The following is a 72089-nucleotide window of genomic DNA, read 5'->3' on the forward strand; positions in this document are numbered from 1 at the left end:
TTTAAGAAGGTGGATGCTATATCACTTCGTGCATATATGTTTAATATTGATATTGCTTCATTTTATTTGGTACCTTTTAGCAAGATGTTGTTTCTTTCCTTATCTCCTTAAGTCTATTTTACTTCTTTGTCTGAGATCAGGATTCCTACCTCAGCCTTATTTTTTTTTTTTTTTACTTCAGCTGAAGCATAACAGATTCTGCTCTAGCCCAGTACCTTTACTTTGTGTGTCTCTGCTTCAAGAGTGTTTCTTGGAAGCAATATATTGTAGGATTCTGGTTTGTTTTATTTTGTTTTGTTTTTTTTTTGATCCACTCTGCTACTCACTTCTGTTTCATGGGAGAGTTCATTCCATTCACATTTTCACTTATGATTACTATGAATATCCTTCTATCCTATTTTTCTCCTGGTTCTCCTCTCTTTCCTTTTGCCCTTTCCATCATCACCTGTGTTTTGCTTCTGTCTCTCACCTCCCCTGATCTGGCCTCCTTTCTGTCATTCCTCTCCCCCCACATTACTCAACCTCCTTTCCTCCTACTTCCTTAACGGATAAGATAGATTTCTATATTCAAATGATCATGCATATCATTCCCTCTTTGAGGCAATACAGATGAAAGTAAAGGTCAAGAGATGCCCATCACCCAACCTCTCATATTCCCCTCCACTATAATAGGTCTTTTGTACCTCTTCATGTGAAATAACTTACCATATTCTACTTCTCTCTTCCTTGTGCACTCAGTGTACTCCTCTTTCATATCCCTTAATTACCTTTTATATCATTCCCTCAAATTAATTTTATACTTCTACCCTCTGTAGTTGTTCTATTAGTGATACAATTTTTAAGAATTAGAAGTATCATCCTCGCATATTATGATGTAAATAGCTTAACTCTTTTGAATACCTTCTGTTTTTTTCCTGCTTTTTACCTGTTTGTACTTCTCTTTGGTCTTCACATTGGAGATCAAATTTTTGGTTAATTTCTTCTGTTCTCCTTGTGAGAGACTGAAATCCTTTGATTTCTTTGAATAATCATTTCTTTCTCTTGAAGTACTATGCTTAATTTCACCAGGTGATTCTTGGTTATAATCTTAGTTCCTTTGTATTCTGGCATATCATGTTCCATGATCTTTGATCTGTAAATGTTGCAGCTGCTAAGTCCTGTGTAATCCTGATTGTGGCTCCTCAATATTTCAGTTGTTTTTTTCTGGTTTTTTTATACAGTATTCTTTCCTTGACCCAAGAGTTCTGAAATTTGACTATCATGTTTCTTGGAGTTTTTATTTTGAGTTCTCTTTCCTGATATGATCAGTGGATTCTTTCAATGGTAATTTTGTTCTCTGGTTATAGGATATCACAGAAGTTTTCCTTGAGGATTTCTTGAAAGATATACTCCAGGTCCTTCTTTTGATCATGAATTTCAGGTAATCCAATGATTCTAACATTGTCTTCCCTGTATCTAAAATTTGGTTGCCCAGAGAGCTTCATCACTATTGGACGTCAATTTCATAATGGCATGTTTGCCTGGGTTTTGGATAGCTGACAATGCTCTCGTGCCTTCCCAGTCAGCAATGGAGTGAAACAGGGCTATGTGCTTGCTTCCATGATTTTTAGCATGATGTTTTCAGCCATGTTGTCAAATGCTTTCAGTGAGGATGAACACAATATCAAGGTCAACTGCCATACTGATGGGAAGTCCTTCAACTTGAAAAGGCTATAAACCAACACCAAAGTGGAGGGAGTGTTGGTGCATGTTTTCTGTTTATAGATGACTCTTTACGCAATGCAGCCTTTGCAGCTGAGATGCAACAAAGTATGGATCAATTCTCTGCTGCCTGTATTAATTTTAGCCTAATAATTGACACCAAGAAAACAGTGGTTCTCCATCAACCATCATCATGCCATCCATATGTAGAACCATCAGTTACAACAAATGGAGAAGTTTTGAATGTTGTGGTTAAGTTCACTTAGCTTGGTTGTGTGCTTTCCAGGAATATACCCATTGACAGTCAGGTTGATGCATGCATTGTCAAAGCTAGCTCAATTTTTGGGAGGTTCTGAAGAAAAGTTTGGGAGAGAAGAGGTATTAGACTGACTATACTGAACTGAAGGTCTACAGATCTGTTGTGCTGACCTCATTGTTATATGCTGTGAAACATGGACAGTCTACCAATGCCATGCCAGGAAACTGAATTGCTTCCACTTGAACTGTTTTAGGAAGATTCTGAGGATCACCTGGAAGGATAAGGTACCAGACACTGAAGTCCTTGCTCAAGCTGAACTGCCAAGCATTCAAACTATGTTTCAGAGAGCACAACTCCAATGGGCTAGCCACGTTGTTCAAATGCCAAATGTATGCTTGCCAAAAAGATTTTATGGAGAACTCACATGAGGCAGGCAATCACATGGTGCTCAGAAGAAGTGATACAAGGACACTCTCAAGATCTCTCTCAAGAACTATGAATTTGACTGTGAGACATAGGAGACACTGACACAGGACTGCTCAGCATGGTGTGCCCACATCAGAAAGGGTGCTGTGCTGTATCAGCAAAGTAGAATTGAGATAGCACAAAGTAAATGTAGGATGTAAAAATTTGGAGTAACCACCCCCAATATTCACATGGACTATCTGTGCCTAACCTTTGGTAGAGCAATCCAAGCTCATATTGGTCTGATCAGCCAGTCAGACACACTGAAACTTCACTTTATCATGGTGATGTCATTTTGATCTTCTTCAGAAATGAAGGACTATAACCATAGTTTCCAGGTCAGTTGCTTTTCCCCATCAGGTATTTCACATTTTTTTTTTTCATTTTTCATTCTTTTGAATTTGATTTTTTCTCAGTGCCTCAGAGTCATTAGCTTCTGCTTGTCCATGTCTAAGTTTTAACAAATTGTTTTCCTCAATAAGCTTTTGTGCTTTCTTTTCTGTGTGGCCAATTTAATTTTCTAAGGAGTTGTTTTCTTCAGTGAATTTTTGTATTTCCTTTCCTGCTTGGCCAATTCTGCTTTTTAAGTAGTTGTTTTCTTTTTCTAAACTCTTGATTCTTTTTCATACTTCTCTTGCATCACTCTCATTTGTTTTCCCAATTTTTGTTCTATTTTATGTGATTATTTGGTATTCATTTACTCTTTTAATATGTAAAAACAATTTTAAACTTTTTTTCAAACTTTGAATTCTAAATTCTCTCCTTTCCTCTATTCCCATCCCATTTCATTGATAAGGAAAGCAATTTAATATAGACTATACATATGTAGTCATGTAAAACATTTCCATAGTAGTCATATTGTGAAAGAAAACATGGGCAAAAAAAAACCTCAAGAAAAATAAAGTTAAAAAAGTATGCTTCAATCATTATTCAGACGTTATACATTTTTTCTCTGGGTATGGATAGTATTTTCATTATCAGTCCTTCAGAGATGTCTTGGTCTTTGTATGGCTGAGAATATCTAAGTCATTCACAACTTCCAATATTACTCTTACTTTATACATAATACATTTCACTTTGCATCAGCCTATGTAAGTCTTTGCATGTATTTCTGAGATCATACTGCTGACAATTGATTATAGTACAATAGTATTTCATTATAATCATATACCACAACTTGTTCAACCATTCCCTAATTGATGGGCATCTCCTCAGTTTCTAATTTTTTACCTCCAGGAAAGAGATGCTATAAATATTTTTGTGCATATGGGCCTTTTACTTTTGTGTTTTTTCTCTCTTTTGGGATACCAAACTGGTAGTGGTATTCCTAGGTCAAAGGGTATGCATCGTTTTTTACCCCATTGGGCATAGTTCCTAATCACTTTATAGAATAGTTTAATAAATTCACAACTCTGCCAACAGAGCATCAATGTCTCATTTTTCCTATATCCCCTCTGACTTTTGTCATTTTCTTTTTCTGTTCTATTAGCTAATCTAATGGAGTGAGATACTACCTCATAATTGTTTAAATTTGTATTTCTCAAAACAATAGTGAATTAGAATATTTTTTCATATGGCTATAGATAACTTCGATCACATCATCTGAAAACTGAATCTATCTTTTGATCATTTTTTAATTGAAGAATGGCTCTTATTTTTTATAAATTTAACACAGTTCTCTATATGTTTGAGCCTTTATCAAAGACACTTGCTTCAATATTTTTTCATACTTTTGCTAACTCCATCCTATTCCTCTACCCCTGATTATTCTATTCTTTCTCTCCTTTCACCCTGTCCTTCCTCAAAAGTGTTTTGCTTCTGACTAACCCCTCCCTCAACCTGCTCTCCCTTCTGTCACCCCCTCCTTTATCTTATCCCTTTCACCTCCTACTTTCCTATATGGTAAGATGGATATCTACATCCAATTGCCTGTGTATATTATTCTCCTCTTTGAGCCAATTCTGATGATAACAAGGTTCACCTACTCCTCTTCACCTTCCCTCTCTTCTCCTCCACTGTAAAAGCCTTTCCATGCCTCTTTTATGTGAGATAATTTACTCCATTCTATCTCTTCCTTTCTCTTTCTCTCAGTATATTCCACTCTCACCCCTTAATTTTATTTTTTAGATTATCATTCTTTTACATTCAACTGAAACTTATGCCCTCTGTCTATATATAGTGCTTCTAACTACTCTAAAGATAAGAAAGGCCTTATGAGTTACAGTTATATACATAATCTTCCTGTGCAGGGATATAAACAGTTTAGAACTATTAAGTTCCTTGCGATTTCCCTTTCCTGTTTACTTTTTTAATGCTTCTCTTGATGCTTGCATATGAAAGTCAGATTTTCTATTCAGCTCTGTTTTCTTTTCCTCAAGAATGTTTGACATTCCTCTATTTCATTGAATATCCATTTTTTCCCCTGAAGGATTATACTCAGCTTGTTGAGTAGGTGATTCTTGGTTTTAATTCTGGCTCTTTTGCCCTCCAGAATATCATATTCCAAGTTTTGCAGTCCTTTAATATAAAACCTGCTATATCTTTTCTTATCCTCACTGTGGCTCCACAATACTTGAATTGTTTCTGGCTACTTTCAATATTTTCTCCATGACTTGGTAGCTGTGGAATTTGGCTATAATTCTACTGGGAGTTTTCATTTTGTGATCTCTTTTAGGAGGTGATCAGTGGTCATTCAACTTCTATTTTACTCTCTGGCTCTAGAATATTAGGGCAGTATTCCTTGATATTTTCTGGAAAGATGATGTCTCAGCTCCTTTTATTTGATCATGGCTTTCAGGAAGCCCAATAATTTTTAGATGATCTCTCGTGGATCCATTTCCCAGATCAGTTGTTTTTCCTGTGAAATATTTCACATTGTCTTCTATTTTTTTTCATTCATTTGGTTTTATTTTATTGCTTCTTGATTTCTCATAAAATCATTAACTTCCATTTGCTCCATTCCAATTTTTAAGGAATTGTTTTCTTCAGTGACCTTTTGTACCTGCTTTTCCATATGACCAATTCTACTTTTTCATCCACTCTTCTACTTGACTTTTTGGAACTTTTCCCCATTTGGTCTAGTTTGTTTTTTTGGGTTCTTGTGTTCTTCACCATTTTTTTGTGTGTGTCTCCTTTACAGGCTGTTAATCCTTTTTTTTCATGATTTTCTTGCATCACTCTCATTTCTCTTCTCAATTTTTTCTTAGTTCTCTTACTTGATTTCCAAAATCCTTTTGGAATTCTTCCATGGCCTGAAAACAATTCATATTTTTCTTGGAGGCTTTGAATGGAGGAGCTTTGATTTTGCTATCTTCTTCTGGGTATGTGTTTTGATCTTCTTTTTCACCATTATAACTTTCTATACTCAGAGTTTTTTTTCTCCACTGTTTGGTCATTTCCCTAGAATATTATTTAACTTTTAACTGTTAAAGTAGGGCTCTGCTCCCAGAGTTGAGGGTATACTGTTTCAAGCTTCAAGGATCTTGTGCAGTTGTTTTCAGAGATACTTCTAGGGTTTTTAAGTTTTCAGTTCTTCTGAGGTGGTATGATTTAAGTAGAAGAATTTACTACTCTTCTGGCCTGTGTACTGATCTGTGAGAAACCACAAATACTCTTTTCTGCCATAGAACTATGAGTAGGGGCTTCTGTCTACTGTGGCTGCAAGGTCTGCTATGCTAGGGACTTTCCCTGGGATTGCCACCCAGGATTGTGACCCAGATCTATCTATATGGGTTTAGAACTCTGGAAGCAGCTGCTGCCACTGCTGATTCAGTCAATTCTGATGTTTGCTCCTAATTTGTTAGAGCCAGGGCTGTACTGCTGCAGCTTGTGTTGGAGTGAGCTCTACTCTCAGTCAGGTGTGACATCCCCTTCCTACTTACCTTCTAACTTGTCTTTGACGTCTATGGACTGAGAAGTGTGGAAACTGCCACTGCTGCCAGTGATTCAGGGTCTTCTCTGGGTTTTCTGGTGCTGAGGACAAATCTGCACTGGTATGGCCTGTGTTTGCTTGCATTTTACTCCCACCATTGTGCAACATATCTTTCCTGCCTACTTTCCCAGGTGTCTTGGTCTGGAAATTTGTTTCGCTCCATCTTTTTTTTTTTTTCCTAATTTTTCTGCTATTCTAGAATTTGTTTAGAGTCATTTTTTTAAAGGTATTTGGAGGAGTTTGGAGGAGAGCTCAAGCAGGTTCCTTCCTTTACTCTGCCATCTTCTCTCAGCCTCTCTATATGATCTTTAAGCTCCTTTTTTGAGCTCTTCCATTAGTTCTTTCTGGGCTGGAGACCACTTCCTATTTCAATCTGGAGTTTTGCCATAGGTGTTTTGAAATTCTTATCTTCTTCTGAGTTACTGTCTTGACCTTCCCTGCCCCTATAATAACCTATGAAGATTAGATATTTTTTGTTTTTTTGCTCACTTGTTTGCCCGTTTCCTTTTTCTGTCTCTCTATCTATCCATCCATCCATCCATCCACCTATCTCTCTATTTCTGTATCTATCTATCTATCTGTCTGTCTGTCTGTCTGTGTCTGTCTGTCTGTTTGTCTGTCTATCTGTGTCTGTCTGTCTGTCTGTCTATCTATCTATCTATCTATCTATCTATCTATCTATCTATCTATCTATCTATCTATCTATCTATCTATCTATATATCTACCTATCTATCTATCTTTATATTTGAGGTCTGCTCCCAGGGTAGAATGGGGCTGTCTCAAACTTCTCCTGCCAGGGGCTACAGGGCATGCATGTTTTTCTGGTGTGGCACTGATGTCACCCTGACATTTGTGGGTTATCCTCGTATCTGCTGCTTCACTGATAGGGTGAGGTAGAGGGTGGCTGGCATTGCTGAAGACCATGGGGTTCTATCAGCTTATCTGGTGCTGAGCTGTGGTCCCAGTAGTGGTTTCTGGAGTGTGTTGAGGCTGGTGGGGTGTTTCAGAATTTTACTGGGGCTACATTGAAACATGTGACACTCTGACTGCTGGAGGTTGCCTGTTTTCTCCCTTATGTGCTGTAGCATATGACAGTTCTCAGAGTTAGAGTCCTCCCATTCCCCTGGCTCTGGTGAGGCATGTGGTAATCTTGGTGTTGGCATTTGCCTCCTCCACCCCTCTGGGCCTCAGGATCTCCTTCTGATTTGCTGAGATGGGGTTTGCTGGAATGCCTGCTGTCCTAGTCTATGCTCCTGTTTTACCTAAGTGAGACAGGCCTTTCTTGTAGATTTTCAAGTTTCTTGTGCTCAAAGATTTATTCACCTCATCGTTTTGCTGGTTCTTTGGTTCCATAATTTGTTTGGGGGCACTATTTTATGGTTGTTTGGGGGTGAATATGGGAAAGTTACAATGATTTGCTGGTTACTCCATCATCTTGGCTCCCAAGAATCAGGTTAGTTGTTTTTGATTCTTCATACTCTATTACTATTGCAATCTATTCACTTTCTTCTAATATTTCTACCTAGAGTTGCTGACATCTGATTGCTATATTTAAATTGTGAGGAATACCACTACCTGCACAAAGTTTTCTGTCTTCTTTTCTATGGTATTTATTCTTCCATTTCTTTTCTCTAGAGCACTTATTTAACTAATGGTTTCATTTTTTATGTTTACTTTCATCTTTTTCTGCTATTCTGCTATGCTTACTTATAGTGAATTTGATCCCTTCTGGGTTTATTTCTTTATCATTTTTGAACTTATAATATTTCTTTATTGTGCTTGATGTTTTCTTTGGTTTATTCAAATCTCTAGTCCCAGTTTCTGATTTAGGACTTTGGGAAAGGTCAGACTCTATACCCTCTTATATCTTGGATAAGTTAGATAGCCCCTATTAGCTGCTGTCTATGATTTCCTAGAATATTACTCTTGGATTCAAATTCCCTCGGTTTGTCTCCCCTCAGAGCATTGTCAGACTTATGACCTTCTTTAGAGATCATTAGTCAGAGTTCTAAGGTGTTCAGGACTCCCTGAAATTTGCTTCAGAACATTCCAGCCTTCCTGTTTTCTCATCCCCCTGTCCCAACACAAAATTCTCAGTTAGAATGTTCTAGGTTTCTTACTCCCTTTACAGTATCCTCAGTCAATGAAATGTCATCTTCTTACTGCCCCCAGTTCCAAGTTTCCCTTATCAAAATCTCTGGCTCTTCCTAAAGCATCTCCAGTCAGAGTTAGCACTGTGAATTTATAGTTCCATGAAATATGTTGTCATATTTGACAATATTTCACAATATTCTAGACAATTTATCTGAGCTCATTCTGATTTCCTTAGTACAATTTACTTCTAGTCTCTTACCTATTGCCTATTTGGTGTCTTATGTGGTCAGTCCTCAGTTGGAAGAAGGAGCTCAATGTTTTGGGGTTTTTTGTCTTCTTCTGAGACTTCTTAATTATTATTCAACCTCTTTAGAACTTTGTTAGATTATATGTTGGAGAACTGGGATCTTTTTATGACTTTTGTCATCTTTTCATGATGTTGTAGTTTCAATTAAAAATCAAATAAGGGGTTATTGAATGAAAAATATCTTATCCTCCATACCTAGCACCCAAGATTTTAACGAGGGATAAAAGCAATTTAGAACCCTTGATGATGTATGTAAAATATTCAGTTCTCACATCATCTCTTTTAGATTCATTTTCCAGGTTAGTTGCTGTTAACATTTTGCATTTTCATCTAATCTTTTTCAATCTTTTAATTTTGTTCTGTTATTTTGCATTATTTTATAAAATAGTAATAACAATGGTTAGCATTTATACAGAGCCTACCATGCACTAGGTACTCTGCTACACACTTTGCAAATAACTATCTGTTTTGATCCTCACAACAACCCAGTGAAGTTGGCATTTTTATTATCCTTCTTTTACAGTTGAGGAAACTGAGGCAAACAGAGATTGTGAGTTTGCCTAGAGTCACACAGCTAGTGATTGTGACTTCATTTGATTTCAGATCTTCCTGACTTCAGGTTCAGGCTCTATCTACTATGTCGTGTATCTGATATGACTCATGACAATGACTCTAGTTCTATCAACTAGAATCCTTAAATGCCCAATGTTTGGTTCACATGCAGTAGATTTTATATTAGATTAATGTCTCATCATAAGTACATTTTATAGTCTACTTATCAAAGAAGAGGGTGGTCAGAATTGTTGACAGAATTCATGATCATGTCTTATGAGCACTGATTAAAAGAACTTAAGGATGCTTGGTCTAGATAAGTTGGGAGGGAAGGGCATAATAGTCATGTTCACATATGAAAAACTTTCATATAGAAGAGACATTAGATATGTCCTATTCAACCCTAAAAGGAAGAAATAATGATGATTAATGATGTTGATAGATATAGTAGTTAATATTTACAACAGGACTTCTTAAAATTTTTCCACTCATGATCCCTTTTCACGTTTTAGCAGCATTCCTTGGCATTGCAAAGGGTGCAAGTTTTGTGTTCAGAACCAAGGCTACAGTGAAGTTGTGTGATGCAGCACAGGCAAGTGCTGCCAGAAATACCTCACATCCATGATACGTTTGATTTTTAATTAATTTTTGGTAGTTGTGCTTTCAGAAACCTTTTAATATTGCCAAATTTTTCACTACCCCATATGGGGTCATGACCCACATTTTAAAAAATACATATTTATATATAGCTTTACAATTTTTAGAAAGCTTCTTATGTATTAGCCTTTTTAAAAATCTGCATAATGACCCTATCGTTTATTAGGTACTATTACTATCTCCATTTTGCCAATGAGGAAATTGCAGATGAGTGTCAAAAAAACTTGCCTATGGGCACATGGATTATGAGTATCAGAGATAGGATTTTATCTCGTCTCACAGTCTCTAGGACCACTATTCTATTTACTATGTCACGCTGACTTTCATGGTAGACCTACATCTCATTGATAGGATCCATTAGAGCATGTCTTCTGGCATTTGGGATGCTTGTTGAAATGAACTGGATCAACAGAATAATTCTAGTACATTTCCCACACAACAGTCTTTAGGATTATCTCCATGTCATAAAGAGGTATTGCAGCAGACATTTGTTGGCAGATGTTTGTGAACATAAAAAGAAACATGTTGTTGGACTTTAAATTGAAAGGAGTGTTACTGAGGAACACTTAGAATCTTAAAATGTCATGAAGAAGTTCTTTAGTCTAGTCTAACCCCCATTTTACAGAGAAAGAAAATGAGAGGTAGAAAGGTTAGATTTTTTTTTAATATCCAACAAGCTTTTTAAGGTCACAAAGGGGACTAGAACTGTGGTGTTATAGGTTATCCATATTCATTTTAGTTTAAGAAAAGATACTTCATATTTCCTATGCTTTACTGCAGAACTCTTCAACTTTGATGTTAGTGAGTAAACTGTCTCAGTCAGGGGCCTTGAAAAGGGTACTCCAGAAGGTCTTTGAGGTTTTACAACTTGACTTTATAATGGCTTATTTATAAAATAGCTCTTTTTTATCAGAAAAGAACCATAGATTTGGGCTCTGAGCGACTTTTTTCCTGCAGAGTTTCTAATAAAACCATCAAAATGCATCTGTTTAAGAGGAATGTTTCATCTCCATAAGACATGTTGACATGATTTGGCTCTATTGGACATTGCATTTTATGCTCTCCTCATTCTGTTTAAAGAAGCTTTCTTGTCAATAAAGAAAAAACAAATTTCTTAAAGTATGGACACAGTCAATACAATAATGCCTTAATAGATGAAAAAATGCTCTAAATCAGTGCTGATTAAAGATCCAAAATAAAATGCCTCTGAGACACCTCACACCTTCCAGCTTAGGACATGGTGGGCTTCATGTCAGTCTCCATTCTTATGTCACAAATCTCTCTTTCTGACCTCATCTTAGCTCAGTCTTAGGCTGGAATAATGTCTCATTCTGACCTTCTATTCGCTCTGCCACCCCAGAATTCAATTTGAAGCATTATTTTAAAATTGTTTTTATTGAGAGAATTCAGCTGAATGCTTTCTCTACTCTTCCATCTTGGCAACACCTCCAAAAAATTCCACAGGTAGGTAAATTTAGAAAGGGAATATACATTAATAAATTTGACACCAACAGTGTATTAGCATCCCAGATTTTTCCACATCCCCTCCATCACTTTTCATTTTCCTTTTTCTATCATAGTAGCCAATCTGATAGGTGTGAAGTGATATCTCAGAGTTGTTTTAATTTGCATTTTTAATCAGCACTGATTTAGAGCATTTTTTCATGTTACTATAGATAGCTTTGATTTATGAAAACTGCCTTTTCACATCCTTTGACCATTTATGTACAGGGGAATGACTCTCATTTTTATAAATTTCTCTCAGTTCCTTATCTATTTGAGAAATTAGATCTTTATTAGAAAAATTTGTTCTAATTTTCCCTTAGTTTCCTGTTTTCCTCCTAATTTTGGTTAATATGATTGTTGGTGGATTTACAAACTAGTGCAACCACTCTGGAGAAAAATTTAAAATTATAATCTATAAAATCTATAAAAGTATGGATACCATTTGACCCAATAATACCTATTATTAGGATCCCAAAGAGAACAAAGAAAAGGGAAAAGCATCAATCTGTACAAAAATATTTATAGAGGCTCTTTTTGTAACGATCAAGAATTGAAAATTGAGGGAATGCCTATCAGTTGGGGAAGGGCTGAACAAGTTGTGGTATATGATTGTGATGATATACCATTGTGCTGTAATAAATGATGAGCAGAATGGTTTCAGAGAAAATAAACCAAAAAACCTGGGCATATTTAAATGAATTCATGCAAAGTAAAATAAGCAGAATCAGGGGAATCTTATACAACTAATCATCCATAGGATGAGTATGCTGGAAAAGGGAAGACCAAATTTCTTTGGATTCAGTGACTCTTATGTGCAAGAGGGATAAAAAATTCTCTGCTGACCCAATAACATCCAACAGGCATTGATTATGTGCCTACTATATAACAGACATTGTGTTAGCCTCTGGGATTACAAAGATGAAAGTAAAACAGTTTCTATCCACAAATTACTTACAGAGCAAGGGTAAACAAGTAAGAGTTGCAGAAAAGTAAATTTAGATCTAATTTAGGACAGAAATGTGTGCAATTAATGTTGTCAAATAATGAAAATGAGCTGTCTCATAAAATAATGGGCTCCCTATCACTGGGAATGCATTAGCAAAGGCTGGATGATCCTCTGGCAGGGTATTCTTGCATTTAGAAGGGAATTCAGATTATATGACCTCTACAGTCCCTTCCAATTCTATGATTCTAAACAAGATATGGAATAAAAATACCCTGCACAGAAGTTAACTGTCTATCCACTCATGTGACCTTTCATCAGCCCATTTTATGGTAAGAAGAAAGTTATTTTCTAAAGTATAATGATTATTGCTTATGTCCATTTGCTAAAATATGTATATAGCAAAATTCAAGATAATGGAATTCTCGATAATGGAATTCTCCAATAAAAGACAGATATTCTAAACACATTTAGGCCAATTAATTGCACCAAAATAATGGATTATGGATTATCAAATAAAATAAGATTTTTAGCATGTTAAGTTTTTATTTTAATTCTTAAAATATTACTTTGTGTTATTCAAGCAGAAGGCATAGTAATTCTCCTATAAAAATTCTTGATCAATTCTTCAGAAAAGGACTGAATACAATTTGATAAACTTTTATGGCATGATATATCAAGCTCTGAGGGGAAAAAACTGAGAAATGAAAATGGTAAATAATAGCTGACACAAGACTTAGTTGCAAAAATCAACTGACTAAATTCCCTGAACTTATGGGAAAATAGTCATCAGCATTACAGTACTTCAAATGTGTCAGTCTTGTCTTTGCATTTACAATTTCAAAATGTCATTGATGCTAGAGAGGTTAAGGACTATTGTTTCTTTGACACAGTGTTTTATACCTTTCTAAAGACAAATTAATCTGGGTTTAAGTTTTAGGTGACACTGTGTTCTCCCAGGTGCCCTAATGCTCTTATTTGATATTTGTTGGAACTTTCTTTGCCCTGGATGTCCTTTCTAGTCATAATGTGCTTGAAAAATGATTGTTTCAGCCACTATATTAAGAGTTTTCTTTTTATCTTCTGGTAATTACAATGAGCACTCATTTTCCTTAAGGTTGCTGAACAAATTCCAGTCAAAATAATTGTGTTCTATCATTTAGAAATTATCTTGTAGTTTCTGTTCTAAACTGTTGAGTCATTTTCTTCAATGTTATAAAGAATGGTAATGTTAATCATTAGCTGTGGCAATATTTTAGGGCTTGAAAGAATATTTATATATTGTCTATACTTGGCCCTTTTCTCGTATGAGTGTTTTTAAAGTTGTAGATTGAAGAAGATAAGTAATATTTGCTCTTTTCATTTTATTTTTGTTACAATCCCTCACCTTCAATATCCATACTCTTCCTCACCATGTTCACAAATGTGGCTAAAGGTCTGGTAGATGATTCTCTGTGCACTTACTGTCTGCCTCACTCAATGAGTCCAAAAATGTTACCCCAATTTCTCCATACTTTGTGAGTTAAAATCTGATCCAAATCATAGCTCACATCAATGTTCTCATTTTTATTAGTCATCCAGAAGAAACACTGTTATAAACAAAAAGTATTTAATGTAATATCAGTAGAACAACAGAATATTCTTTCAAAGCATGTGCACCTACCCTGTGCCTTCAACCACTACCATAAACCTAGAACTGACTGTAACAGACACACACAATCTCAGAGACATCAGTGATAGGAATGGAAATGCATAAGGATTATGAATAAGACACAAACATGTGAAAAAACAGGTGTAACCAGGAAACATGTGGAGCCAGGTAACCTATGCCTCTAACAATATTGAACTTTCTATTTCATCTCTATTGAGTTTTTGCCAGACTCTGCTCCACATTTAGTGCAGCATCAGTCTCCATTGCTCCCCATTGGATATTATGTATCTCTTTCTGCTGGTGTGAGTTATCTAGCCATTTTCAACAACTCTCAACACTACACTTACCCCATAGAGGGACTGCCATTGTTAAGAAGTCTTTCCTCCACACAGGAGGACTGCAGCAACTTTTATCTAGCTTTCAGACAACTGTCAATGAACCAACTTCCCCTCAGTCAAATTGCATCGCAAAAGGTAATCTAAGCTAGGTTGGTGTCTATTCCTATCTCCTTTGGTTTCTCATCTGACTTTAGAACTTTATTTTAACTCTAAGGTTTTACTGGAGCAAATATTCCCAGGCTTTACTTCGTCAGATGAAGGAGCTGAGTGAAACTGTCATGCTGAAAATTCTTTCAACCTCATCCTATCATTCTCCTTAGTTCTATGCATATCATAAAAGTTGAGCTGTTTGGAGAAGATTGAAAAGGTTAATGGCTTTAATCTCACCTCAAGCAATAGTTATTCACACCCTGGACTCTCTCAATATGGACTTTATCTAAGCTCTATATCAATTTACTTCATCTTCTAAAAAGTGATAAGGATAGACAAAATCACTTCCCAAATCCCTTCTAGCTATACCATTCTTTCTCATTACATCATAGACTTACATGAATCACAACAGGTTCCCTTAAACAAAATCAGAGACAAGCTCTTCAAGTTGCTGCCTGCCCTTTCCCAGCTCTGACTGGTCTGACCAAATTCCTCTCAGCTCTGCCCCAGCTCCACCCCTTCCTGTTGCACTCATTTAGCAAGCTCCTCCTACCACAGGCTTCATGGGACTCACACTCATGTGACTTAGGCTTCCATGTGACTTAAGCAGGTCACATAGGCCTATTAATGGATGGGAAAGATCTTCTCATTCCATTAAAAAGACATTAATTCTGCTGAAAATACATTAATAATACATTTGGCCCCAAGATCTTTCATATTTGTTATATAGGTCAATAAAGCAACTTTCAACAGAACTTTACAACAGTATAACAGGGATAACACAAAATAAACATATAAAACAATATCTTAGGGTGGGGTTTGAGCACAACACCCCATCACTCTCCACTTGAATGAATGGGGCCCCAAATCCCTTGGGGTAAGGGGCAAAAGTTTCTTCTTCTATAGCTACTTCCTGCTGAAATTAGACATAGAGTTGTTCCTGCCCCAAGAGGTCCCATTCAAGGGGGCAATACCTTAGCCAGTATCTGAAGCTTGGTTGACACCAGTTTCAGGGGTGGCATAGCACACTGGACAGTGTAACATTGGCAATCAAGCATCTACAAGTGGAGGGTATTAAGCCTGCAGAAAACAAATCTGACAAACAAGGTGAACAGACAAAAAAACATAAAGAAACAAGGGGAGGGTAACTGGAAACAGGGTAGAAATAGGGTTAGCCATACTACTGGAGACCATGAATCCATTATCATGGTCTTATTCACTGTTTACTGTTTTTTAATTTGCAGTTGGAAGGTCTTCATTCTGACTACAGGTATACTTTCTTTAATCTGAACAAGGACCTGGCCAATTTCCTATTCTTCCTGCAGTTGTGACAAACTTGGATACAATTTTTCAGGATACAATCTTCAGAGTTTGTATGCGTGGCTCCTTTTCTCTTTTTTGTGATCTCATTGGAATACAGATTTAATAGTCTTATTACTGGGTCAAAGGGTATGCATAGTTTTATAGTTCTTTGGGCATAGTTCCAAATTGTTCTCCAGAATAGTTGGATCAGTTCACAACTCCGTGAACAGTGCATTAGTGTCTCAATTTCCCCATGTCCTCTTCAATATTTATCATTTTTCTTTCTTGTCATATTAACCATTCTGATAGGTATGAGGTGATACCTCAGAGTTGTTTAATTTGCATTGCCCTAATCAATAGTGATTTAGAGCATTTCTTCATGTGAATATAGATAGCTTTGATTTCTTTATCTGAAAATTGTCTGTTCATATGTTTGACAATTTATCAATTGGCAAATGGATGCCATGAGCTACTTATGTTTTTCTAATTATTTAGATCTGACTTTATTTGTATGAAAAGTGCTTTGTAATTCTGTTCAGATACTTCATGGGTATGTCTTGTCAGTTAGATTCCCAAATATTTTATATTGTCTACATTTATTTAAATGGAATTTCTCCTTATATCTCTTGCTGCTGGACTTAACTGGTAAAATATAAAAATGCTGATGATTTATGTGGGTGTATTTTATACCCTACAATTTTGCCAAAGTTGTTAAATATTTCAAGCAGTTTTTTGGTTGATATTCAAAGATTCTCCATATACATATATATATATATATATATATATATATACATATATATATATATGTATATGTATATATATATATATACATATATATATATATGTATATGTATATATATATATATACATATACATATATCATCATGTCATCAGCAAAGAATAAGAAATTTGCTTCCTTGTCTATTCTAATTCCTTCTATTTCTTTATCTTCGCTCATTGCTTATAACTGACGTTTCTAGTGCAATACTGAATAATAGTGGTGATAATGGGCATCTTTACTTCTCCCCAATCTTATTGGGAAGGCTTCTACCTTATTCCCATTACAGATAATGCTTGCTGATAGTTTTAGATAGATATACGTCTCATTTAAAAAGAAGACTCCATTTATTCCTATGCTACTTACTGTTTTTAATAGGAATGGGTGCTATATTTTATCAAAAGCTTTTTCTCCATCTATTGATACAATCATATGAGTTCTGCTGGTGTTTTTATTCATATGGTCAATTAGGCTGATAATTTCCCTAGTATTGAACCAGCCCTGAATGCCTGGTATAAATCCTATCTGATCATAGTGTATAAAATCCTTGTTATATATTGCTGCAATCACCATTCTAGCATTTTATTTAAAATTTTTGCATCAATATTCATTAGGGAAATCGGTCAATAGTATTCTTACTCCATTTTAGCTTTTCCCTGTTTAGGTATTAGTACCATATTTGTATCATAAAAGAAAGTTTGATTGACTCTTTCTTTGCCTATTTTCCCAAATAGTTTTTATGGTATTGGAATGATTTTTTCTTCAAATGTTTAATGATATTCATTTGTGAACCCATCTGTCCCTGGAGATTTTTTTCTTAGGGAGTTGATCGATGAGTTGTTCAATTTCCTTTTCTGACAGAGTTATTTAAGTATTCTGTTTCATCTTCTATTAATCAGAGCAATTTATATTTTCATAAATATTCATCAATTTCACTTAGATTGCTGCATTTATTAGAATAGAATTGGGCAAAGTAAATCCTAATGATTGCTTTAATTCATTCTTAATTTGTGGTGAATGCATCCTTTCTCATTTTTGACACTGAAAATTTGACTTTCTTTTTTTAAAAATCAAATTAACCAATGGTTTATCTATCTTATTGTTTCCCTCACACCATAAAACCAGTTCCTAATTTTATTTATTAGTTCAATAGTTTTCTTACTTTCAATCTGACTAATCTCACCTTTGATTTTTCAGAATTTCCAATTTGGTGTTCAAATGGGAATTTTCACATTTGTTCTTTTACATTTTTTTTAGTTGCATGCCCAATTCATTAATCTTCTCTTTATTTTGTTGATGTAAGAATTTAGAGAGATAAATTGTCCGATAAGTATTGGTTTGGCTACAACCCATAAATTCTTGCATGTTATTCCATTATTGTCCTTCTCTTTAATGAAATCATTGATGGTTTCTATGATTTGTTCTTGACCTACTTATTCTTTAAGATTAGATATTTACTTTCCAATTGATTTTTAATCCCTCCACTGCCTTTTATTGAATATAATTTGTATTGTTTTATTTTCTGAAAAGGATGCATTTAATAATGCTCTTTTTCTACATTTGATTTAGAGTTTTTTATACTCTACTATATGATCAGGATTTGTATGGATGTCATGTATGACTGAGAAAAAGCTATACTATTTTTATCCCCATTCAGTTTTCACCAGGGGTATATCATATCTAATTTTTCTGAAATTCTATTCACCTTTTTAACTTTTTTTCTCATTTATTTTGTGTTTATATTTATCTATTTCTGAGAGAGGAAACTTGAATTCCTCCACTAGTATAGTTTCACTGTGCATTTCTCCTGTAACTCATTTAACTTCTCCTTTGTCCATCAATTAAGGAATGGCTGAACAAGTTGTGGCATACGAATGAAATGGAATACTGTTGTGCTATTAGAAATGATGAGCAGGCAGATTTTAGAACAAAACCTAGACAGACTTACATGAACTGATGCTGAGTGAAGTGAGCGGAGCTAGGTGAACATTGTACACAGTAACAGCAATGTTGTGCGATGATCAACTTTGATAGATGTGGCTCTTCTCAGCAATACAATGATCTAAAACAGTTCCAAAAGACTCATTATGGAAAATATTAATCAAGACAAAGAACTATGAATTCTGAATGTAGATGGAAGCGTACTGTTTTCACATTTTCGTTTTTGTTTTTTCTTTCCCTTGTTTTTCCCTTTTGTTCTGATTCTTGTTTCACAATAAGACTAATGTGGAAATATGTTTAATATGATTGTACATGTATGACTTACATGAGATTGTTTCACATCTTGGGGAGGGGGAAAGGAAAGAAGTGAAGGAGAAAATTTTGAAACTCAAAATAATATGAAAATTGAATGTTGAAAACTTTCTTTACATGTAATTGAAAAAATATATTATTTAAAAAAAGAATATGGATGCAATACCAGTTGTTGCATACATATTTAGTACTGATATCTTTTTCATTGTCTGTGGCATCTTTTCTCAAGATAAAATTTCCTTCATTATCTCTTTTAGTTAGATCTATTTTTGTGTTTACTTCATCGGAAAACATAATAGAAATTCCTGCTTTTTTTCTTCACCTTCATAATTGATTCTGCTCTAGCTCCTTACCTTTATCGTGTGTGTGTGTGTGTGTGTGTGTGTGTGTGTGTGTCTGCTTCTTGTAAAAAAATACAATGTAAGATTATGGTTTTTAATCCACTTTGCTATCTACTTCCATTTTATGGGACAGCTAATCCCATTCACATTCACAGTTATGATTACTAACTATGTATTTCCCTCTATTCTATTTGTTCCTCATGTTTATCCTTCTTTCTCTCCCTCCTGTCACTCTTTGCATCCCCACCAGTGTTTCGCTTCTGATCACTGCCTCCCCAATCTACCTTCTGTCAGTTTCTCCCTTCTCTCAGTCTCTCTTAAATAGCCACTTCCCCTCATACTTTCCAATTGGGTAAGACAGATTTCCATACCCGACTGATTGTGGATATTATTCACTCCTCTGAGAGTAAGATTCAAGAGATGCCCACCTCCCAGCCTTCCACCTTCCCCTTTTGATTCTCTCTTGATGAAAAAAGCATGATTTAGTGTTATATGTACATAGTTTAGTCCTTTATGTACAAGTCTTTGTGTCAGGTCTACCAATCACTATTCTTAAAGAACATACCTAAATTATTAAACTACCACTAAAACAAAACAATACATAGAATGATTCAAGATTTAGAACAAGAAAAGTTTGGACTGAAGTTCTATGTGGCATTTCCTATTTTGCTTTTCAGATTTCAGACCACCTTTTACTTTTACCTACTTGCTAATTCAGCATAGAAGAGCTAGGGGTCAGTTCTATTTCACCTCCAAGTCCTAAAAAAATGATTTCCAGCAATGCAATCATCCTAAAAGAATCCCACTGCAATAAAACAATTGGGAGGTCTTGTGTGTCCACTAGAGTATGATTTTGCCTGCATTACTAATTTGAATTGCTAAAGGAAGAAAAATGCCTATATCTGTGCTGTGGAAAACATCACATTGCAAAGGTCAGTCTGCCTTGGGAAACTGACTTGACAATCAAAATGAAATGACTTTTTGGACTACCGAATTGTTTGTAGTCAGTGATTATCAAGTTGAGTAAAAGAAGTGTTGATTTGGCAGCACCTGTAAATTAAGTCTTTGTGAAATCCGAGATTAAAGGCAGCTCATACACTCATCAAGGAAATACCTCAGGTAAAAAATTCCATTAGGAATTATTTGTTGAGTAGGAAGAGCAGGTATTTCTGATATTTAGAACCAATTTAGATTGATTAGTTTCCTTTGGGCTGGAAACTATCTAAACTAAGAGGACACTGAATATCATTCCAATAAGTCATGTCTAAAAGTCATACTTCAAAAGCTAAATCATAGCATGAAATGTACTGTTTGGCTACCAATTTCTGCCATTATTTGTATCAGGCCCCACAGGCCACTTGCCACCAGTCAAAGGATGAGGTGTGTTCACCACTGTGAACTCTCTCTTCTTTGTCATGTGACCTGCAGCAACCAATCATTGCCAGTCTGTCTTTTTACCTTTACTTTACTTTTACCTTTACTTGAAAAGTGAGCTGTTAAACACCTATCTGCAACTGAAGAAGTTTATCCTAGTTTAATTTTGGCCCCTACCTACTGCCAAGTTGTACAGGTCTGATGTAAATCTTTAAGGCAGCACACTCTAAATCTTCAAAAGCTCAGCTGACAATGTCACACCATTTTTATTTCCCACATACAAAATCTGAAAGTATTTTATGAGCAAATGAAGTCCAGGAGTAGTCTTCATTCTTCCAAAATAGAACATGGCATCGAATATCCAATCTACTTCCCTTTTCCTCCCTGTTTCTTTTTTTTTGGGGGGGGGGGGGCTTAAAAGTAGCTCACCATTTAAATCATTGTGCGAAGTTTTTAGCTAGGTTTTTTTATTGCAGTCATATCGTGTTCTACTTCTTTGCTGGATATTCATTCTGTTCATATTCTTACTACTTGTCATTTTGACTGCCCCAGGCTAATGCTCTCCAGCTTAAAAATATGGGTTGAAGGAAATTGACTTCTGGCTCTGATCATAATAGCACAAATGGCAAATCTCCAGGTCCCCTAAAGTGCCATAACACTGATAATATTTGCATGTTTAGGATTAAATGTGAAGCAGCAGGAGTACCTGCAGTTACAAGGTCCCTGCTACAACATAGGAAAGAAAGTTCTACAAGCTGTAAAGGCTTTAAGTTACTAAATTATAAGGCACTTTCTAATAGTAAAATTTATGTTTAAATAAAAGGGCAGAGGTGGATTTTATTCTGAAAAATAGAAGACACAATCTAAATTATAAGAATGTATTATTCTTGCACTCAGCGTTCTTATTTAAAGTTAAATTTTTCCCTTAGTTTCAATTTTAGCCAAGCATTTAGTTTTCCCCCAAAAAAAGTTTGGCCAGAAATCCACTTATACTCATAAGTGGTAGAATGTCAGAGCAACTAAAGCTATTTGCATCCTGACCCCTTCCTATTATTCCAGTCTTTTTATACTTCACTCCCCCCATATACTCTGCAATCTATAGATAACTGCACTTCTTGCTGTTCTTCAGGCAAGACAATACAATTTTCTAACTCCATGCCTTTGTATTCACTATTTCTTATGCCAAAGATGTTCTGTAAGCTCACTGCTAGTTCCTACCTTCCCTTACTTCCTTCAAACTCTCCTTAAATCTCACCTTTCTGAAGGAGGTTTTTCCTTGCATCACCACTCCTGCCCTACTCCTCAGTCCCTTTCCTCTGAATCACATTTTTTAAACATGGTTCTTGCCTTTTATGTACAGTTGATGTTGTTTGGACTTTGTTTTCAAAGAGAACCAAGACATTATGAGGGTGACATCTTGACATTCACATAAATTGAATTTAAGTGAGGCAGAGCTGCACAAAGTCATCAGGCTCACTCTTTCCTCCAGAGTCATTGAAGTCCAGTATGTACAGTTATTTGCATATTGCCTCTCCCATTAGAATGTGAGCTCCTTAAGGATAGATACTCTATCTCTGCCCTTGTATTCCATTCCTGTTCTCACCACAGTGCATGGAACTTAGTAAGCAATTAATAGATGCTTGTTGATTGACTGGTTATAACAAAAGTTGAGAAGTTTTGCTATAAACAAAAAGGGAAATAAATTATGACAGAATTCTTTTTTAATGCTGAATATAAAAGATTGTTAAAAAGTATGACTTTTTGTAAAAAGTAGTAATTGCCGTGGGTGGCCAGCATCCGTGGAGTTCTTCGGCGAGCAACTGAAAAGAAAGACATGGGAACAGGCTTCGCCTATGCTATGGCTTGGATCACGAGACTCATACTCCCCTTAACCCTCTATATCTCCCCCTTTCTTTTGTTGTAAATGCAGATAGTGGAGTTGGGTATGAAAGAATGTCATCTGGGAATAGGTGAACCTCACAATGACAGGCCCACAAAGGAGCAGTACGATAACTGTTACAAGCAAAGGTATCATGGACATGAGCCAATGTACAAGTGATACAAAGGGATTCACATTCTTAAACCATTTCCAAATTTCTTCAGCTGTCTCATATGGATTCAGCTCTTCTTCCGCAGTCTTATTTATTTCTATGGCTAATTTATGGAGCAAATCAATATCCAATGCCACAGAACTGTTCTCCCATATTCCAGTGAGGTGATTTCTGATATTTGTCCAATTATAATTACTACCGTTACACATTCCTGGGGTCACACAAAAGAACGTTAACCTATACTCACACTTCATGGCTAATTGTGCTTCTAGAATATCTAGGCCATCTTCTACTGCCTGAACGGTATCTTTTAAGACATTAAGTTCTTTATATAATTGCAGATTAATTTTGGATTGGAGCTCAAATCTCTGCTCAAGTTTCTTGCTAATTCCTCTACATATTGTGCTTGCACTATATTATTTTGCACATTGCTAAACGCCATATCCAGGACGGCCATAGAAGTAAGTAATGAAATAAGCATAGTAACTCCTAACATGACACAATTAATACATCTCTTTTGTCTCGTTTTAACTGTTGACTGGTGGAAAGTTTCATCGGCTTCTGAGGCATACCATCCTGACACATCAGCTGGAAACAAAGCAAAATGAGGTCTTGTTATTACAAACACTACCTCATTATTTGTCACGTTAGCGCCTATACATTCCGTTACTATAGCATTAATAGCCATAACATTCCACCCATATTCACTTTTCTGCACATTTAAACTATCATTTTTAACTATCATAAAAGCAAATTTTCCTGAAATACAAGCATGAAGCTGAAGCAGCTTATTAAAATTGCTACCCCCTCCTCTTGAGCAATTATGAAAAGCATGCTTAACAATTTCAACCTGGCCCATAGCTGCCATGGCCTTCCAAGTCTCTTTATCTTGTGCCCCCAACTTAGGTGTCCAAGGAGATGTCTCATTGTTGAAGTCTTGGAATTTGCCCAAAGTGCTGTTCTCTGTATTGTTGGGTTTCCCCTCCAATGGGGCCCATTCTGGTATCACCCATCCCACAAATGAGGCATTGCCTCCCACATATAACCAATTTTGAAGAATCAACTCGTTATTGCTGTAAACAGTTCTTTGGTTAGTGTAGCAATTCACCCATGGAGGCTGGCTGGTGGGATACCCTCCCCAGTGAGTTTCATTATGGCATATTGTTCCGGTTCTTTTCCCCAATGGTGATCGTCCATGGTATGATTGTCCTTTTATCTCTGAAAATGTAATATTCCACGTCTCTGCACAATTGTACCCAGGAGGAAGATATACAGTCTGAGTAACTTTCTCTAATACAATTCAAGGATTGGTACTATTGCCTTTCATGAAGCATATGGGGGCTGGCAACACGAGGTCAGTAAAATTATATTTAATAGCTGAAGCATTGTGGGTATTGGATTGATAATGTGTAGGTTCAAAATAGAAACTGCCATTCCCTTTCATACTAATTGGATCTATGTTCTCTCCCCAAGTGACCCCCTAACTCATGGTGGATTGTGCAAGAAAGCCCATTGTGTCTGGGTTTCCTCTCCTGTTGGTGTACTGGCAGTTATCTGCAGGGTGGCAAACAGGAGAGTCACCATGGCCACTGATTTGTTGGTCCGATGTCTTGGGCAGGCTCTCCTTGAGATAATTCCTTTCCTGATCCTCCTCTTTGTCACCTTTCTAGATAGGGCAGATATTCTTTTCCGGTACCCAGATCGTGCTTTCTTTTCCATCTTTCCCTGTGGAAACACAAGCATATCCTCACCCCCACACTATCAACCTATTGGGGCCCTGCCACTGCCCTGTTTTTGGGTCCTTCCACAGGACCCAGGTGTAATTGAACATGTTTCCTAATCAGAGTTTTTCTATATTCCATTGTCTCTGGGAAGGTGTAACACTATTCTCATTGGGCATGAAAAAATTAATGGTATATAGGGCTTTATTTATTCTGTTATACACAGAGTGATGCCATCCACTGTCTCCCCTGTTCTTTTGTTTTGAAAGAACTGTTTTTATATCACGGTGTCGGAGTTCAACAATTGCTTGCCCTGTGGGGTTGTAGGGGATGCTGGTGGTATGATTGATATGAAAAGTGAGACAGACTTCTTTAAATGCATTCGAAATATATGCAGGCCCATTGTCAGTTTTAATGGCCCTTGGAATACCCACAAAGGTAAAGCATGGAACAAGTGTGTAATTGCATGTTTGGCAGATTCTCCTGAAAGAGGGGTAGCCATGGTAAAAGTTGAGCAAGTGTCCACAGACACATGAAGAAATTTAAGCTTCCCAAATTCTGGGATGTGAGTGATGTTCATTTGCCACAAATGTAGAGGGTGAATTCCTCGGGGATTTATAGAGATAAGGGAAGTTGGTAAGAATGTGGCACACCTAACAGCAGTTCCTGACTATGTATCTAGCTTGCTCTCTAGTAATGTCAAATTGCCAATGAAGCATACGTGATGGCTGATGAAACTGCTGATGCAATTGTTGGGCTTCTATAAATGACATAGTAAGTAATTTATCCTCAACGGCATTGCCTTCTGCTAATGGACCAGGTAGGGAGATTGTGAAGGTATATGCATTATATAGAGAGGAATTCTTTGTCTAATGCAGTGTTGTAAAGTGTGGAATAACTGCATCACTTTGGTACCTTGATCTCTAGTTTATACTATCTCTATATGTTGACAAGTATATACTGCATATTTGCTATCTGATATTATGTTAATCTCCAACTTAATTTTTTGGATAACACATATATTAACATATAATTCATTCTTTTGAGTGGACGTGGAGGGAGTAGTTATTCTGCATTGTTGTTTCTTGGGTACATAATATGCAACTCGATACTCTTTTGTCACATCTGTAAATACACTGAGTGCCCCTGAGATAGGTGCTGCTCATACAATCCTTGAGATTATCCATTCATGTTTTAGCATCATCTGCAATAATTTTGAGGTGCTCCTACCATCAACCTTGCCTTGGTAGATGGTTAACAACACTTGCCAGTCACCATCTGTGCCAAACAGATCCTCCACCTGTTCTTGTGTACATGGAAGATGTACACCTTTAGGCCATCTTCCAGTCATGTGTATTCCTCTTTTTATCAACTTTTTGGCTGTGTGAGCGGCCAACTGAGGATAAGTATTTATTGATTTCTTTGGCTGTGATGGTGGGAATCCCCACTCATAGATATTCTCTCCGTCATGGACACATCCCATAGGCATGTAGGGAGTAATAATGATGGAAATCTCATATTCTTTTTCTGGATCCCTTTGATTAGCTTGTTTTGATTGGATACCCTCCTCTATCTCTTCTAACTGTCTCTTGGCTGCCTCTGTAAGTTCTCGAGGCAAATTAAGATCAGAATCTCCCTTTAATATATTAAACTCTGTTAACTTTTAATTTGGTATCCCAGGAGTGTGTTGGAGCCAAATGATATCCCCCAGAAGTTTCTGGAAATCATTTAACATTTTTAAACTATCCTTTTGTAATCCTGTATATTGTACTTGAAATCCTAGGTACTGAAATGGGGGTTTTCTTTGTATTTTCTCAGGGGCTATGACATTGATTCAATTCCCTTTCTGTCCTTTTTAGTACAGTCTCTAGTACTTCTGCGCTAGGGTGAGCATAAAGTATATCATTCATAGAATAACATATGCCTCCGGTAATAATTTTCTGACTGTCTGTAAAGGTTTGGCCACAAATGCTTGACATAAGGTGGGACTGTTTTCATCCCCTGTGGCAGTACTTTCCATTGATACCTTGGATATGGCTCTGAAAAATTAAAAGATGGCACGGAGAATGCAAAGTATTTGGAATCTTTGCATGTAAAGGAATGTTATAGAAACAGTCTTTGAGGTCTATTACCAAAAGAGGCCACTCCCTGGGAATCATGGTGGGAGTTGGCAAACCAGGCTATAAACTTCCCATAGGCTCCATGATATTATTGATTTTCTGAGGTCTGTAAACAATCTCCAGTTTCCTGATTTTTTTCTTTATGACAAACACAGGAGAATTATATGGGCTGTTGTAGGTTCTATGTGACCTTTTTCTAGCTGTTCCTGTACTAACCATTTTAACACCGCCAATTTCTCTTGAGGAAGAGGCCAGTGTTCGATCCATATGGGGGTGTTGTTTGTCCACACCAAAGGACCAGCATGTGTTGGCTCAACAGTGGCCTTCAAGTACAAATTTGTCCGCACGGTGAATCCTAATTGTTCTAAGAGATCTCGGCCCCACAAGTTTAGTGTTATGGAGTCAATTACATAAGGTTGAAACTCACCTCTCCTTCATTCTCCCAAATCAAGTATCTAGTGCTAATTTCTGGGCTTCTTAGGGTCCCTATGCCATACATGCTTGCCCCTGAGGCTGTTGTCTCCCACTCAGGTGGCCATTGTGTCTTACTAAAGACAGATTTATTGGCCCCTGTATCAACATGATCATTGAATTCTCTTCCTTCCACTCTGATTCTTAGCATGGGTCATGCTGCTCTTATCTGCTGTGCCCAATAAGTTTGTATCTGTCCCAATTCCTGACTTTCTTCAGTTTCTAGTTTCGTGTGTTTTATTATTCTTTGTGTTTGTATGATGGCTACCTGACCTACTATATTGCCTTTGGCAATTTTTTGCTCTTGTATTCCTATTATGTGTAAGGTAACCTCTTTTATCTGCTCTCCTCCCTTATAAAGGGTGAGAACGAGGGTGATTTGGCAATAGTCACTTTCTAGTCTGGGGAGAAGTATCACTAAACAATCAAGGGTAAATGGAGGAATGTGCAATACGGGGATTGTCCTTTGTCCCATGGCTGGAGTAAAGCTGTGGCTGCCTGCTGATCTTATTGGGATGGTCATGACTGTCATATGATTTAGTTGCCCTCCTTGGTTTCCCACCTCACACTTTGGGGTTGATAATGAGCTGATGACTTGGAGGGATACAAAGCCATTACAGCCCCTACGTTGGAGGGTCCTAGGCCAGGCCTCCTTTTCTGTTTCCTGAATGGCATTGAGAGGCCCAATGGAAGCCCTTTTTATATTTCAGACAAATGGTTTTTGAAGTGGTGCCATGATCACTTGTCTTTCTGTCTGTCTGTCAGAGTTTTTGTCTACACTCTGCCTTAAGATGCCCTGGTTTCCCAGATTGATAACAAACCTTTTCTTTTCTACAAGGCCCTTTCCCTATAATATTCAGGTTGGCCAGGTATTCCACCATCATTTCTGCATGAAAAACTGTTGAGCAAACATGGCTACACCTTCTAACCATTTCATCTCTAGTCATGTCCTTGGATGTTCCCACCAATTCCCTTTTACAGTCAGCATTGGCATTCTCCAGAGTTAGCCACTGTATAAACAATTTCACTGATACGGCATCTCCTATGGCTCTAGTGACAGCCAAAGTCAAGCAAGCCAAGTAGTTGGTAAAGGGCTCCCCATTTTCTTGAGTAATCTTAGTGAATGACCGCCCTTTATCCTGCTTTCCTGGGAGAGCTCCAAACGCCCTCTGAGCACACTGCATGACTTAGTGATAAGCAGCAAGCTCAAATCCAAGCTGATCATTTAAAAGTGCATATTGTCCTGTCCCCAATAACTGTGCATATATAGTTAACACCTTGTGGCTCATTTCTTCTTGCCTGGTCCCTGACTGAAACTGAAATTCTGATTGCCATACCACATGATCTCCAGGCTCCAGACATATCCTGACCACCAGCTGCCAGTCATATGGTACAAGGGCTGTTCTGCTGATTGAATCGAGAAGTGCACTGACATAGGGTGAAGTGGCTCTATATTCAGTCACTGCCCTTTTCAATTCTTTAAGCAGCTTTAAATCTAAAGGCTCATACCTCCTGATGATTGCTTAGGGGTTATTGGGATCAGGATCCTCCAATACCAGATACAGTCCTGTTCCCAGGTCTAAGAATTCTGTCATATCTTCACCCTGTTTCCATGCAGTCTGTAAAGCCTTCTCCACTACTGACACTGGCTTTCTGTCTTGTAAACTTTTTTTTAAAAATTTATTTATTTAATTTTCAACAGTCATTTCCACAAAATTTTGGGTTCCAAATTTTCTCACCATTTCTCCCCTCCCCCCATCCCAAAACGCCAAACATTTTAATTGCCCCTATCACCAATCTGCCCTCTCTTCTAACATCCCTCCCTTCTCTTATCCCCATCTTCTCTTTTGTCCTTTAGGGAAAGATAACTTTCTATACCCCATTATCTGTATTTCTATTTCCTAGTTGCAAAAACAATACTCAACAGAGTTATTCCTAAAACTTTGAGTTCCAACTTCTCCCCATCCCTTCCTCCCCACCCATTCCCTTTGGGAAGGCAGCTGATTCAATATAGGTCATATCTGTGTAGTTTTGTAAATGACTTCCATAATAGTCGTGTTTTGTGTAAGACTAACTATAATTTCCTCCATCCTATCCTCCCCCCCATTACTTCTATTCTCTCTTTTGATCCAGTCCCTACCCAAGAGTGTTGACTTCAAATTTCTCCCTCCTCCCACCGCCCTCCTTTCCATCATCCCCCCACCCTGCTTATCCCCTTCTCCGCGACTTTCCTGTATTGTAAAATAGGTTTTCATACCAAAATGAGTGTGAATTTTATTCCTTCCTTTAGTTGAATGTGATGAGAGTAAGCTTCATGTTTTTTCTCTCACCTCCCCTCTTTTTTCCTCCACTGAAAAGTCTTTTATTTGCCTCTTTTATCAGAGATTACCTGCCCCATTCCATTTCTCCCTTTCTCCTTCCAATATATCTCTCTCTCACTGCTTAATATCATTTTTTTTAAGATATGATCCCATCCTATTCAATTCACCCTGTGCTCTCTCTGTGTGTGTGTGTGTGTGTGTGTAATCCCACCAACCCCAGATACTAAAAAAAGTTTCAAGAGTTACAAATATTGTCTTTCCATGTAGGAATGTATACAGTTCAACTTTAGTAAGTCCCTTATGACTTCTCTTTGCTGTTTACCCTTTCATGCTTCTCTTGATTTTTGTGTTTGAAGGTTAAATTTTCTTTTCAGCTCTGGCCTTTTCATCAAGAATGCTTGAAAGTCCTCTATTTCATTGAAAGACCATTTTTTTACCCTGAAGTATTATACTCAGTTTTGCTGGGTAAGTGATTCTTGGTTTTAGTCCTAGTTCCTTTGACTTCTGGAATATCATATTCCACACCTTTTGATCCTGTAATGTAGAAGCTGCTAGATCTTGTGTTATCCTGATTGTATTTGCACAATTCATGACTTGTTTCTTTCTAGCTGCTTGCAATATATTCTCCTTGACCTTGGAACTCTGGAATTTGGCCATAATGTTCCTAGGAGTTTTTCTTTTTGGGTCTCCTTCAGGAAGTGATCAGTGGATTCGTTCAATATTTATTTTGCCCTCTGGTTCTAGAATATCAGGGCAGTTTTCCTTGATAATTTCATGAAAGATGATGTCTAGGTCCTTTTTTTGATCATGGCTTTCAGGTAGTCCCATAAGTTTTAAATTGTCTCTCCTGGATCTATTTTCCAGGTCAGTTGTTTTTCCAATGAGATATTTCACATTATCTTCCATTTTTTCATTCTTTTGGTTTTGTTTTGCAATTTCTTGGTTTCTCATAATGTCATTAGCTTCCATCTGTTCCATTCTAATTTTGAAAGAACTATTTTCTTCAGTGGGCTTTTCAACCCCCTTTTTCATTTAGCTAATTCTGCTTTTTAAAGCATTCTTCTCCTCATTGTCTTTTTGAACCTCTTTTGCCAGTTGAGTTAGCCTATTTTTCAAGGTGTTATTTTCTTCAGCATTTTTTTGGGTCTCCTTTAGCAAGGTGTTGACCTACTTTTCATTCTTTTCTTGCATCTCATTTCTCTTCCCAGTTTTTCCTCCACCTCTCTAACTTGATTTTCAAAATTCTCTTTGAGCTCTTCCATGGCCTGAGCCCATTGAATATTTATTTTGGATGTTTGGGATACAGAAGCCTTGACTTTTTTGTCTTTCCCTGATGGTAAGCATTGTTCTTCCTCATCAAAAAGGATGGGAGGGGATATCTGTTCACCAAGAAAATAGCCTTCTGTGGTCTTATTTTTTTTTCCCTTTTTTGAGGCATTTTCCCAACCAGTTACTTGACTTCTGGGTCCTTTGTCAAGAGCAGGGTATACTCTGGGGACCTGTAAGATATAAGTTCTTCCCAGGTGGCACAATCAAGCGTGTACTGGTCTGAGCACAAGGAAGGATTTTTGTGTTCAGAATCTCAGCAGAGCTTCCTCTCCACAGGTACCTGATCTCCAGTTCCACCAAGCTAGCACTGGGGGGGTGGGATTCAGTCAAACTGTGGGGGCAGGGCCACCATTCAGTGTGAGACAAAGACCAGCTCCCTCAGTGCCCCCAGGGGTTTTTATGATCCAGCAATGGTCTCAGGCTTCTGTAGGGGCTACCTTGAGAACTGCTTCAACCTGCCAGATGTGGCCTCTGTGGCTGCTGCCTGAGGCTGGAGCTATGAGAAGGCCCTTCTCCCTTCTTGGCCAGCTGAAAAAAACCCTGTCACTGACCTTTGGCACCTGTGGATTGAGGGATCTATGGACCCTCTGCAGCTGCAGAGATTCCTCCCCCAGGGCTATTCACAAACCGTGCACACAAGGCCAAGGCTAGGCTGGGCTCCTAGCTTTGCTCTGTGTCTGGTGCAACTGGAGTTTCCAGTGACCCTTTGACATCACCCTGGGCTGAAAATCTCCTCCACTCTGTTGTTCTCCACTTCTGCTGCTCCAAAATTTGTTGAGAGTCCCTTTCTACAGGTATTTTATGGGCTGTGTGGGGAGACCCTGCATATGTGTGTCTTTCTACTCCACCATCTTGGCTCCAACCCCTCTGTCTTGTAAACTTATCTCAGAATAAGACAGGCAAGCAGGTCTGGCAAAGGGAGAATTCTTCTATCCTGGTCAGGGCAAGATTTTCTCCTGCTTCCCCTTATCTTCCTTATCCTGGTCCTTTTCCTGTTCTGATTTGGTACCCTGCTCAAAACTCTTGGTCTCTTTACATTCTGTGGGATTTCTAAGGCACAATTTTATCACATTATGCATAGAGAATGTGGTGATGGAAAAGTTTTTGGGCCCTACCTCCTCACAGTAAGCATTCATTTGTTTCCCAACACCTTTCCACTGGTTAATGTCTAAAGTACCTTCCCAGGGGAACCAGGGAGAACAATGATATACTACATTTAAAAATTCTGTGATCTGTCTTGTTGTACAGTATAAACTGTGCCCTTTCACCAAATGTTTTAGCATCCATGCATAAGATTTTTTATCCTTTTCTTTGAACTATGTTTGCCCCATGATTCTGGGCTTCAGAGATGCTTTTGCTTTCCTGGAACACTAATACTCTACCTGCTAAGCTTGCTGAAATGAGCTGTCAGCGTCTGAATGAAACTTGGGTGGAAACGAAAGTACTTCTCAGGCCTGACTCTTCCCCTTACCTTAGGCTGTCTTCTCCTGTGTGAAGCTTCTTCCAAAGAGGGGGCCACTACACTGGAGGATTTGAAGTATCAGGTCCAGTCTCTGATTCCTTCAGGTCCCTGTTCAGGCACCACTTGCCATGGGCAGCCAGCATCTGGGGAGTGCTTCAGGGAGGCGCTGAAAAGAAAGACATGGGGCGGGCAGGAATGCAAGCAAGCAATCCATTTATTACTCTGAGGGTCAAGGTATTTAAAGGCTAAAACCACAATCACGTACAAACAAAGCTTATCCCCTGACTCACCCACGTCCTTATACTAAAAACTAGTTCCTGTTTTCCCAGGCCCGATTGCTCAACTTATCTGCAAGAACATCAAGTTCTCAGGGTCATGGAAAACTTTGCTAGGGTTGTGTAAGCACAAGTCCCATGGGAACAGGCTTCATCTATGCTATGGCCTGGATCATGGGATTCACACTCCCCTTAGCCCTCTGCAAGTAATTCCATTAAATATATGTGAGCTCAATGATTACAAAAGATGCTGCAAAATATTTAATCTTATGTTGCTATTCTGACTGGAAACAACACCTCAATTCAAATTCACCAACGTCTGAGGAAGAAAACACATTATTTTCTCTAACAAGAAAAGTTTTACAAATCTCCCACTTCCTCAAAGCAAGGCTTACCTACCATTTATAAAAAGCATGACAAGTTTTTCCATCCCCAACATCACGTGCAGCAAGACAGTTGGACTGAAACTGATTTCTTAGTTATTATTCTTTATGATTTGATATACTTTGTCATTTTCATACCTTTCATAATTCCAAGATCCACAAGATCTAAAGTACTGTAGACACATGCACATACAAGAAATGTTGTCTCAGATAGCTGTAAATGGCAATCTTACATTCATACATTTTTGTTATATCAACAACTACCTGGTATTGGGACAACAAATTCCTTTGTTTTAATGTGGTAATAAGTCAATCATAGCTAATAATAAAAGCACCATGCCAGAAGAAAATTATGAATGCTTTCAGTAAAAATGAATGTAAATGAGAAAATCTGGTGTCGTATATTATTGACTTTTTGGAAAAAAAATAGTCCCATTAAATGTGTTTTTATTGGAAATATATTAAACAACAAAACTATTTCTTTCAAACCTTTCCTTTCATTTTAGTTGACACTTATAGATGTATTAATGTGCCTTAGAGGCTTACATATTAATACATATACAATCAGAGGTAGAAGGTCCTCAGAACCTCCTGTGCTTACTACAGAAATGTGCAAGTTTGCTTCTCCTTCAGTTCTTTGTCTTTGGAAGAAATTGTACTTCTCTCATAGGGCTAAAAATCAGATTATTAAACTACTAAGGGAACTGATAGAGGTTTGAGTATGGAAGCCAAAGTTTTTGCTAAAATTCTGAGGTAATATTAAGAACTGAATAATGGTCAACTGATTTGGAGCTGAATAGATCTTGTCTTTCAATGGAATGTGTCAGAGCTTTAGCTGAAGTGGCAAAGCAATTGGAATTGTGTAGGTTGGACCTGGGGAAGATGAAATAAATCAAGCCTATTTGAAACCTCCTCTGATTTTAACTTTAAGCATTTGACAGAAAGAAGAAGTATATATTGGGCATGGACACATAAATGGAAATTAAAGGGTGCAATTTTAAATGGTATCTTTTAATGTATGTTTCATTCCAAAATGAAAACAAAAGATAGTCATGTTTAAAAAAAAAAAACAACATAAATATCAAGCAAGAGAAATGTTTTGTGAGTGCAAAATAAAAGCATATTTGACTTTTGTGGGTAGTTACTTTCAGGGAACACATTGTTAGATGTCCCTAGTATCACTTTCCCCAAGTTCATTTCTGACTGGTAAAAAATGAATTTTCTCTTCTCTTACACTAATCAGTAGTGCATATGTACCAAGATCAGATTGAAAGTAATTCAGTCCTTTATCGGAGGGGCGAGGGGAGGAGTTCAAAGGCAGGGAAGAATTTCACACATTTTTGGAGTCGTTCTTAGGTGCAAAGGAAGAATATGACAGTTTGTGCAAGTGATAATTAAAGTCAATAATAACCTAGATGTATAACTTGGTTCAGAGACTGAGAGAGCCTTATTTCAGTACGATCTCCATCTCTGAGTTGAGATATTCTCTCATTTGTGAATCAGGTTAATTCTAATAATTATTCCTTAAGGAGTATGGTATGAAGGGGTGGAGAGAGAGTTCTTACAAGATTTCAGTAAATTGATTTATGGAAATATACCTATATATGTATATATAAATCTGTATATATTCATTTTGATTAAATATTATTACATGTAATATAAATATACATGTGTATATGTGCACACACATACATGTATATACATATAAACATACATATTTATACATGCATATATAATACATACATGCATGCATATATTTTTTTCCTCCTTGGAATGTAAGGAAAAGGTCATGATTTGAATCACTGAGATCATAAAACTCAGATATTTTAGAATGAACTTGGAGGGAAATATATCCTTCTTTGGCCAGTATAGTAGGAAATAGTTTGAGAAAAATAGTCACCAATATATGTTGTAATTGGTTCACTTCTGGAATAAATACTCCAAATCTACTATTTAGCATGCAAGTATTAACTATTTAGGGTAAGGAAACATAGTTTGGATATTCACATCTAATGTTAGTGTTTATTTTTTGTAAGATATTGATTCTCTGTATTTCCAAGAGAAGCCCTACTTTCTTTTATTCTATAGGTTGGAAACAATTGGGAAAAACAATAAAATCAACATCCATAGACTGAAACAAGTTGGCCATTCCTTAGATAAATCTCATTCATTTGCCTGAGGCCTACTAATTTGCTCAAGGTTGCATAGGTCCTAAATGTCAGAGATGGGATTTGAACACAGTCTCCCATTCTATCCACTAGACAGATTACTTATTTTCCTTAGAATAACCCTTTTATATTTGTGGTTACATTTTAATGAAAAATGGAGGATCATATGGTATATGTAAGTGATAGGTAATACATAGATAGAGCAACTAAAGTTTCCAAATAATTGCAGATTGAGACAGAGATAATTAATAGTGCAGAATTTTTCCTTTCCATTTCTTTATTGTTAATGCTTTATTGATGACTTTTGCTTTTATATTAATGTCATTTCAATATCAATACTCTCATCTTTTTCAGACTGGACCCTCCCTTGTGACAAGGGGAAAAAAATCTGGTACAGTGAGCATATGTGACCCAGTACAAAATATGTTTCGTAGTAGATGCTGTATCTCTGCCAAGGGAAGGAGATATATTTCATTAGCTGTTGACTGGGAACTTCATAGACTGTCTGTTATTCAGAGTTCAACTTTCTTTATCTTTTCATTTATGTAGTTTTAATCATTATATATTATTCTCTTTGCTTTTCTTATTTTACTCTGCTTCATTTCATTTAAATCTTCCCTCATTTCTCTGAATTCTTCCCATTTATCATTTCTTATCAAACAGAAATACTGCATTGCCCTAATATATCATAGATTTTTTGGTCATTGTTAGGGATGTTGTTTCTAGTTCTTTGCTACCAAAAAGAGTATGAATATTTTGGTAATTTACTAGACTATGTTGTGATCTTTGTCTATTGTGCAATTCCTAACAAAAAAAATATGGTCTGTTTAGTCACTTTTCTTGCATAATTCCAAACTCAAAACTGGAAGAGTTGGACCACTTCACAGTTCCAAATGCAGTGCATCAATGAGCTTGTGTTACCATTCTGAGAACAGAAAAGCTGTTCTCAGCTTTTGTTATTCTTGACAATCTGCATGACATGAAGTCATATCTCAGAGTTATTTAATTAGTATTCTTCTTTATTTATTTGAAGCATATTTACGTGGCCATTTATAACTTATAATTCTTATGCACATAGCTTCCTTTGTACATAATTGTATGTTGTCTTTCCCATTAGACTGTAAGCTCCTTGAGGCCAGGGACTATATTTTACCTTTTTTTTGTATCCCCAGTGCTTAGCAAAGTGCTTGGCATATTCTATGCAGTTAATAAATGTTTATTGATTGATTGAGGAGTGATACCTATTATACATTTGTAGCAATTCGCTGAATATTTGGAATATCAGTTTTTCTCAGTGATATTTGGTACAAATATTCCCCACACACTCTTCTAATTTCTTAATTGATTTTATTTATGCAAAAACTTGAAATTTTGTGTAGAAAAATTGCCTACTTTATACTTAATATTCTCCTCACTCCATTATCTGTTAATGAGTTTCCCTCCTTGTTATTGTGGCACATGATGGAAGATGATGGGCCAATCTAATTCTTAACAAACTACTATCTAATTTTTACATTAATTTTTGAAAAGGGAATCTTTTCCCAAGCAATCAACATTCTTAGCTTCTATAAAAAAATGAGGTATTTTCTTTTGCTTCAATTTCTTACTTTACAAAAGCTTTCTATTGAGGCAGGCAGTTGGCACAGTGAATCTAGTCATTCCTCAAGTTCAAATCCAGTCTCAGACACTCATTAGTTGTATGATACTCCATTTTCCTTGGTTTCTTCAAGTGTAAAATTGTAATATAACACCATCTCCTCTCAGAGTTGTTTGAGGATCAAACAGGGGCAGCTAGGTGGTGCAGTGGATAGAGCACCAGTACAGGAGTCAGGAGGACTTCAGTTCAAATGTCACCTCAGACACTTGTCACGCACTAGTTGTGAGACCTTGGGCAAGTCACTTAACCCAATTGTCTCATCCTGGGTCATCTCCAGACATCCTGATGAATATCTGGTCACTAAATTCAGATGGCTCTGCAGGGGAAGTGAAGCTGGTGACCTGCACAGCCCTCCTTCACTCAAAACAAAGTGAAGTGCAAGTCATGTCATGGTCTTCTTTGGTCTTCTTTGACAATGAAGGATGAACACACACAATAGGGATCAAATAAGTATTTGTAAAACACTTAGCTCAGTGGCAGGAACAGAGTAAATGCTCTATAAATGTTAGCTATTATTATTACTTCTGTTTTTTAGCTAATACTAAAGTTTTGATGACTACTCCTGATTATATAAATGCGCACTTCATTTGCACCATTCCCATTATTTTCTTTGATATTTTGGGGCTTTTGTTCTTCCAAAACATTTTAAATTATTTTGTCTAGTGATGTAAACTTATCCCCTCCATAATCTGATTAGTATAGCATTAAATCGTAAATAATGTAGAACATATCAACATTAACATAGAGAGATTGATAGATAAATATTTGCATGACCTAACCATGATCAGTGAGTATTCCTTTACTTATTTATCTGAGACTACCTTAATTGCATGGCATTTTCTACTTGCATTTACATTAATTGAGTGTTTCTCTATTTCTTGGTTGCTTAACCTCAAGATATTTTATGCATCCTATGGTTACAGTGAGTTGAATTTATCAGGTTATTACTTCTTTCTGTTTTTTGACATTCATATATAAAAGTTGCTAATAATTTTATAGATTGAGTTTATATCTTGCTACTTTGTTGATGCCATTAGCACCCTCATTTCGTATCTTTCCAGATTATAAAAACTTTACTTTTCATTTTAGTCTTTTAGTTTATTGACAAAATTGTCATTTCTAGAACTACATGAAGTAATTATGGAGAGGGAAGTAATTCTGTCTTCTCCCTTATTTGTACTGAGAAACTATCTAGTGTTCCTTAGTTAAAACAATGTCCATTCTTTGTTTTAATATATGATTTAAAATTAAATGAGTATTTTGTCAAAGGCATATTCTACACCTATTGAAATAATATTTTTGTTATATTTGTTGCTTGCACAATTTGTTTTGACAATTATTTTCCTGATGATGAATGAATCTTGCATTGTTGGAACAAATTTGATTTGTTCATAGTGAATTATTTTCAGCATATTCTATTGTAGTATCCTTGGAAGCATTTTATCTAAAATTTTTCCATCAATATTTATGGATGAAATTACTCTGTACATTTATCCCTTTGTTTCTTCTCCTACTCTGGGTGTCAGGACCATATTTTTCTTATAAAGTGAATTTTGTATAGTGCTTTTTGTTCCTAGTTTTAGAAGAATTTTATAGACCAAATTGTTAATTGTTATTTAAATATTTGATGTAATTCATTTTTAAACCCTCCTGGTTATCCCACCTCCCTACATCTCAATCATCCCATTGGCAGATCATTTATGGATTCTTTGATATCTTTTTTCACAGTTTGGTTGATTAATATCTACAATTCTAGCTTGAATATTTTATATATGATTAGGCATTCATTAGTTTCTTTGAATCCTCAGTTTTACTGGCACACAATAGTGTTTTATAGTAGTTTCCGATAATTTAAAAACAATTCTTTACTGCTTATAATTTTTCATATGATTTTTTAAAAATGTAATTTGATTTTCTTACTCTTAATCAAATTGACTAACAGCCTATTGACTCTGTTAATCTCTCAAAGATGCAACTCAATGTTTCTTTTTAATATTGTTAATTTTCCAAATTTACTACATGTTTTAGGATTATGGATTTATTTCCTAGTCTTCATAATCATATATTCAATTCATTTATGATCTCATTTATTTTGTTTAACTGTTGAGACAGATATAATTTTATTCACATATATCTTTAGATGTGTAACAGGTTTGATATGCTGTTTCAATTTTATTATTATCTTTAATATAATTATTTATGATTTCAAGTTTTTGTTCTTCAGTTCATTCATTTTTTTCAATCTCCATTACCTCCATTTTTCCTAGCCCATCATCAGGTTTGGTAAAAGCTTTTTCAGGTGCTTAGGATTATAATTATTTTTAAATGCTGCTGTTAAGAAGTGTCTATAAATTAGCCAAATCCAGTTCATGCAATAGTTTGTTCAGTTCAACATTTTCTCATTGGTTAATTTTTGTTGTTGTTGTTCAATTTATGTAACTCTGAAATAGGAATATCAAGTCTTCTATTATTATGGTGCTACTATCAATATCTTTCTACAGTTCTTCTAATTCCTTCCTTTAAGATTTAAAGTGAACAACCATTTTGCACATATACATAAAACATATTTATTTTAATTATTTTTGTTGCCTGGAAGCATAATATAGTTTGTCATTTTAGCCATTTTTACTTACTTTGTATGATTTACTGTTGCTGTCCTGACTTTAGATTTCTCTGAAGCATAATGGATTATATTCTATTTCATTTAATTCTTTATGTGCTACATACTTTAATGTTTTATCTATTTGTAAAATTATTGAATTTTTGTTCCCTATCCTTTCTTCAAATTATCTTACTTTTCATTACAGAATTTAATTCATTGACTTCTAGAATTAAATTTAGTAAGTTTATGTACTTAAAAAAATTCCATTAAGCACATCTCCCCTTTTAAATTAGCATTTAGGTTTTGAAATTTATTTTGCTTATACCAATCTGATTATAATCTTTCCTCCCAACACTCCTTTAGATTAACCTACCTAATTTCTAAGTTCTTTGCTTTTACTTTTGGTATTATTCTTTCTTTTGTTCACCCTTCCAGATGAGACAAGAGTAGAATAGCTAATCATCCTTTCCCACTCAACTTCATCTGTTTACCTTCCTCAACAATATGTACTTGGAAAACTCCTTCAAAATAATTATAACAACAATTTTGAAATTTGCAAAACTCTGTACTTACATTCAAATTTACAGGAAGTTTTATTTTTATCCATCTTCCCCCCATTCTTGATCACTTTTCAACTTTAAGAATTCTAAGAATGCAATTTTATCTATTTTTTTCTTGCTTTAAAATTTTTAATAGTATTTCATTTTCCCCAATTACATATCAATAAAATTTTTACCATTCATACTTACAAGATTTTGAGCTCCAATTTTTCTCCCTCTCTCCTTCCCTTTCACTCTTCTGAAAATGGTATGCAGTTTGATATGTGTGCTATCATATAAAACATATTTCCAAATTAGTTCTAGTTGTGGAAGAAGAAACAGATGAAAAGGAAAATAAATGAAAGAATAAAGTGAAAGAAAATATCCTTTGATATGAGTTCAGAGTCCAACAATTCTTTAGTTGTACATGGGTAGCATTTTCCTTCATGAATTCTCTGTACTTCTCTTAGATCACTGGGTGGCTGAGAAGATCTGAGTCATTCATAGCTGATCATCACATAATGTTGCTGATATTGTATACAGTTTTTTCCTCATTCTACTCATTTCACTTTGCATCAGTAGGAATGCACTTTTAGATGGAAAGACTTGAATATAGTATGAAATGCTCTGTAACCCTGGTCTGGGTGGCCTAATATCAACTTTATTCTATATTCCCTGAGCAGTGACTTAGCAGGTAACTGATGACTCCCTGTTTCATAGTGGGATTTAGTATAAAGATACATAACTTTCTTGCTAAAGCTTATTTCCTAAATGTCCATTCTTTCCTCCAGCCCTTCTTCAAAGTAGAGCTCATTAATGTAGAATTTTCCCTTTCCTTCTTGCCTCTGTTGAAATTTTTATTGCTGTTCAATCAACATCTATGACAGATATTTTAAAATGCATCCATAAAACACAAAAATGAATGATTGAATGAATGAGTGAATGAAGAAAATCCTTGATGAAATCCAGGTGTATCATGTATAAATGTTAACTGTATCTGACAATTACTTAACAATCATTATTAAGTACATAGTATGTACCAGGCACTGTGCTAAGTGCTGAGGATGCAAAGAAAGAAAAGTCCTTGGCCTCAGGAAGTTTACATTCTTTTTGAGGAGATAGAATGTAAATAGCTAGGTACATACAAAATACATTTAGAATAGATGAACATAGCCTTTCAAGAGAAGGTACTTATAGCTGGAGGAATCAGAAATAAATTCCTGCAGAAGCTGGTATTTGAACTGAGTCTTGAAGGAATCCAAGAAGTCCATGAGGCAGAGGCAAAGGGAAAAATATTTTAGAAATGAGAGAAAGTCAGTCCAAAAGTTGAGAGGAAAATGGAACTTTGCATATTAAAAACGAAAATAGAAGAATAGGGTTGGACCATAGAGTTTAATGAGGAGTCTAATGTATAAGAAGACTAGAAAGTTAGAGAGGACTTGGACTATGAAAAGTCTGTTTACTCTATAAAAATTTAAATGAAGTTATTCTGAAATGACTTGTCTTGATAAATTCCATGTTGGCCACTAGTAATCATGACTTTTATTCAGAAACCATCAGAGAAGATCCATGATTGTGCCCAAAGATACAGACCCAGTCAGAATCAGAGGAAGACTGCCAAACCAATTTGTGGTCTCCTGTCTCTAAATCCAGTGTTCTTTACACTATATCTCAAATCATTAAAAAATGCATAAGGAAAAAAAGAAAACAAAAACAAAGAAATTTAAAGTTTCTAAATGAAATAATTCAAATACTATTCTCATTTTGGAGATGGGGAAGTCAAGACTCAGATACTTCAAATGATAGGCAGCATGTTAGAGTGGAATAAATATGGCATTTCAGGTAAGTTATTTTAGATTTGAATCCTGGCTTTGCCACTTATGACCAATGACCTGTATATAATTTTAAACTATCACTTAACCTATCTGTGCCTCAGTTTCCTTGTTTGTAAAACCAGGGAATTGGACTACATTACCTCTTAGGCCCCTTCCTAACAATTAGAGTACTGCTAAATTGTATAGGTTTTTTTGGAAGGTAGCAAATTCTTCATTACACAAAGGTCAAATGACTAATAAGTCAGGAATGTTCAACTCAACAGACACTTAGTAAATACCTACTTATATGCAAGATATTTAAGTGTTAGCATAAAAAGGCAAAATGAAGCATGCTGTCTTCAAGGAGATCAACTGGAAGAGTACACACTATCTGTACAAGTAAATTACTGATCTTACGGTCTATAATCACATGGATGTATATGGGACCGAGCTGAAATTTCATTCCAGGGTTTCTGATTCCAATCTCAATGACCTTCCTACCAGTGATCGACCTCATTATCTTTTCATTATTTCATTTATTTACATAAATTCACTTATTTCTCTCTGTCACTTACCCATTAAAGTCTAAACTCTTTATTCTTCTGGGTTAGCTAATTGGGAATCAAGACTATATTGTATCAACCACCTAGCCTTTCAAGTATTATCTCTTACTCTTTGTGTGTCTGTATCCTACAACTGAGTCAAATTTAAGAATAGTGTTGCTGAAACTACTAAAAATGAAACTCAAGATTAAGAAAATCAAAGTTTGACTTTCATCTCTGGTATTCATTGTGTGACAATAATCTTGAATGCAGGAAGCACTTGATAGTGTATGTTAACTGGATGACTCTATATAGACTGAGATGAACTATTATAGATTCATTCATCTCTAATAATCTAGGACTGTGATGATGGGTAGATTAATGAAGACATAGGCCTTTTTAATAATGTCTATCCACTTAAGAGGTTTGGTTAAATCAAGTACCTTTTAAGTCTCAAGAGAAGCAAAGACCAGGATATATTTTTTTAATTTTAATTTATTTTATTTTTAATTTATGGATAAATTAAATTTCAAGCACTTCCATAACAGTATAATAAAAAAAGATCTTTGCACATGAAATTGCAAATTTATCATGTGAAACTTTTAATCCTTTTAAAATATATGTATATATGTGTACATATACATTATAACATAAATTTTTGTTTTTCCTTTTATGCTCTTTTTGAAGGCATTATCAGTTTTAGTTGCCCATGACTTATCCACATTTTGAAATTATTATTACACTTTACTTTTTTCATTCTTCTGATTCACTGACCTAGGTTTTCCATCTTGCAGTTGCATGCAACTTTCTGAGCTTAGATTTCTCTTCTCATCACCTAATCAGCATTTTCTCACCTCCATTTTCCAAGAACCATGAAGATTATAAAATTTATCCTTTACTACATATCAGTATCTAATAAGTAGTCTGCTGTCTTTGATAGATAATTATACTGGTGAGAGGGTTTGTTCTATCAATGAAGTCACTGAGGTATGGTGGATGAGGACAGAATGGCCTGTTGAAAGATACAGTCTGGTCTGCACCTGATGCCATCAGAAAATTGAATTTTTTGAGGGCAAAAGGTTCAAATAGTAGTTCTTCTACTTTCTACCTGTTTGACCTTAGGCAAGTCATCTTATGCTTTCATTTCTTGACTTTTAAAATGAAGGGAGTGGATTAGATTTCCTCTAATGTTCCTCTATTTTCAAATATATGAGCCTATAACAAATGTTTTCCCTAGCCTAGAAATCAATAAAGGGCAGGTAGAATTGAGTCCATTCTGTCTTTCTCTCCTAAACGGGAGTAATAGTATGAAGGTGGGATGAGCAAAATAATGATTGATAACAGGAGGAAATTAGAGGAGTGGTTTTGGGAATCTGAGGTTTGCTTTCTCTGAGGCACATTCTTGCCAAATAAATCCAGGATAATAACTGGAATTAATTAGCTCCATAATAGATCTTATTATGCATGGTAATATTATACAGTCATATCTGAAACCATTTGTAAAATAATGATATTCTATGCCTTAGTCCTTCTAGATTTTAGTTATTTTTTTAACCTAAAGGAATTTTGCCATAACCACATTTAGCTATAGCTTCAGATAAAATCATAACTTTGAATTCAATTGTCAATGATCAGAAACTATCACTCTCCTGCAATTTTTTAAATACAGGAGATGATGACAAATATCCACTAAAGGATCAAAAATCACTTTATCAAAGAACCCTCTCCTAAATTCATTATCTTTGTAGATGGTTTCTCAGAAGCACCAAACATAAACTGAACTATTCTATTCATGCACAACCTTATTGTTTCACCTTTTTCTTCCATGGTTAACCTTTTGTAACTAGCCATGATATTAAATATGAGTTTACAAGTGCCATAATTGTCCATTTTAATGGCTAATAATTAAAAATAAATGAGTGCCAGATGATAATTCCTACCCTCTTGACCTGTATTGTTGTAATCTTAATTTGATTTTACATGATAGTATAATAGTGAAACGGAAATTAATCAGACTCTAATTTTCATCCTTGATTGGAAGTGCCAATAGAACACTAATAATCTTAACAGTAACAACTAGCATTTATATAGCACTTCAACATTTACAAAGAATTTTCCATAGATTATCTCGTACGATCTTTACTAGAACTCTGTGAATGAACTGCCATTATGCCCATGAGTATAGCTGAAGAAAACTAGGCAAAGAATACTTAAATTACTTGTTCAGAGTCACACAGATAGTATGAGATAGTCTTTGAACTCAGATCTTTCTAATTCCTGGACAGCTAGATGGTGCAGTGGATAGAGTGCCTGATCTGAAATCAGGAGGTCTCATTGAGGTAAAATCTGGTGTCAGATACTTGGTAGCTGTGTGACCCTCAGTAAGTCTCTTAGCCCTGTTCACCTCCGTTTCTTCATTTGTAAAATGATCTGGAAAAGGAAATGGCAAACAACTTCATTATCTTGGCCAAGAAAATTCCAGATGGGGTCACAAAGAGTCAGAAATGACTGAACAGTGTTCTAATACACAATTCAGTGATCTATTCACCTTGTCCTTTGTGTTCCATCCATGCCCATATTTTCCAGGACCTCTTTCTATCTCATTGTAAATCTTTCCTTGTTCTTTCACTCTTTTCTCATCACCACAAACAACAAAGCATCCCCTAACTTTTTGGTACCCTTATGTAACCCTGAAATTCTAATAGGCTCTTATCTGCTGTCTCTACAACTACTTATTACAGATAAATTCCTAGAAAGGATTATCTTTGCTCATTAATTCCTCATCTAACTCACTTTTCCATCCCTTTCAATCTGGCTTGTAGCTCCAACATTTTTAGTAGTAATTCTTTCCAAAGTTGCAAATGATTACTAGCTGTACCACTAAATCCATTTTCCTTGTCTCAGTTTTTATCCTTCTCTCCAGTTTTTCTATTTACATAATTTTACCCATTCTCCTCTATACTTTCTCCTTGTTGACTTTTGGGACACCATACTTTTTCACTGCTCCACCTTCACATTGTACTGTTTCTTCTTGGTCAAAACGTGGGAGTTCCCTAGGTCTCAGTCCTGAGATCTCTTCTATTCTGTCTTCACTTTCTCATTCTTGATAGCCATATCACCTCAATGGCTTCAATGATAACTTCTAGGGAGATAACTCTCACATCCATATATTCATCCTAAATTCAACCTTGATCATGTACCCATATCCCATAGGCATCTCAAATTCAACATGCTTCATATCAACTAATTATATCTCCCCATTTCTATTGACGGCACCACCAAAATTTTGGTTGTTCAAATTCATAGCCTTGGAGTCAAACTTGATTTTTCTCTTTCTCCCTTTCTTCCTTCCTAACTTCTTTCTTTCCTTCCTTCCCTTTCCTTCTTTTCTTTCTTCCTTTTTTTTCTTTTTCTCTCTGTGTCTCTATCTCTGTCTCTCTGTATCTTTTTTTTTTTTTTTTGGTTCTACTTACTTCACTCGACATCAGTCCATGTAAATCTTTTCTTGCTTATCTGTGTTTGTCATAGTTGCTATTTCTTAGAATATAATGAAATTCCATTATATTCTTTGTGCCATACTTGGTTTAGCCACTTAATAATCAGTGTACACCATTTACTTGTAATTCATACCCTAAGTATGAGTGTATGTTTGTGTGTGTGTGTCTGTGTGTGTGTCTGTGTGCGTGTGATATGTGTGTGCTTAGTAAATAGAGAGCTAGCCTCTGAATTAAGATCAGCATTCAAAATCTGACTCCCACCAAAGCATAATAGAAATGCATCTTCAGGTAATTCCCTTAACTTTTAGTTAACTCCAGGCAACCCATTGAAAGCACAAGTTGTAGATCAGTAGTAGATCTATATTTACTAAGATTTTCTGTAAATTTTTTTTTGGGGGGATGACTAACATACACTTACAAAACCACAATTTTTAGACCAAAAATGCATTCATGTAAATATATACATATATTTAAGTGACAGGAATGAGAGAATACTAAATAATGAACAGTAAACATGTTTCATTGGTATTTACTTGGTGTCAAGAGAACTCAAGAGGTCCCCATCATACTGGATCCTATGGTGAACTTATGGGAAGGCATGAATAAGAGTAACACAGAATGTGTAGTCATGTATGGGCTGTGATCTCAATGACTAAACCCACATCAGGGAATTCACAGATCCTCTGCGGTATTCAGTCTGGAGAATGATGGTTTGAGAACCCTGAAAGGTACAGTGATAGTGTGTCAAAGTTAAGTTTTCCAACCTAAATATTTGTTGGAGGTCAATATCACATTTCATAAACTACTTTTTACTCAAAAGAAATGGTTGCAAGTAGCTTTTCCTTTCCATCCCAGACTTACATTTGATAACTGGACACATAGTCCTACCACACTTGTCAATTTGAAAGTCATTTTGAGAAATCACCACGGGTACCCTTCCAGAAGACTTCAGAGTACAGCATACATTCAGTTAATCCGGCAGTCCTTTTAGAATGCCCAGTCCTTGATTCTGACTGTCTAGAGACAGGCCTTAAAGATGTGGCCATGTTCATATTGAAAAATAATTCTTTTTATATATATATACTTGAGTATACTTCAAAGGTGGTAACATCAAGATAGCGTCATCCTATGTCCAGCTAGTGATTTTTAGTGAGAGATTTTCTTTATCTATCTGGGAAAATCTTTTGATTATTGAAAGGTAGAACATTTAAATGAATTTTTCTCTTTAGATTTATTCTGTACTTTCACTGACTGATCATGTTTTCTTCAGTGGTTTTAATTAGTCTTTGCTAAGGCATGTGATTACAGAAAGCTTTCTGTAAAATAAAAGAAATCGTACCAATGCAGATCGAGAGAAATGGCATCAGTGCTGGGTCTGACTCTTCTAATCCTTGAGCATTGCATGGGGAAAGAATTACTAATTAATCATACCAGTAGCCATCTAAGGGAGTGACAGATCAGCAACCGAGTGAGGGCTAAATCAGTTGATAAGAATACAGGTAAGTCATTTTCAGTATTAAGGTACTTATATCTGACACTGAAATGATTTCTTTGGTTCTGGCTCAGAGATAAACTTTTTCTTAATAAGGTGAGCTATGTTATAGAAAGAGAAATCTTAGGCTTCATTTCTAAGATATATAGAGAACTGAGTCAAATTTATAAGAATACAAATCATTCCCCAATTGATAAGTGGTCAAAGTATATGAACAGGCAGTTTTCAGATGAAATTAAAGCTATTGTTATGTAAGAATGTTCTGAATTGCTATTGATTAGAGAAATAAAAATCAAAACAACTCTGATATACCACATCACACGTATCAGACTGGCTAACATGACAAAACAAGAAAATGATAAATGTTCAAGAAGATGTGAGAAAATTGGAACACTGATGTACAGTTGGTGGAGTTGTGAACTGATAAAACCATTCTGGAAGGCAATTTGGAATTATGCCTATAAGGCTATAAAATTGTAGATATCCTTTGACCTAGTTATACCACTTCTAGGTCTATATCCAAAAGAGTTCATAAAAATGAAAAAAGGACCCACATAAGCAAAAACATATGTAGCAGCTCCTTTTATGGTGGCCAAGAATTGGAAATTAAGGTGAGGTTCATCAATTGGGGAATGAGTGAACAAGTTGTGGTATAAGAATGAGATGAAATACTATTGATCCATAAGAAATAATGAGCAGGCAGACTTCAGAAAAACCTGGAAAGACTTATATGAACTGATGCTGAGTTAAGTAAGCAGAACCAGGAAAACATTATGCACAGTAACAGCAATATTATGTGATGACCAATTTTGATAGACTTGGGTATTCTCAGCAATGCTAGAATCTAATACAATTCAAAAAGACCCATGATACAAAACACCATCTGCATGCAGAAAAAGAACTATGGAGTCTGAATGAAGGTCGAAACATACTATTTGATCTCTCAATCTCTCTGTCTCTGTCTCTCTGAGTCTCATCTTGCTTGTGGTTTCTCCCATTGGATCTAATTCTTTACAACATAACTAATGATTCTAAATCTAATCCTAAATGTTTAATATGAATGCATATTTTTAAAAAATTGCTTGTTTTTGGTTTTCAACATTCATGTCCACAAGATTTTGAGTTACAAATTTTCTCCCCATCTTTCCCCTCCCCCACCCCAAGATGGCATGCATTCTGATTACCTTTTCCCCCAGTCAGCTCTCCCTTTTATTATCCTCCCCTCCTCCTATCCCCTTCCTCTCTACTTTCTTGAAGGGCAAGATAGATTTCTATACCCCATTCCTGTATATCTTATTTTCCAGTTGCATGTAAAAATAATTTTTTAACATTTATTTTTAAAACTTTGAATTCAAAATTCTCTCATTTCTTCCCTCTCCACCCATCCCTATTGAGAAGGCAAACAATTCAATATAGATGCCTGTGTAGTTATAAGAAACAGCATAATAGTCTCGTTGTAAAAGACCAACAATATTTCCTTCCAACCTATCCCACCCCCCAATTATTCTATTTTCTCCTTTAACTCTCTCTTTTCTAAAGCATTTGCTTCTGACTACTCCCTCCCACAATCAGCCCTCCCTTCTATCACTGCCCCCTTCATATCAACTAATTATATCTCCCCTCTACCTTCCTGTAGGGTATGATACCCAATTGAGTGGGTATGTTGTTTCCTCCTTAAGCCAAATCCAAGGAGGCTAAGGTTCTCTCATACCTTCTCACTTCCCCCCCTTTGCCTCTACTGTGAAACCTTTTTCATGCATCTTTTATGTGAGATAATTTATCCCATTCTATCTCTCCCTTTCTACTTCTCTGAATATATTCCTCTCTTACTCCTTCATTTTATTTTTTAGATATATCCCTTCATATTCAACTCATTCTATGCTCTCTATCTATCTATTCATCTATTAACTCCAACTACCCTAATACTGAGAAAAGTCTCGTGAGTTGTTAATATCATCTTTTCATGTAGGAATGTAAACAGTTCAACTTTAATAAGTCTCTCATGATTTCTCTTTCCTGTTTATCTTTTCATGATTCTCTTGATTCTTGTATTTGAAAGTCAAATTGTCTATTCAGCTCTGGTCTTTGCATCAAGAATGCTTGAAAGTACTGTATTTCATTGAATGTTCCTTTTTTGCCTGAAGTATTAGATTCAGTTTTGCTGGGTAGATGATTCTTGGTTTTAATCCTAGCTCCTCTGACCTCTAGAATATCATATTTCAAGCCCTTTGATCCCTTGATATGGAAGCTGCTAATCTTGTGTCATTCAGATTGTATTTCCACAATACTCAAATTGTTTCTTGCTGGATGCTTGCAATATTTTCTCCTTGACCTGGGAACTCTGGAATGTGGCTAAAATATAAAGGAGTTTTCCTTTTGGGATCTTTTTCCAGAGGCAATCTATGGATTCTTTCCATTTCTATTTAACCTCTGATTCTAGAATATCAGGGAAGTTTTCCTTGATAATTTCTTAAAAGAAGATGTCTAGGCTCTTTTTTTTTTTTTAATCATGTCTTTCAGGTAGTCCAAAAATTTTAAAATTATCTCTCCTGGATCTATTTTCCAGGTCAGTGGTTTTTCCAATGAGATATTTTACATTGTCTTCTTTTTTTTTTCATTCTTTTGGTTTTGTTTTATAATATCTTGATTTTTCATAAAGTCATTAGCTTTCATTTGCTCCATTCTAATTTTGATGGAATTATTTTCTTCAATGAGCTTTTGGACTTCCTCTTCTATTTTGCCAATTACACTTTTAAAGACATTCTTCTCCTTGTTGGCTTTTTGTATGTCTTTTGCCATTTGAGTTAGTCTATTTTTTTAAGGTGTTATTTTCTTCAGTATTTTTGGGGTCTCCTTTTGCAAGCTGTTAGCTTGATTTTCATGAGAAATGATGTATTTATTTATTTATCTATTTTGTTCCAAACTTATCTCCAATTAGTATTAATTAGTTCACTGTGATTCCATAAGTATAGCCATTGTTAGTAAATTTCTTGGTGGCTCAGGCAACATCCAAGGACTTACCTGCCAAATAATAGACAGTAGACACGTTGAGATCTGTTTTTGTAGAGTCAGTTCAAGAATACAAGTAGATCCAGGAGCAAAAAAAGTGCTACTACTATAATATTCTGAGAAATGATGTATTTATTTATTTATCTATTTTGTTCCAAACGTATCTCTAATCAGTATTAATTAGTTCACTGTGATTCCATAAGTATAGCCATTGTTAGTAAATTTTAGTATTATATTTCTCTATCAAGATACATTTACTCAGCCTGTCAACTAATATTAATACAGAAACTGCATCTCTTAATATATGTTACATATTTAGGGATGTTAGAAAAGTTATTTCTTATAATAGACCCCTTAAATATTTTTACTTATTTGTTATGAAGTTCATATGCTTAACTATAGGAAGTTAACTAGAGGACCATCACTCTTTTTTTCTGGATGAATAGGTGACTAAGCCCAGTGTGGAGAAGAGTCAGTGATATGGAAAATCTCTCAACTATTTTTTGATTATCCCTTCACCCTTATCATCCTTTTGTTGGGGAAATGGGCCTGTAGCACTTGGTTAGTAGGCCTTTGAGCACTTGATCAATGGATGACCCTATCAACTTTCTGTTGCCTTGTCAAAATTGAATAATCATCAACTTTGCCCATTTTGGGGCATCTTCTACTGGAAAAATAAAGGTACTCTTCGAAGGTCAAGATATAAGTCTATCCATCAATGAAATGCTATATTTTCTTTGGCCTCTTCTGTACCATTTGGGTATCAAGCACTATAAAACTAAGGCCCTGAAGGAAGGTAGCATCTAAAATCATAAATAAGATCTGGGATCTCATTCATTAAACTGGGTCATGTCCACTTAATAAATGGCTATTGGAGCAGAAGAAAAAAGAAAAAGAGAATCATTAGTTCTGCCTCTGACTATCACTACTACTTTCACTTATACAGTTTTTCCTTCTTTCATTCCCTCCTTCCCTTCCTTTCCCCTTCTCTCCTTCACACAATCTTTCCTTTTTCTCATCTTTGAAATAGAGCAATCACTGGGCCTTTAATGGGAAAAAAATGGTCTACTGATTTCTACATTAATTTTTGTTCACCCTAGGTAGAAGAGTAAGAGAATACCAGAAAAAGAGAGGTGGTGAAGAACAAATTGTACCTTTGACTGACAAATTCCCCTTGAAACCTTCCAAGGATGTTACTCTATCACTGCCGATTAAATGTTTAGAGTAGTAGAAAGAATTCTGAACTTGAACCTAGAACTTCTGGCTCAGCTCCATATTTGGTTGGCATTACTGACCATGTCATTCAATCTGTCTGAGGCAGAGATTCAACCTTTTAAAATTGGGATAAGTAACATCTAAATTTCTTAACTAATAAGTTTGTGTTAAGTATGACATAAGATGTATGTAAAATGCTTTGTAAACAATGATGATGATGATAGTAATTATTATTATTTTTATGACTTTTAGACTTTAAAAACACTTTACTTATATTATTTCTTCTGGTCCTTACAACAATTCTGGGAAGTAGGTCTTATTCTCATTGCCATTTTACAGATGCAGAAATTGAGGTTGAAAGAGACTAGTGACTTGCCCAAAGTCACAGAGCAAAAGTCCAAGGATGGTTCCAAACTCATGTCTTACAGATACCAAGTCCAGGGTTCTATCCTGACTACTTATGCATCTTGAAGCACACATAAAATTATATGTTTCCAATGTTAGGAAATCTTTTCAGCTTATTGTTTCTCTGAAGAATTGTTGAATGATTTTTCCTCTGGAGTTTTTTGTTTGTTTGCTTAATTCAGAAATCCTTTGTGCATTCTAGTGTAACATTAGACCTGCTAGAGCTTGGGGTAAGGGATGTGGATGCCTTCTCACACTAAGGAGCTCTAGCAGGAGCTCATGTGGATTGTTATATTACATATAAGCTTGACTTCTAAAGATGGGAATTTGGATATTTTACTTGTACTTTTTGGTTTATTATATCTTTATTCCAGAGTACTAGGAGAACTTTTAAATTTTTAGTTTAATTCATCAAGATTTTCCCAAAAGGAAAGAGAAAGGTATTTAATGTACAAAGTAGAATAGGAGAGCTATTTATTTCCTCCACTAGAAAAGAACTTAAAAAACACACACACACACACACAGACACACACACACACAACTAGTAAGCACATAATACAAGTGATGAAACCATTTTTGGGACTTGACTCATCTAGAAGACTAAGGCTCAAATCGATAATATAACTTCCTATTTGTCTAAACTTAAAAACCACGGGGACACAGAGTGAGGAATTTCTCAGACCTGACATACTTCACACAAATTTCCATGATAAGCATGGATAACGGGAGTTTCGCTCAAGTAAACCTCCTTTTGTTAAATGTTAAATAGTCTATGGATATCTCATTTTGTTTCAATCTCAAAACTAAAACATCAGATTAGACTGAATCAGGATTATCCTGCTATAACATTCTTATTTTGGTTTTAAAGTTTTCCAGTGACTCCCCCAAGGTTTATCTATATTTTTCAGCAAGACAACGTATGAGTTGAGTTCATCCTCCTTGTAATGTTCATGTTCTCTGAAACAGATACATTTGCAAAAAAAAAAAAATTTTCTCCTGCCAATCAGTTCTTTTTGAAGTATCAATTGTTCAGATACAATCTGGGGTATTACTGAGGACATTTTAATTAAAATGATAAACCAGTTATAAATTGTAGATTTCATATTAAAAACCACAATTAAATCTAATATTATTCAAATAAATAATTACAGGAGAAAAAAATTCAGTATCTGATTGATTTGATTAGAAATGCCCTCAGTGGTGCCCCAGATTGTAGTGGCCTTGACAAATACTTCTCTAATGATCAATATTTGATCAACTTTATTCTTCAACAGAGGCACAAAGCAGGAAACTAAGAGAGCTGTCCCAGGTCCTGTTCAGGGTCACCTAGATGATGCATTAGCTCACTGATTCATACAAGCAGCTACCATAATTGTCAGGTGGGAGAATAGGCTAAAAGTTCCTTCCCCCTCATAGGGAGTCTGAGAGTGAGAAATCCAGAAAAACAAAGACCATGGTAGGGTGTGGATGTGGGAAAGACACATTTTAGCTTTCTTTAAGGATCTGAATGGCTTAGAGAGAACAATCAGTAAATTGGTTTTATTTTTGCCTTCAAAAGAAAGAAAAGAAAACAAAAACTAGGAGCAATGGATAGCAGTTTCAAAGATGTGATTTTTGTTTGGATTTAAGGAAAAACATCCTCATGATCAGAATGATACACAAAGGGAATGATTTGTCTTGGGAAGAGTGATCTCCTAGGCTCATTGAAGTCTTTAAGTAAAGATTGGTTGATGGTGTAGACAGACTTTATATTTCAGGTGTGGTATGGCCTCTGAGATTCATTACAATTCTGAAATTCTGTATTTCACTGATATTATTTTACCTTGTTTTAGATCTTAAACACTTCTGAATCCCTCCTTGTTATTACCTGATATAGAATATTTAGGCATTGTTCAAAGAAGGTATTTATCTTTTCTTCCAACATGCTGTGTCACTTGCTTATGATGTACAGAGAATCACTACTGAATCACAACCTCTTCCAGCTCCCACTCAATAACACTGAGAGTAATCTTGGTTTGCATGACATTGAGATGGATCTCAGGCCTGTAAACAGTTTTCAAAATGGATGCTTTGCTCTGGCAAACAGGTGCTGCCCCATAAATCTCAGATGCCATAAAAATCATTTGACAGGAGAGGTGAAATTGATAGGAGATTACTATTGGAAAAAAAATGACCGACAGCAAGACATAATGCAAAACATCTCTGAGTGAGGGAATTGAAGCTCATAGGGGACAGCCTTTTCAACTCATCAGAGTAATGGTTTCTTTTACGATGAAAAGAAAAACAATTTGAGGTGTATGCATTTTTTTATGAAATGGCTGATTGTGAGAGGGTGAGAAATGGGAATATAGAATCAAAGGTTTGAAGGATGAGGGCAGCCCTTCTAAGCCAATGCTTTACTTATAGGACTACAAAATTGACAGGTATCATGATGCAGTAGAGAGAGTGCTGCACTAGAACTTAAGAAGATCTGCCTGGTTCAAATATATTCTCTGATATTAAATTGCTGATGGGTAGATGGATTAACTTTTCTAAGTGTCAGGCAGAGAAGGCATCCATACTAATTTATTTAGTTCATGTTCAAGCATAGTATTGTGTTTGAGGTTTCCATATTAATTCATAAGGAAGTTGAAATTTGTGTGAGTGGAGACTTTCTTCATTGAGAACCTTGACTTACTGCCTGAAGAAAATATGGTGTCCACTTCACCTCAAACCATTTTTATCATCCTCATTTCCTTTACAACACAGATTCTTCATTTATGAATATATGCCTATGGCAAACCCTTATTTATAGTGTTGCAATGAATATTTCTTCACGCTTCACTCAATCTTTCTTTCAAAAATGTTCTTTTTGTTATGAAGTTGACAAAGATGAACATTTACTATAAAAATATAACAGAAAAAGAATACTGATATGTAACTCTGAATCTCTACCACATATCGCTTTGAAACAAAAATAACATACAACATTTACCATAACAATAAATTAAAAAATGACAAATTGTCAAGGCAGTTTCATCCAATCCTACTCTGTGTGTCTCTGTCTGAAACTTAACTCTCATCTATTCTCTTTTATTCAAGATTGTGTAATGGATAGAGCACTGAACTTAGAGTCTGGAAGATCTGACTTTGAATCTTGCTTCAGAAATATATAGTATTATACCTCCTCATAATGACATCAAGTAATCAGAATACAGAATTACATACACACACACTATGTCTACATAGATAGATAGATAGATGGATAGAGTGTATATGCATGTATATACACTAACACATGTATACACACATTAGATATAGTGTATATATATATATATATATATATATATATATATATATCTTTGAATATATCAATGAATACAAACCAAAGCCTCTATTAAATTCATACATGTATACAGATATTATATATGTGTATGCATACATACATACATACATACATATACACACACATACAGGCTATATCTAACTATCGAGGCAATGCAAAAATTTGTTTTGCTTAAATATACACGTTTGGAACTGAGAGTTTGTTTATTATTTTCATTCATAATTGTAAGGGCTTGGAGGGTGAGGCAGTTTTTTGTTACCTGAAAAAAAAAATAAAACAAACTTACAATATGAGTTTTGTGATTCTGTGCAAGTAATTTTAGCTGCCTCAGACTCAGTTTCCTCATCTATAAAATGATTATAATAGCACCTACCTCATAGGTCTTTCTATTAGAAATAAATGAGATAATATATGCAAAGTGCTTTTCAAACCATACAGTCATTTATAAATGTAAGATTATTATATTCCATTGATTTTTACCTTTCATTTCTTCCCTTTTTATAAACTATTATCATTTTACTACAAATACCCTGATAGCTTTCCTTTCCTTCCCTTAAGAACAAACAAACAAACCTCTTCCTGTAAGAAAATAAGAATAGTCATACAAAGTAAATCTACACATTGGTCATATGTGAAAATGGACATGTTATTCTTATGCCTTTAGTATATTGCCACTCAGCTAAGAGGTAGAAAGTATGCTTCATTGTGTCTTTTGGAGTTATGATTTGTGACATTGTGGTAATCATAATTCTTGTGCCTTTTATAGCTGTTTTTCTTCAAACTCTTGTCATTTAAAAAAATTCTTTTTTTTTTTCTGCTTCACTTCAATGGGCACCAATTCACACATGTTCTCTGAGGTTTTTCAAAATATATCCCTTTTGTCATTTCCCAAATGACAAAATTTTGGCATGACAATGTTCTCTTAGATTCATATACAATAATCCATTTAATCATCCCACAGTTCTTTGCTATATAATAAATATATTTATATATAAATATATATACACATATACATATGTGTGTGTATACATGTATACATATATGTATATGTATGTATGCAAATGTAGACGGCACAATGCAGAGAGCATTAGGCTTGGAATCAGGAAGGCTCATCTTTCTAAATTCAAATCCAGTCTCAGACACTAACTTTGTGACCCTGGACAAGTCACCCAGGTCACCTTTGTGACCCTGCCTGCCTCAGTTTCTCATCTATAAAATGAGCTTGAGAAGGGAATGGCAAACCACTCGAGTTTCTTTGCCAAGAAAAGGCCAGATGGCATCAGGAAGAGTCAGACATAACTGAAATATGATTCAACAACAAAAATATTCAGTAAATCCTCAAATTTCATGGCAGTAACATTTCTAAAATATGGCACAAAAGTTAAAAAATAAATGAATGTTGATACAATGAGCCTTTAAGAAATAGGGGATGAGTTTCCTATGACCACCAAAAAAACTGTAATCTTTCACTAGAGATGACTGAAAACATATTTTTCTTAATGTAATTCTTTCTGATAATATGTACTTTTCCTAATATAGTAGCCATAAAATAACTCATAAAATGCAGAATACAATATAAAATTGTAACATACAAAACATTTTTCTTGCTAGTAGTTCCCTAGAATTCTGTGACCTTTTGGGTTTCTTCAATTAAAAGCAAAACAAAATATCAATTTCAGATAATATTCACTTTTCATAACGCATGAAATCTATAATATCATAAGTATTGTACAGCAAATAAAATACTTAAAACAAAAACTTTGAAAAATATGAATCTTACCTTTCACGATGTCAGTGGTGGTGTGAGGACATTGTGCTAAATAATAATGTTGATTTCCTTAACACTAAACTTGAAACTGACAGCAGCTGCAGAAATTCTGGCATGAAGTACAACTGACACCTTTATTTTCTCACTAAGCCATATCACAGACTTTCAAACTTGGGTTTAAACCCAAAGGACTTATATTATACTTTGGGAGAGGGGGCATAATTGCAACTCAAAACTTGAATTTTAAAAGCAAACCATGAAAATATGCCATGAACTTATCAGGGGCTCTTTACAATGGTAGGGTGAACAAGACCGATGAAAGCACATAGCAGGATACCAGTTGCTCCCCAAAGTCACATATCCTCCTACTCATTTTTTTCTCTACTGCAGATAAAAATGTGTGGTTGCTATTGGTTTTTGTGAGTTCATTTTATATCTTTTTACTTTCCTGAAGATATTCTTTCAATTGTTTATCAGCTGAGTCTGAAAGATTCTCTAAGTGGAACATCATGTCACTTTTAGGAAAAAAGAAATAATTTTGTTTCTTTTCTGTTTGCAACAATTTCTATTTCTTATTTTATAGTTACAACTAGGATTTCTAGAAGAGTATCAAATAATAGGGATAGTGGAAATTCTTGCTTTATCCCCTATCTCATTGGAATGTCCTCTGGTGATTTTCAATTACTGATAATGCTAACATTTGGTTTTGGATAAAGTATTTTGCTTCACCTTTTAATATTTTTTTTAAGCTTAAAAGGATATTGTATTTTATTTTAGGTATTTTAGGTATTTAGGCATATATTTTCAGGCATATAATTACTCTCATGTTCCATTTCCTGCTTATTCTTTAGTATGCTCCACCTACTCACCAGCTGTTTGTTCTCCTGTGGACTACTTTCAATAATTGGTGAGTTCATGCTTGGAACTTCTATGTCATGAGATGATCCAGACACTCAGCTCTCATTGTCTTCTGGTGTGTTCCACTTCCCAGTTGGCTGCCTGGGTAGAGTTTAGATGCCCTCCCTTCCTCTCAGCCCACCATTTCAGCCATCTTCCCCACTCCCCACTTCTTCCCTCTCCCCCATTTCCCCTGCCCCCCAGCTCTCCTTATGTTTAATCTTCCCCTGTTAGATCGCAAACACCTATAGATTAGGGACTACATTGTTTTCTTCCTCTTTCTTTCTCCTCCTCCCTCCCTTCCTTCCTTCATTTGTTCATTTTATTCAATTTTTTCATCAATATTCATAGTTTGAAGCCCCCAACCATTGTAGTTTTCCTGTAATTCAATGAATGTTTTGTTCACGTACTTAAATGCAATGTCATATGATGCATCTATAGTAAGCAACCATATAAGCTTATTATCCATAGTGCCTTTCAGCACAATTCATTTTTCCTACTTAACTGTATTAATTATTTTGTCTTAGTTGCTGGCTACTGTCTTCCTCCTAGTGGTCCATTGTGATTTTGATCCTTGGGTGACTTCTTTGCATGGATAATCTCCAACTGACAGTAGTTTCTAGCCTTACTGTAGCACCCACCAGCAGGCTAAAGTATAATGCTGGTTATCACATTGATTTGGGTCCTATACCATAGCCTTGCCGGCATTAGCATCCAGGGCCTGAGATTTTCCCCTTTCTCTTTCTCTGGGTCCCAGGGCTTTACCTATGGGACTGGGCTCTGTCCCCTGCCTCTCATCTGTGAGAAATAACCCCTCATGCCCAAATAGACATGGTAAATTAGACAGACTAAGAATGAGTGAAGCAGTTGGAATTTTAATACATCCTAAAGGGCAGATGAAGGAACCTGCAAAGAGATCCCTCACACTCTACAGAAGCCAAAGTGAGCCCCTTTTGTTCCCTAATCTGGCTGCCAGTCCCTCCTAGCTGACTCTGATGGGTTAGACTCAGCATAGTTCACAGGTTTCCTAGAGCACCTATTACATATTTCCTTTAATATGTTCCCCCTCTGACCTCAACCAATGCAGGTTCGCAAAATGGGGCTAACCCCTCCATAGGGGGTGTAAGTTAATATGCAAGAATCTTATTAAGCAGGCTCAGTAAAGATAGCCCTTAACCTTTGTCTTACTTTTGTCCCCAGAAGCCTTCAGGTTGTTCTCAGGAACTCTTCTTCCCTAGAGACACCTTCCTTTTATGGCCCCATTCTCTGATTTATAAACAGAACTCACCCAGCTAATCCTTATAGCCCCACCTCTATAAATATTAGCCTAATAAAGCATAGTGACTGCATTTCTTGTGCAGATAACCTTTGTGGAGAGAGAACTCATCCTACTAACTCTTCTGACTACTCAGCACTGGAGTCTGGCTTCAGGTCCCCAAATTTGGGAGCTCATACTGGCTTGCAACTCCACTTTTAAGAGTGTTGCCTGGTTTCTGGTCTCTTTGCAGAAGTTCCTGCTGGCTTCCCAGGGGTTATTTTTCTCCTGGCCTCTGAAAGCTTCTGGCTCATTTACCAGAGTTCACACTGGCTTCCCTAGGGCAACTCCTCTCTTCCCTCAACCAGCCTCTGGCTAGCTTTTTGTAAACTTATCAATTGGAATTCAAAGCTTATTTCTGTTTCTTTCAGTTTTCTTTATCATTGACTTTTTCTGGGACCATTTTTGGATATTTTGAGGGATTGTTGGAGACATGGTTCTTCTGTACCGCTCCCCCTCAATATTGTCATCTTAATCAGAAACAACTCCATTGTTTTTGACATCCATTACATTTTTTATATTGCCTATGTCCTGAACTCCTGCAGTTTGCTTGGCAAATTTGGCTTGGCATTTGCTTGGAATTTACAATCAGACAGTCAAAGAGTAACTGAATTTCAGAGTTAATTTTAGAACTCAGGAGACCATCTTGTCAAACTCCTTTATTTTATGGACAAGGAAATTGAAAATGAGAAAGATGAGGTAGGCAATCCATAGTTGAAAGAACTAGTAGAGATACTCTGTGGTATAGTGAATAGAATGCTGGGCTTGGACCCAGGGAGACCTGGGTTCAAATCATACCAGCTACCCTATGTAGCTTACTTTTTCTGAGTGCCAGTTTCCTCATTTGTAAAATGGAGTTCCTAAGAGCCCTTATAGTTTTCCCGGTATAATCCTTCACATGTCCTTAACCATGAATTTGGGAATATATAATAGTCAAAATGACTTACTCAAAGTTGTTCTTGAAACAATATTGTTATCATGCACAATCAATTTGCAGTTTTATGTACAATCATCTTTTTTCCCCTATCCTACTATATTATGGAAATGTTTGCTTTATTTCTTAAATTCAGAATAAAATAAATAAAATGATGTATATTCCTGGGATAAGGCATTTTGACTATCCTCAGTGTTACTCTACTTTTTCCTCATTCACACTTTCTCCCAAGTTTTTCTTCACCACTTATCCTGTGAAGACTGGACTGAAAATAGGTCGTTTTAAGAATAACAAAAAAAAGTGGCACTTGCAATGATGAATTACAGAAAAATTGGAACGTTCAGGTTAGAAACAGAAGTCATCAATAACCATCAAAAGTCATAAGAGAAAGAATAAACTGGTACAATATATACTGTGAATATTCAAAAACCCAAATCTCTCAGCTATAAAGGGAAGACAATTACAGGCATGCAAAATAACACAATACTTCAAAAGGCTTGTGATTTTTATGAAAACAGGTCATACTTCTACCCAACCAGGATGCAAACCCTCCATTCTTCAAGGTTTTGTGAATTTAATTGACCAGGGATTTCCTTATCTCATGAATAACATTTTGATATTGAGACCCTCCTCAGTTAACTGGGCTATTCCTTAGATACAGTCCTTGGCTGGACTCCTCATAACATTTGCAGCTCAGTAGGACCTGCTAAATCCTATTCTTTCCTAACCTAGCTTTGGGGAGAGAACAATCTCCTCCACACCATTGTTTATTTTTATTAGAACCATTTCTTATATTTATTTCCACTTGGATTCAAAGGCTTTTGAGGAAAAGGGACTGACTCTTCTTTTAAAACCATTATGCCCTCTCCCCCCAAAGGACTTAGCATTGGATAGAGAAAGAGCAAAAGAAAACATTCGCTAAAGAGTTGACAAGAAAAGATAGGGGGAAAAAACATAAATTACTGAGCCCTTTTAATTTTTCTGAAGTCACTTTGGATGTTAATTATTCCCCCATGCCTAACTAGGAGCAGGTTAGGTGATGCAGTGGATATAGCTATGGGCATGGAGTCAGGAAGATTCCTCTTACAACGTCCAAATCCAACCTCAGACACTTTTTATGTGTGTGACCCTGGAAAAGTCACATAACCCTGTTTGCCTCAGTTTCCTTACATGTAAAATGAAGTGGAGAAGGAAATGGCAAAGCACTCCAGTATCTTTGCCAAGAAAACCCCAAATAGGGTCATGAAGAGCTGTAGGACTGAACAACAATAATACCTGACTAGACCAAATTAATTGTCCTTTTAACATTCCCATTATGTAAATATACCATACTAAAACCAATAGTGAATTTATAATTCATATCCACCATGGCAACTTGGTGTGGTAGAAATTGCTGGATCTGGAGTCAGGCTGAGTTAGAACTCCAATCTGTCACCTAGTATTTGTGAAACCTTGGGCAGGCCACTTAAACTTTGTTCACCTCTACTTCCTATTTTGTAAAATGAGTGAGGTAGCTGACTAGATGAATTTTGAGATCCCTTCTAGTTCAAAACATATCATTCTATGCTCTGTGATTTACTCTTTAAGACATAGATACTTACTAAAACACCTTAATGTCCCAAGTGATACATTTAATAGAAGTTAATGAATTTCACTTTAGCTTTCCAGTGCTTTCCCAAGCACAGAGCTAAGTGTTTGGTCAAAGAATTACATAAACCCATTTGATTTACACTTTCTCATCCTTCTAGATTTTTTACATCACAAAAGTAGCAACAAGACTTGCTATTAACAAAGATTGTGATGTTCTTTTCCTGGTGGTCTTTAAGGAAAAAAAAAACACTGCTAATAATGATGGTAAGATGCCTTGTGGGAAATTTGGCTTCACCCTCTGTCTTGGGGGTGGGAAGGATTTGTAGCCCCTACAAAGAATTAATCCCAGGTATGAGCAAACCTTCCTTGGTGCCATTGATTTATTCAGCTGACCAAAAGCTATGGAGCCAATTATGTGGTCAATAAACATTTACTAAGCACTTAATATGTTCCAGGTACTGTGCTAAGTACTGGGGATACATACATAACATGCATATGTATGTGTTTACATATAAACACACATATAACATATATATAGACATTGGTAGCCTACAGATGGTTGTGTGTCTATTTGTATATACATATATGTATATATGTGTGTATATATTGTATAGAGAGACAGACACACACAGAGACAGAGACAGAGAAGAGAAAGAGAGAGACAGAGACAGACAGAGAGAGAGAGAGAGAGAGAGAGAGAGAGAGAGAGAGAGAGAGAGAGAGAGAGAGAGAGAGAGAGACTAAAATCCAGAGAGTGTAAACAACTACAAAATGAAGCAGAAAAGAGGAGGAAGGCATCCAGCTGGGGACAGTGTAATGTTAATGAGATTCATCTTAATGAAAGATATTCCCCTACCCATTAACTGACCTCACTGGGAGCCAGTTAAGAGGAGTTTGATTAGGGGAGGCTTGTTTTGTGGAATGCCCACACCTTTTGTTAATTACTGAGGCACTGGCTTACAAAGTTCCTGAATTCCTGCTCTGAAAAGTATATACATATAGATATAGATATATATATACATACTCTGAGGTGAGGTTTTGCTTTGGGGGTTTGGTAGAGTGACACTCTGGGTAGCCTTTAAGGAGCACCCAAGCTTTCAAAACACAGATGTTGGTGCTTCTCTCTCTGGTAACTATGTATGTATGTGTGTGATAGGGGTCTTGAGACCCCGTGGAAAATAATCAATCAGAGACTTGTCTTAGGGAAGGCAAAAAGGAGTTTATTGCCTTCTCATGAGAAAGGGCACCCCCCCCCACCCCCACCATAGCAGTAATAGTGCTGGCCAGGGAGTACAAGGGAGTACAGAAAGCAAGGTCAATTATACCCTAATGTGAGCTCTCCTTCTCTAACCCCTTCCCCTTATCCCATTGTCTGGGCTTCAGGGGGTACAATCTAACAAGGTCAGGATGAACAGAGAATTGGGTACAGTACAAGATATATTACAAAGCGTGCTTCTCTGCAAGGTCAGCTAGCTGTAGACATAGTTTTAAAAGGGAGTGTGTTTCAACAATATAAGAAACAATTAACTCTTTGAGGAAGCTTCACTTTTGAGAGATCATCCCTTACATATGTAATGGTCAGACAGTTGGAGCTGTCTGTTGATTTGTAATGTTGTATTGCTTATGGTCAGACAGAAGCCCTGTCTGTTGGTCTGTATTTCTCTGCTTGTGTTTTCTCTGTTGATGAATGTAATTAGATTGTTAACTCCTCAATTTTCCTTTTAGAAAAGCAGATCCAAGAACCTGTACAACAGTCCCTCCTTTGTATGCCTGAGTGCTTGCTGATACAAGGGTGGCCATGGTAGAGTCCCAAAGTAAAGTAGTCAGGTGAGAAATGAAATGTCCTGACCTGATTTCCTTCCTTAAATGGAAGTCCTGAGGTTAATGACACTACTCTCTAATCAGGTGAAATCTGATTTCATAGAAATGGAAAGATGGAATCTTTAAGCAAGATCATTGTGTTTTTGTATTATTTTTTCATGTTGTAGCCACTAGTAGTGGCTCACATGTGGTTTTGGTCTCCCCATTTTAACTGCTACCTTAAGTCAGGCAATAAACATTCATTAAGCACTTACAATGTGCCAGGCACTGTGTTAAGCTCTAGAGACATAAAGAGAGGCATATGGAAGTTCTTTCCCTCAAGGAGCTCACAATCTAATGGGGAGACAACACATTAAAAGCAGTTGAAAAAGAATAGAGGGATAAGTGGCCCCAGACATGATGGAATCCAAAGGAATGCAGTTGATGGGAAATGATACCCTGAGTATCCTGCTTAAATGGAGGATCTGGGAACAGCTCTATGATATACACTCTTCATGGGCTCCAATCAGAGGGAAGGAGAGGTCCAAAGGAGAGGGGCTACTGATGAGGAGAGTTTCAGGGTTAATGTGATCTCGAAGGATGATAAGTATCTGGATACCATGATGAAGTCCAGTGTGTAGCATATTGGGAAGTGATAGAAAAGAAAAGACTCTTGAGATAAAGCCTTCCTGGATCTCTGTTGCTTCTCATTTTTTTGAATCCTCTAGAATGTATCCTCTACTTCCTCCCCTTTATAAATCTCCTTTCCATGAGCAAGTGAGTGCTTCCTCAACTCTAGTTAGAGCTAAAAATAGCAAGTGGCCACCAAAATCATTGAGTCACGTCTTAGAGGAAAAAAATGAATAGTTTTTTAAAAGCAATTAAAGTGAGGACTTGAACTGCAGCAGGAACTCCGAAAATTTTGTGTTGCTGAGCAGCCACTGGCCATCAGAAGAAAGAATATCAATCATATGGGGAGACAGACAGACAGACACACACACACACATACACACAGAGACAGACAGAGAATGAATGAGAGAGCATAACAGAGGAGCAGAGAAGAAACAGAAACAAATAGAAATGGGGAAAATTGGAGGAAAACAGAGATATACATGGAATCGTGATTTCATTGGCATAAGGAAGTCATGGATCAAGAAACTTCCTTTACTAATTCAAGTTGATTTTTTTTCTACTGTCTTAGGAACTTTTCTAGAGTAATGAGAGGTTTAAGTGATTTGGTCAGTGTCATTCTAGAATACATGCAGAAAATGTTACAGGTAACACTCAAACCCAGGGCTTCCTGGCTTTAAAGACAAATCACCATACACTTTCCATATTGCTTCTTTCTTTTCTTTCTATTCATTTAAAACATCCTCCACCCCCTACCCATTTTTCCCCCTGAGGGAGAATTAGAACCACTAATAGATAGGGGAGAAGAATTTTGCAGAATAATGAAATTACCACTGTACATTAATTCTGGAATCAAACATTCCCCAAAGTAATGCTTAAAGGTAAGAAATATGTTAAAACACAAATGAATATGTAGTCTTTGACTTTTGATTGAAGGATAGCTCCCAGACTCATTTAATGTTGGTGTTATCTGCCCCCCAGAAGAGCTCAGCAGAGGAATCTTGGTGTTTTCACACAATTTCGATCAGAGCCACCATTACCAGAGCAAACACTATTCAGGAAACAGTAAGTATTCTGGCAAATAGCTGACGTATGCATTTATCTGTAGAATTCCATAAGGAGCTAATACACTTAGATGTCTATCATTATCTCCAGTCTCTTGCCTTTCCTTGCCTACTTATCATTGTCCTCTCCCCACCCATCACACCCCCATCAATTCCGCTCTATGAAATCCAGATTCAATATTAATAGGATCTAATGGCAATGGAAAATATTTAGGTTGGGAATCTGAGTTTTATTCAAATGAAATCATTTACATATCATTTAAAGATTTTTCGCAGTGGCAAAGCCTGGGGGGTCCTAAAACTGCATTCTTCTCTCCCACCTTGCATCAACACTACTGGTAACAGATCCAAATTAAATATTTATTTCCTCACATCTTATTCAGTGAGAATGTGGGCTTTGAAAATAATCTATATTCATCAACTTTTGGAATGTGATACAGGATTCACAGCATCTCAAAAATACCATGTGTACTTGATATAAAATGGATACCTTGGGCAAAGATTTTGAAATAATTACTGATTTTATTAATCTGGTTGATTAATTTCAAGTGTGCTGATGGATCTTTGCTAATTTCGCATTTCTATTCAGAATTATACACAAAACTGATCTAAGTCGTCCATCCCCAAAAAAGCATAATTCTTTCATGCTTTGTAAATATATTTTGAGCATAAATGAGAAACTATGTATGCTTTACTGGATTTGATCATTCCAGAAATCTGTATGCTGAGAAGTATTATTAATAATATCCAGTATATGGCATCACTAATTATATGGATCTATAGTTCACTGATTATTATAGCTTATTGCAAACTTATTTTGACTAGTTAGTTGATATTCCTTTTTTTTATTAGATTCCAGTGTTTTTTTTTTCTACATGCTTTTTTTTTCTTTTAGAATCATGGCAAGAAATATGTGCTTCAGATTCTTTATTTTCACAATTTAAAAAATGTTAAATATCTTCTTCAACACTAATTCTGATTACATTAGATTCACCTAAGTTATTGGCATATTAATTGAATGTGGTTTGGGGAAAATTGGCATTTACTTACAGAACATTCATTTGAATATTAATAACAAAACTTTAGTAAGTGAAGATATTTTCTGATTAAATATCTGAGGTTATAACTCACTTAGAGATTATATGATCTCAAATTATAAAAAAGTTCAGATTTCCAAGAGAATTGGCTTATGAAATAAGATATTTTTACAAAAGACCAAGAAACATACCAATATATTTGTTCAAGCCCTCCAGTGGTCTGCTGCTAGTTCAAGACAGGTTTATTTGATATCTTTGGTAAACACAATATAATTCTGTTCTGCATTATTTTTCTATTAGTTTACTTCCTACTCTCTAATGGATTCTCCTATTGGTTGTTTTGTTGTATTCGTTCTTCGTTTTCGAAGAAGATCGTGACATCAGAGAAAGGATGACATAACTTGAACTGGACTTTGTTTTGAGTGAGGGAGAGTTGTACAAGGTCACCAGCCTCACTTTCTCCTCCAGAGCCATCTGGATCCAGTGACTAGATATTCATCAGGGTGACTGGAGATGGCCCAGGATGCAATGGGAAACCTTGGCTTTTTTTAGGCTAGGCCTTTTGACTTACTCACTTCCAGGGAGGTAATACCCATTGAGTCAATAGACACCTTAAATAAATAGTCAGGGAATAGCCTTTTAATGAGCAAAAGAAAACATTAACTAAATCAAACTGGGAGGGAGAGAGAAACTCTTAGTATTGATAATCACTCCAAGTCAGCCATTAAGTGGAGCTGGAGCAGGGACCTCATATTGCCAACCTATGGGCTTCAGAGTGCACTCAGTTTCAGGTTTTGGGAAAAGGAAGGAAGGACAGACAGACAGACAGAAGGAAGGACAGACATGGATGGACAGTAAACCCCAAAGGAAGGGGAGAGGGAGACAGAAGGGAGAGGAAGAACTGGGTTACCAAGCTACCTGGGTCCCCACTCAGGCAGCTTGGTCTATTCACAGGTTGTAGATTCTCTTATAGCGTATGGATAGATCATATCAATAATAACCTAAAATCAAGTTGGATATTGTTGGAGAGTTAAAATTACAGATATGTCATTTTAGAGTAGGAAAACATCACAAAAATCAACTCATTTGTTTCTGCTGTTTTAGAATCAATCTGGCAAAGTGGATAACAAGACCTTGGTTCAAATTCTTTTCTGACACTAGTTGTGTCTTTTAACCTAATTGTACCACAGTTTTCTCTTCTGTGAAATAGCTCTAATATAAACCAGGATTATTATTAAATTATTTAGTGAATATAAAACATACTATAACAATTAAGACAACATGTAAGTATCAGGTTTGTTTTTCTTTTTTTATATAGAAGAAATCTGAGATATAGAGTCTCCAATGATTTACCTAACATCGCATGGCATTGGCCATGTGCCTTTCTTTTTGAATTGGAATAAATACTTTCTAATATTTATGTTTTAGAGAGTTTATTTTTCCATACCACTTAAAATGACTCAATAACAAAAAATTCCCCAGAATTACTTACAGCCCTACTTACTTTCTTATCTTTTTTATTTTAAACTCAAACACCAGAACACAAATACAGCACAGAAAAAGAACCAAAAACATATCATAAACTTAAATATTGGAAGTTAAATACCAAATTAAAAAGCAAAAGAAAGCATGCCATGTGCATAGCAGAATATGAGAGGATTCAAATTGTGTAACAAATTTTCATTTCAAGAACGTTTGTACAATAAATAATACTTGTGTTGAAAACTGCCCATCTTTTCTTTGCTTCCTTCTGAGTTCTTTTGTCCTCTGCTGTGCACTTGTTTACTTTGTTCTTTTTTCTTCTCCCTCCACCCCTAGAAGCATGCAATAAAATTTAGATATGTTTCTCTTTAGTGGCAGATATATACATACATATACAGTGACAGATATAGACATACATGTACATACATATAGAGACATATACTTTCCCAAACATATTCTAGTCCTGATCTTTGTTTTTTATGTTTGGGCACATCTCTTGTTTCCTATCTCTCCTACCTCCTTTACTTAACTTCTACTCACCACCTTACCCTCCTATTACTTGCCTTACCACCCTCCAAGAATTCCTCCTCTATCCTCCCATTCCCATGAAGCTAAACATCCTTCTATATCCCTATTCCCTCCCCTCTAAAGATCCCTCCCTTGTCCTCTCCCCCTCCCTATGCTCCTACCATTTTATTTCTTCTGAATTTAGAAGACTTTCACACCCTTCTAAATATATATGTATTGTTCCCTCTTAAACCCAATCAAGATGAAAGTAGCTTACTAGAACTACCGGCCCTCCTCCCACTTCTAATTCCTCTGTATCGATTCTTCTTCTTGCACCTCACTCATATAAGATACTCTTTTTAACTGTTCCAAAATGGTTCAATTTTAAAATTCATATCCTATTTAGGTTTTCCCCAATTTTACTTATGAGCTACCCACTTATTAATAAGAATCTTAAACATACATTTTACATTATGTGTATATGTGTGTATGCATACACACATACATACATATACATACACATATATGTATATATAGTAAATAGTCTGTTCTTATGAATTGCTTATAATTAGTCTTTTGTATGTGCCTTATATTTCTCTTGTATGTCAAATCTTTTCAGTACAGGATTTGTTTTTTACAGAGTCTTGAAAGACTGAGAATTTATCAAATGTTCATTTTTTTTCATTCAGGCTAATACTTAACCTTGCAGGGTATGATATTTTTGGCCAGAACCCCAGTTTCTCTGCTCTTTGATATACTATGTTCCCAGACCTGTGGTCCGTTAATGTCTCTACTTCTAGGTCTTGTGTGAGTCTAATTGTGACCCTACCATATTTAAATTGCTTTAATCTTGATGCTTTTAATATTTTATCCTTGAACTGGCAGTTTCAGAATTTAACTATCATATTCCTATGAATTTTTCTCATAGGATCTCTTTTAAGTGGTCATTGATGGATTTTTTTCTTCTATTTCTACTTTTTCCTCTTGTTCTAATGCTTCAGGACAATTTTATTTAATTATTTCTTATCTATTGTATCATGATTCTTTTTTAATTTTAACTTTGTTAGTCCAATTATTTTTATGTTTTCTCTTCTTGATCTATTCTCCAAATCTGTTTCTTATACAATGTTTCACTTTCTCTTCTAGTTTTCAGTACTCATATTTTGTTAATTATTTCTTGATCTCTTATAATTTCACCGACTTTACTTTGTCCAATTCTAATTTTCAAGATGCCATTTTCTTCCTTAAGATTCTTCATCTCCTTTTCTAATAATCCCCTCTTGTATTATTCCTATTTATTTATTTATTTAGTTTTTCCTCCATCTCTGTCATTTGATTTTTAAAGTCTTTTTAAAGACCTTCTAGGAATTCTTTTTGGCAAGTGACCACTTGACTTTACTCTTTGGGGGTTTCTTTGCTTCAATATCCGCCTTTGAAGATGATCCCAGGTCCTCTCTATTCCCATAATAACTTTCTATGGTTGGATTCTTTCTCCTTTGCCAGTGCATTTTTTTGTAGTAATATCTTAATTTTTGTAATCACCTCTAGCCCTGGGGAATGGGAAAATGCTGCCTCTTGCCCCAGATCTTCAATCCTCCCCCACCTGCTAGAAACTAAAGCCAAATCTCCAACCTCTTGTAAGTAAGTGCCTTCAGTCAAGGCTGATCAGCTCCACTGCTTCTGCATTCACCAGATTTGTGCTGGATCCTTCTTGCCCATGTAGCTCTTTGAAGCACAGCTGGGTCTGGGGTTCCTTTTCAGCAGAGGTTCTCTCAGTCTTCCCGGTCTCAAATGCCCAACTCCTCTCACTGTGTGTGTGTGTGTGTGTGTGTGTGTGTGTGTGTGCGCGTGTTTACTCTTCACAGGGACCAAACCTCACCCTGGGATTTTTCTTCCGATCTTCTCAAATTTTCCTAGGAAGACCCTGTTTGTACGCCTATTCTTTGTTCACCCTAAGGTGCTATTTTAACTCTTTTGTTGTAGAAAATCTTGGGAGATTGTAATTTTCTGACCTACTCTGCCATCTTCCCAGAGTCCCCTCTATGGTCTTTTACTTTCAGAATGTGTCTACCTGGTAGCAAGAGATAATTGGGGAGAAAGAACCTGGATTCTAAGTCCAACGCAACTTTATAGAACAGTGTCCCCACATGTCTGTGTAGAGGAATACATGTAATCCCCATCAGTGGAACTTGATCTTTGCTGATTCTGCTTTTACTTAAGTAATAGTTTCACCTTCACATGCAACTACTTTACCATGGAATGCTAATTTGTTCCAGAGCAGACTTTACTCTTCCCCCTCCTTCCAAAAAACGCAGAAGCCTATACACACACACACACACACACACACACACACACACACGTATGTGCATATGTATATGCGTATATATTTATTTTTTCCTCATAGAGGTTCACTGGTTAGCTGCTGGTAAACTGTTTAAGCAAGTTCTCACAGATAGAATGCATTGTATTTGTTTATAAATGTCCTAAATTTACCAAGTGTTAAAATTAATTATCTGAAATAAAAAAGGAGACTGAGGACAAAGTGACTGAGCCATCTCTGATTTAATTTGCAAAGCTAGTATTGGCATATTAAATCAAGTCACCTGACTTCTCAGGGCTGATTTTTATAACAGAAAAGACGAATTAAAATAAGAAAGTAGAGAAACTTGTTTTGAACATAATTCAATTGGATAAGACAGGTCACTTGATCAATCAGCCTCTCCCAGATTTTCTTAAGACTGTGAGAAGTCCTATCCTTCAGGAGGTGCCTTTTGTATCCAGAGGGCATACTGGGAAAGAGGAACTTGTGGTTACTAGTTAGTAGTCACTCACTGTCCCTATATTCCTCAGAAGATTACATTACTTGAGTTAGACTTTAGTTCAAGAAAAAAAAAAGGGAGTTTATCCACTAAGATGGGAGAAAGGAACTTAACCTCTGGCTAACTTTTCCCCAGTTGCCAGCAAGGGAAACATACCCTCTGGTCAACCCCCTTTTCTTCTAAAAGAGCAAATTTAGCCTTTAAAAATACACACCTTCTAATCTTGTGATTATTTGACTCTTCTAAATTGCCTGCTACTAAATGGTAAAGTCTTCTAAATCTACCTATTCATTAAATCTACAGGTAACCTAGACTAGGCTAGACTAGATAGTCTCTTGACTATCCATGTAAGTCTGGCTTAACTGTTAAGGTTAGTTTTTCTTAAAGAAGAGAGTTCAATCCTATAAACAAAGTAAAAATAAATCAAAGTAATTAATAATAGCTGATTTCCCTGTCACAAGTTGTGTGTGTGTGTGTGTGTGTGTGTGTGTGTGTGTGTGTGTGTGGATGTGTGTGTGTGTGTGTGTGTGTGTGTGTGTGTGTGGGTGGGTATGGGTGTGTGTGTGTGTGTGTGTGTTTGTGGGTATGGGTGTGTGTGTGTATGGGGGTGATGGATATATGTTGTTAGTAGTATGTTGCCTAGTAGATATTTAAAAAATTAAATAAAATAAACACATTTGATGTGTTTCTTTATTTCATCGGCCAAGGTCTTCCACAAATAGGATCCTCCTTTTCATGCCTAGCATATGAATTGTGTCAAGCTCCATAATACTACTGAACATACATAGTCATCTACCTCTGCAAAGAGAGGAAGGAGGTCCGTTCTAACATTTCATCAAGGTCGTTTGGTCATTATAATTATTTAGCATTTAGTAGTGATTATCCTAGTTTCCCTAGTTTTCAGTGTTTTAGTCATTATTTTATTGTTTTCCTGGTTCAAATAGATTCACTTGTTACAAGTTCCGTTCTTCTTTTTTCCATTTGTTTCTCCATATCTAGTAACATTTTATCACATATACATGTGACAGTATTCTGTTTGGACATTAGAATATGCGACATATATTGTTTAGACATTCCCTAATCCCTGTACATCTAAACTGTTTCCAGTTCTTTATTGGTTCAAAAAGTGATGCTGTAAGTTTTTTGATATATGTTGGATCTTTCTTTTTATCTTTGACTTCTGTGGGGCATAACACTTATGAGTGAGATCTCTGAACCTGGTATGCCATTAGCCCTTTGCTTAGT

At 35.9% G+C, this 72089-nt stretch overlaps 1 long non-coding RNA gene across 1 annotated transcript; it reads right to left on the reverse strand.

Moving 5' to 3' along the window:
• Positions 1-22306: 22306 nt before the first annotated feature.
• LOC140531501 (uncharacterized) lies at positions 22307-57082 on the reverse strand. The gene is made up of 4 exons (XR_011976343.1): positions 56782-57082; positions 39913-39991; positions 32088-32244; positions 22307-23242 (listed from the first exon to the last, which is right to left on the reverse strand). It is a non-coding gene; the product is annotated as an uncharacterized lncRNA (long non-coding RNA).
• Positions 57083-72089: the final 15007 nt, after the last annotated feature.

Source organism: Notamacropus eugenii, chromosome 3 (assembly GCF_028372415.1).
Source record: "Notamacropus eugenii isolate mMacEug1 chromosome 3, mMacEug1.pri_v2, whole genome shotgun sequence".
NCBI classification, from domain to species: Eukaryota; Metazoa; Chordata; class Mammalia; order Diprotodontia; family Macropodidae; genus Notamacropus; species Notamacropus eugenii.